General features: G+C 39.7%; 1 protein-coding gene across 1 annotated transcript; it reads right to left on the bottom strand.

Annotated features, from left to right (window-relative positions):
* Positions 1-26,827: 26,827 nt before the first annotated feature.
* Positions 26,828-30,350, bottom strand: LOC309384756 (kinesin-like protein KIF2A; the record flags this gene model as incomplete). Its single annotated transcript, XM_081938499.1, has 1 exon — positions 26,828-30,350. One exon carries the CDS (start codon positions 30,348-30,350, stop codon positions 28,152-28,154), a length of 2,199 nt encoding a protein of 732 aa, XP_081794625.1. The 3' UTR covers positions 26,828-28,151.
* Between the last annotated feature and the right edge of the window lie 41,739 nt (positions 30,351-72,089).

Below are 72,089 nucleotides of genomic sequence, written 5' to 3'. Positions count from 1 at the left end.
AGTAAAAAAAAAATAAAACAGATGGGGGAAGAAATGAGTTCCAGATTTTCATTCCTGCATTATTTTGCCCACCAAATCAGTTCCTCAAACTCAGGACCAATTTCTATGTCACAGCAGGGGGACTCTTGTTATCCCAAAGATGACATAACTAATTAGTATCAATTTTGTCAGCTTCTTATAAAAAAGAGTTATTGGCATAGGAACAACTGTTAATTCATCCCAAACCTCAAATAATACTTAAGGGCAGCAAAAGCATCTGGACTAAAGAAACGGAATCACAACTTTTTAAAGTTTAAATACTTGCTAGGATTTTAGTGGGTCAGGTGAGATTTCTCAGGCTTTGCCCAAAGAAAAATTGAATTTTAGTGTTCTTTATTCCAACCAGTAATAGCAATAGCATTAGCACTTAGACTTATAATACTGGTTGGAGGTTTATAGTCCTCTCTAAGCAGTTTACAGCGTAGTGTATTGCTCCCAATAATTTGGGTCCTCGTTTTACTGACCTCAGAAGGATGGAAAGCTGAGTCAATTTTGAGCCAGTGAGAATCAAATTGCTGGCAGTTGGCAGAATTAACCTGCAATACTGCACTCTAACCACTATGCCATCATGGCTCTCTGTACACACCGTACAATCCTTGCCTAATTTGGAAATAACTGTGATATTTTCCTCATTAAAACGGAAGGCATGGCTTGGGCTAATGAAAAACAATGGCTTCACTTCCATTGCTCTCATTTAAGTTTTAATTTAATATTTTAATACATGAAACAGGAAAATAATCCAAGCAATGAGCTCTTCTGTTGCTATATTCACCATTATACAGAACACATGTCTGCCAATCACAAAGAAGCTTCTTAAGGCTGTCATAAACTGTCAAAAGAACCTCATTCTTTTCAGTTTGGTCAAATGTCCACCAATTTGTTCACCAGGTTTCAACTTCAAACCATGGAACTCAGACATGAGCAAACATGAAGATTCAATTGAAACGGGCCTGTAGCAATCTTCCAAAATAGCCCAAATTTGTTGGGCAGTTGCATCAGGTGGAAAGATACCCTGGATCTCAATTTCCATTGACATGAGCAAAGTCGTGATTGCTCTGTTTTCCAGGTCTCTCATCGCAGGTGTCCACGGTGGAGGAGGAGGATTAAAAATCATGCAATGTCTGCCTTCTCTTCGAAGCAAGAGCGCAATTTCACTGACCCAGGCTTTATAATTCTCTCCTGACTCCTTTAATTTGGACTCACCAGTCAAGGGAGTGACTGGAAGTACCTGCTGAGGAATATGCATCAGAACAATTTGTTGAGCAGGTTGCAAAGCTGGTTGTTGAACCAGGGGTTGCTGGAGTTGCACCATTGGCCTTTGCGTGGCAACATCAAATTGACTTCCTTGCATTCGCCTTTGACTTTGCCTTTTTCCATCTAGGGAGGATTCAGCACCACCAGGGGGTGTTGAAGACTTAACCTTTGGAGGCAAAGCTTTGGCTTCTAAAGGACTCATAGCTAAATCTTTAAAACTTTCATGGAGCTGTTTCATCTTTTGCTCTAATAATTTTTCTCCGCCAGCAGATGGCAGTGCAGCCTCACTTTTTGGCTGCCTCACCTTTCTATACGTGGGTGGAAGTTCAGTTGACTCAAAGGGATCACGTGACCTCGGTGACGTGTACATGTCTCTTTGTTCTGATTCACCTAAGAACTCCTCTGTGGGGTGTGTCTTAGGCTGTTGTTTTAAAGAAAAGATGGCGTCCTCAGACATTTTGGGAGTGGGGGAGCCCCTCCTACTTCTCTTTATTTCGTTAAAGCACTCTCTCGCCTCCCTAGCATATTTTTCAAACAGCTCTAATTGATATAGATAGCTTTGCATTTCTTCCTCATTATCTGGGAAGGATTCATAAACTTTGCTTTCTGCGTGGGAGTGTTTTTTCTCTGCCGGCAGTTGCCATTCATCAAGTGTTTTGATAATCTCCGAGGGTCTGGGAATGGAGTGGCTTTGGCAAAGTGGGAAGTTTTGGCTTGGCCCCCAAAAATTCATAATCTCCTGGAGATATTTTAGAAGGAGGAACCACTGACCTCGTTTCGTAGATCTCGCGTCTTGCAGCTCCTTCCCCCACATCTGGCTCGGCACCTGAAGGAATTTGTTGTTCCTGAAGTAGGTTTGAAGGGTCTTGCTTCTCTGTGTCTGAGGAAGCCTCCTTGTCAGAAGAAACGGATCCATCTGTGCTTGTTCCATTTTTCTTCTTCTGTTTCTTTTTCTCCGACATTGCTAATTAGCCTTAGTCGGTTATCTTAAGATAGCACGAAGGGAAAAAGCAGCCGTAAATTATGGCCATCTCAGCTGGTATCATCGACCAACCTCTGCATACCATAAATTGTCAGGGGAAAAAAACACCCTGGAGAAAAAATGAGGTCTATGGACCGGGCTGATTCCCTTCAGCATATCATTGAGATGTTAAGAAAAGAAATAAAAGTCTTTGAGAAGTATATTCTAATTAATAAACAAACTTTAATACGAAAAATAATAAAAGTAAATAAAACAGAACTAACTAATGGTTACATTTTGATAATAAATGTTCCGTCTGCCAACTTGGCAGCCGGACAAAGAACAAAGGAATGCTCTGGAATGTGTGAAGCATGCGCAATAAATCACTTTCAGATAACATTTATGACCTGCGCAATAAAGCTTTCTTAGTTTAACTCTTGAGTGTCAGTTTCCAGTCAGTTCATGTCTAGCAAACTTTTTAACATCGTGACATAAACGAACTTAACTTTGTCTGTTCAACCAAATCTTGACAATCCATTTTCATTTCTTCATCTGAATCAGACAGGTGCTCACAAATATATTCATTAAATTTTGAGTAAAGTAGAAGTTTCATGTTGCCAAGTTTGGCCTGTGTGGCATGGTGTGTGGGTGTGGGTGTGTGGGTGTGTGGGTGTGTAAGACAGCATGGTCCAACTTTGCAATTGTTTCTTAGGTGGCTAATATCTTGCAACAAGATATCTTCCTTGTGCTTCCAAACTCTGCCTAATTATTGTTTCAAAGTTTTTGAATGTTAACAGGGTAATGCATTCTTGTAAATCAGCTGAAGAAAGCCATATGAATAATGCCATCTGCATCCGAATAACTCCGAGTTTTCCTGCCAAACCCGGGTTTCTAGTTTATTTTGTAGGTGAAACTTGTTGATATTCTAGGGAGTGATGCATTATTTCTGGGTCACAACGGTAAGTCCATGTTTCATTTACTGTCACAAAACTGTGAAGAAATTTCTCACTTTCATTTTTTTTTATAGCATAACAATTGCTGCAAATCTGAACTCTTCATCTCTGCTGTCACCATACAAGGAAACTTTGCACAAACTTTCTGATGTGGAAGAACATGAATAATGTGACATACCTTCCCTTTATGAAATAATTGTATTGCTTTTAAAATAACAAAAAAAGAAAAGAAAAAAGAAAAAGGAACAAAAACCCCAAATACATACATTATGAAAACACATTACAGCAGGGGTGGGTTCCAGCAAAGACTACTGCTGGTTTGCTCAGGGACGCACCATGTGTTTTGGGCATGCATGATGTGCGTGCATGCGCATTACAATTAAAAATGCTCTGCACATGCGCAGAAGCAAAAAAAAAAGTGGTTCGGTGACATGGCAGGCCTGGGTCGCTGCCTATTCCAGCGACCCAGGTGCCAAGCTACTACCGGTTCAGCTGAACCGGTCCGAATCGGTAGGAACCCTCCACTGAATTACATGGGCTTAAAAATAAGTAAAAAATACAACAGAAAATAAGACAGAGATTATACTGTCTTATTCTAACAACTTATACAGAGAGTATAAGTTGTTAGAACAATAAACGGTGACAATTCTATGCATAATTATCTAACACGAATTATCTAATAATTTAATCCATATATCTATATCTAATACAGTTATTTAACAATCATGCCTTTTAACCTACTGTACTTTGCATAAATGCCCCATATTTCTTTATATTTATCAACACAAAGTCTACGTCTACAGGCAATCTGCTCATAGGTAGCAAGTGTAATCAGGTCTTCAATCCATTGAGTAAGTGGGGCCGTGCCTTTATATTGTTCCAAGTTACAGTATCAGTCTTTTGCCTATAACAAGGACATTTATGTGGTCCAGTTCTCAAATCCCACGTGGTAGGTATGTAATTCAAAAGAGTCTCTGCCCATTTTAGTTTTTGCTGCACAGTTACATTTATATAGTGCATACAGATTATGTCAATCTTTCCAAATTTGGCCTTCACCAGATGTCTTGAATTATCATTCCCAATGTAGGTTAACTACTGGCTAGAAATTCTGCGCTGTAGCTCAACCAGTCTAGAGGTCCTAAACTTGGGGTAGACTGAATTAGTGTTATTGTATTTATGTATCTCTCATCCGCTTAATGAATTCAGAATAGTGTCCAAGACAATAATTAAAATCTCCAATAAAAAGTTAAAAAAATATGTTGTAATTGAATGGTCAAGTATTAATAAATATAAAATTATTATCTGGCTTGGAAAAATTCTTTAAGTATCCTCCTATGGAAATCCCCCTTCTGAACTTTATTTCCATTTTTTTAGTGGCTGGAGATCTCAGGTTACATTATAATACAAGTCTTTAGAATTTTGAATGAATTATGTCAATCAATCAATTTTTTTTTAATTGTCAAAGACCAACATAAGAAGAGTACGGTACAAATTTTAAAAAATACAAAAATACATACATCACTAAATAAATACATACATACAAAAATACATAAAAAGCTTAAAATATCTTTTAAAATATCTTTTAAAACAATTAAAAACAATAAACGGGGATTAGAAAACCCATAAAGTAAATCTATCATACTACAAAGCACTTATAATAGTGATCTATATACACATTTAATTTGTGGCACATGTCTTCTGACATATTTTAAGGGCTGCTGAACAAAACTTAGCAACACTATGTTATAGCAGGGTTGATAACTGAGATCAGCAAGAAGATATAAAACCTCAAGAGATGATGAAGTCTAGATCTTTACATAAGGGAAGGACTGGCTTTCCTTCTGATGCTCCCCAAGTCAATCTGATCTGACAATATTAACTCTTATGTTTTCCAATCTATTCCAATGTCTGGCACAATCTATCCAGACATTTGTGACATAGGTTTTTAAAAGAAATCTTTTATGGTAACAACAACTTGTTGACCATCTCAGAAGCTCATTTCTTTCAACCTGCCCAGCTCTAGCTGATCCCCTGCACTCAGAGGTGGTATTCAGCCAGTTTTGACCAGTTCTGGCGACCCGGTAGCAGAAATTTTAAGTAATTTAGAGAACTGGCAAATACCACCTCTGGCTGGCTCTGCCCCCATCTATTCGCTTCCTCCCAAGTCCCAGCTAATTGGCATCCCAGCTAATTGGCATCCCAGCTGATTGGCTGGGTCTTCTGTTGCCCTACACAGGAGAACTGAGCTGGAAAGCAGGTTAGTGGGGTGGAGAGGGAATGGGGATTTTACAGTATCCTTGCCGTGGAGTGGGGTGGAAATGGAGATTTTACAGTATCCTTTCCCTGTAGCGGGGTGGGAAGGGAATGCAGATTTTATAGTATCCTTTCCCCCAGGAATGGGGAGGGAATGGGGAGGGAATGGGGATTTTGCAGTATCCTTCTGCTGTCACGCCCACCAAGCCATGCCATACCCACAGAACCATTAGTAAAGCATTTTGAATCCCACCACTGCCTGCACTGCATATCTGAAAGTCCTTTTCCTATGGCCTCACCCATCTAAATGGCTACAACTGAGTGACTAACGATAGTCTGATCATGAGATGAAATCTGATCTGAGGACAAGCCTGTCAGTCAGTGCATCTAATCTCCTCCTTCCCTACCAAGACATTCTTGTAAATTTTTCTCTTGTCTGGCAAACCTGCTGCATCCTGCGGTGCGGTCTTTTAAGAGGCCACAAAGCTTCAGAGCAACAAATCAGGATCAGAGATCTTGAAGCAAGGGTTTTGAATCAAGACTGGCAGATTAAACTCATTCACTGTATCTCAAGTGAGTAAATCTCAACTTGCACCAAATTCCGTACAGAGCGCAGTCCTACTTATCAAAGTCTGTGAATACCGTCACAAGCTCTCTCCTGTCAACGTGCATCACTTTGATTTGTATTATCTGATGATTGCAAAGAATTACGGGTTGTCCAAATTCAGAAGATGCTAGTTGTGAATAATTGGTTCCACCAGCAGACTGTTCTCCTTCCCGTAGAGCAGGAGACACTTGATATTCTTTGTGCCTGTGTCTGTGGGTTATTCTGAGTGAAATCTGTTCCGACAGATCTGCGGAATTATTCACGACTGATTTCCACAAAGGATTAGGAAGTTGTCAGGTTACAAGTTTATGGGTTTCCTGAAAGACAAAGGAAGTAGCAGAAAGGCTGTGATCAACTGCCTTTCAAGTCTTTGGCAAACTCTTCTTGGAAGCTATGCAAGCTGGTGGTCTATAATTTATTAATCTAGTCCTGCTGATTCTATTGGACTAAGATTTTCACTAATTTCAAATTGAGTGTTTTTCAGATACTCTGGACAATGTGTGTGTGTGTGTGAGAGTGTGTGTGTGTGTGTGTGTGTGTGTGTGTGTAGGTCTGCACCTCTTCTTTTAGAGATCTGAATACAGCATCAATTGCATTCATCCCCGTATCCCATAGGCTTTTATCGAGAAAAAAAGTTCTATTGTACAAGTTTGGAAAATAATGAACGGCTGAAATCTAAATCTAAACTCGGGTAGAAATTCTAAAACTCCTGTCTTCACTTGGGGTTTGCAGCCTATGGAGGTTTCTCATCTTTTCCCTTAATTCTGCATGTGTTTGCTTGGATTTGGTAAATCTTCAGCAAATGCTAATCTTCAAAAGTTTTGAAAGTTTTTCTATATGTGATTCTCAGAAGGAATTTTGGCTGCTGTTCATTACCATGATGGTAGATGGCATATTATGTTCTCACAGCACCATGCTTTGTGCTTGACTGAATTTCTTTTCTTTATTCTCTGGCATGACTCTCTGTAAAGACTGCTGCACAGATTACAGTTTATCTAAGATATCTGAAGGATAATGCCTAATGTAAAGTGCAGAAGCATATATTGATTATGTTCAAACATTCAAATGTATATTCCATAACTGTACTTTTCTAAGAATGCTGTAGTTGGTTGAATATGCCAGCCCCGTGTTCAGAATGAAATCTGAATTCTATATTAGTTACAGATAATGGTAAATACCTATAATGCTGACAGGACTACTTACACTGAAATAAATAATAATTGCCACATCATCCAAAAAGAAATATTTTATTTATACCCCATTGTTCTGACCCCCCTCTCTCCATGCCTGTGAACAAGCCAAAACACAGGCTTGGCTGTTTGCCACTGTTTAATTGCAAGATAACAAATCCTTTGGCCGAGGGCCAACGCCTCACCTATAAACTCTCTTGGGAGGGGCCAATCCTCAACCACCTGTGCTGAATTATCTTCTACGAGCCTTCCTATGTAATTGCTGCTTTCTTTTCTCAGCCCTTCTCACTCTAGCATCAGGGACAAGCTGCCTTTGATCTTCCCCACTGCTCCATGCCTCAGGTGCCTCCTGGTGGCCAACCAGCCCCTCTGGTCCCTGCTCTGAATCTGAACCCTTCACAGGGTCCTCCACATTGTCCAGGGCAGACTCAAATGATCCCTTGCTATCTGAGTCCATCAGCAGCTCAACTGGATCCTGCTGGGCCACAACACCCCATGCTTGGGTAACTTCAGTTTGGACATTCCTGTTATCTACCTGTCTGATTGTTAACTTTTCAGGAGAGACCCTGTGAAAATTCCCTCCCTTGTGTCTTTTTGGCATACAGGAGAGGGCCCCTTGCATTTCTTCAAGGGTATATGGTTTATCTTACTTTCTCAATATTTAGGACAATTATCAAGATGAAATTCTTTCACTAAGACCCAAAGGTGCTTTTTCAAGAAGCTGAACTAGTAAAGTTGCTTCTCATCCAAGAAGCTTCTTCAGCTCTGACTGGATGGTGGGGAATGGAAGGATTTAGACTCCTTGCAGACAGCTGGTCATTTGCATTCTTTTAGAGAGTTGTTGAGGCCACCTGGAGGTTTATCTGTCTCATCAGGGTCACCTGAGTGGTGCAAATGGGTGCAGAGCCTTCTTGGAACTGTGTTGTAGACTGCTGATAGAGGATGTCGTGTCCCTCCCCCTCTGTTGAGAGAGAGCAGTTCTTTGAAGATGAAACATCTTCAAAAGAAAAACCAGAAAGTCCAGTTGCCTCTTGAAAAAGCACCTTTGGGACAACCATGACATGGATGACCGAGAACATCCATACATATTTCACCAAGATTTTACCTTGGAAATGGGTTTACCCTTTACTGTTATTTTTCATTTACATTTTTAATTCTTTGTATTCAGTTTACACTTTCCAATGACGAGAGCTACCTTGAGTGATCATCAGAGTAGAAAGCATGGGATATAAATCAAATCTTTCTTTTTGGACGGTGTGGCAGTTCTGCAGGTCACCACAGTAGGTCATCTGGAGAAAAGTTACCAGTCTCTTGCAATGGCTCCTACAGCCCAGCCGTGACCACCTGCAGCACCTTGCATATTGATTGCTGCAGCAAAGCTAAACCTTGATCTCATCTTGCTTTTAACAATAACTTGACTAAATTTTGCCACAACCTGATGGTGATTATGTCTCTTTGCAGACAGTGCTAAGTAAGTCTAAAGACTATGACTCCTGCTGAGAGCTCTTGAGGGGTCAAATGAATGTGAGCAAAAAGGTCAGCACTAATGTATGACCTTTGAATGCTCATAATCGTATGTGGAAAGATGGAATCTACTAAAAATAAATATAGAATTACTTTAGAAGACCAGCTAAACAGGTTACCCCCCCTCTCTCACACACACACCACCACTGCCACACCACACCATACCTCACTTACACAAACACAAGCATGTATCTTAATATTTATTTATAATGTATAGGTCCATCTTTCCCAACAATACAATATTGGAATTCTTTATATGTATGGCAATGGTGGGATTCAAATTTTTTGTGGTAGGCATGGCTTGGTGGGTGTGGCAGGGGAAGGATACAGTAAAACCTCCACTCCCTCCCCACTCCAGGGGAAGGTTACTGCAGAATCCCCATTCCCTCCCGATCAGCTGGGACGTGGGAGGCAGAGAATAGATGGGGGTGGGGCCAGTCAGAGGTGGTATTTACCGGTTCTCCGAACTATTCAGAATTTCTGCTACCGCATCTCCAGAACTGGTCAGAATCTGCTGAATCCCACCTCTGATGTATGGTAAAAATTATCTCGGTCTTATCTGTAGGATGGATTTTACTGCTATTTATGTCAGACTGAAACATAGATATTTATTCCCCTCCCCTGCTCCCCCCCAAATTATTTTGTGGGAATTTGGTTTTTCCCTGCGATTACAGTCATTGGAGGGAATTTGATTTCCCCTTTTAAATCATCTATTTATTCCTTGCTGGCAGTTCTCTGCAACATACTAGAAGCAGATTGGTGGCAGGAAGTGCGTGTCTTGAAATCTTACTTTGTAAGAAAGTTTCTGAACATCTTTCCTTTATTTTATTGGTCTGGAATATTAAAATGATTTCTGACTGCTAATTAATATATGAAGGATGGACATGCTCTCCCAAGCACTCCTGGAATTCAATCAGAAACATTTTTTAATGTTATATATGTTGATGGCAGCAAGATTACTTTATGCACAAAAATGGAAGGACACAGTGATTCCCACAAAGGACGAACAGCTGCAAATGGAGGTAGAAGAAATAGTTAAACTGACTGCTTTGATTAAAGAAAAGAATACAACTCATTTTGTTTCTACTTGGAAACTGCTTTTGGACTTTGTGCTTGAGGTGGAAAAAATGAAACTCTGATTTTGGGTTATGTTGATTAGATACAATACAATACAATAGCAGAGTTGAAAGGGACCTTGGAGGTCTTCTAGTCCAACCCCCTGCCTAGGCAGGAAACTCTATACCATTTCAGACAAATGGCTATCCAATATCTTCTTAAAGACTTCCAATGTTGGGGCATTCACAACTTCGGGAGGCAAGCTGTTCCTCTGATTAATTGTTGTAACTGTCATGAAATTTCTCCTCAGTTCTAAGTTGCTTCTCTCCTTGATTAGTTTCCACCCATTGCTGGAAATAGGTTTGTTGTTATAGAAATGGCTTGTATATATTATTATATCAAAGTAAAAAGTTGAGGTTTTATGCTGTCACCTTATTCTACTGCACCAAAGGATTCAGAAGTCAACCACTTTTCTTTCTTTTTCCCTTCTGTCCTACACTTTTCTCCCTTTCCTTCTCCCTCCCTTGTTTTCATATCATTTTCTTTTGCATTTTGATATTTTATATTATATTTGGACAAATTCACAACATTTTGAAACAAAAGAAATGATGCACCATTGTACATGGTAAAAAAGAGAGGCTCTATTAGATAACTTCTTTCAATTACTTCAGATGAATTCTTTGTTGCATCTTTTTATCTCTGCCATGATTTCTAAATACTCTCTTTTGTTCCACTCTCAACTAATGGTAGGAAATGAAAAAAATGTGAGAAAAAGGAGGCAGCTTTTCTCCCATATTCCTCTTTTTCCCATTGCTCTGAAACTTAAAAATAAAAATGAAAAGAAGGACTAGGGGAGACTTGATAGCCATGTTCCAATATCTCAGGGGCTGCCACAAAGAAGAGGGAGTCAAACTATTCTCCAAAGCACCTAAAACAATGAGGGAAACTAATCAAGGAGAGAAGCAATTTAGAACTAAGGAGAAATTTCCTGACAGTTGGAACAATTAATCAGTGGAACAACTTGCCTCCAGAAGTTGTGAATGCTCCAACACTGGAAGTCTTTAAGAAGATGTTAGATAACCATTTGTCTGAAGTGGTGTAGGGTTTCCTGTCTGAGAAGGGGGTTTGAATAGAAGACCTCCAAGGTCCCTTCCAACTCTGTTATTCTATTCTAATATTAAACTGGGATCCAGAATCCCAGCAAAGGAGCAAGGTAACAGATCAGATGAATCTTATAATCTAATTAAACCACCTAATATCGAATTGCCCTTATTTTGAGAGTATTGGACATTTTTTTTCAGTTCTATATGGTGATGACAGGGATTGAATGCAGAACTTCCTCTGATGGAAAGCAGATGCTCTACCATCAAACCATGATTCTTCTCTAATTATGGGTGAAAGTGAGGAAGTGTCCTTAAGCCACATGCTTTTGTTTCCCTGTTTAATGTTGTGGTAGGATTCTGTCTTTCCCTGTTCATTTGTCTACTTAGTGCTCTTCCTATGCTGGCACACCATCTCCTCCCATTTTTTGAAAACACTCTGTTGTTCAAAATGAGAAGTAGAAAGAAAGGCTATGCTTTTTTCTTTTCTTTTCTTTTTTTTGTGGTAGAGTGGAATTGTATGCAATATCATGTTGCTACACTTTTCCAGCTGAAGTCAACCTATTCCAGTAATTGTGGGTCAGACCATGCAGGTTAGTGTCATGTTATCCTTTGGTCCAGCATGGTACCCAGGTCAACGGTTTCTCTTTAGATGATTCTATTACAGGGGGAATAGTTCAGGGAGGTGGAGAACGATCAAGCTGAAGTGAGCCTGATAATCATGAGTCATTCCACCCCAGGCAATGCCCTTCTATCCATAAAGGGCAGAGACTTAAGTGATGGCAGCCAGGAAAATTACCGTGGGAGCTTGGATGGCAGTTTTCTGCAGCTTCGAGAAACTCTCTTGTAAAGTAACCACCGTATTGCTTACAGTTCTTCTATTATTTCTAAAGCAGTGATTTTGGTGGGCGTATGGAGGGGGATGTTCTAACAGGAAGGAATAAAAGGCTGAAAAAAAGGAAATACTCAATCCCATCAAAAACAACAACCATAAATAAAACATGGGGCTTCTAAAAGAGGCCATTTGATGTTTATTTAACCTGAATAGCGCTTCAACCTTGAACAGAGCAGCTGGAAGACAAACACGACTCACAGGGAAACAATTACCATGGGGAAGCAGGAGCGGCAATGCAGGGTACCCGACTCTGATTGCAACGACCCGCTCCGTTTCCCTTTCATGAAGAAACATCAGGCCAATCACCCCAGATGAGGTTCACAGGGTGGCTCTGTAGATGGAGATCCATGTTTGTCTCTGGTGGCAAAAAATCATCATCATCATCAGAAATCTTAGTTGTACCTTTTCCGACCTTTTATCAAAAGACTCACAGTGACTCAGACAATAGGCAGAGGAAATCTGGGTTCTGTTTCTGAAATCAAAGTGTAGACCAGGATGGTGATGGAGGAATTCTGATGTCAGGGTTCCAAGTAATACCCCCAACTAAAGAAGACTCCGAGGTTAGCGATTCCTCAAAGTTCCATTTTATTAGAAAATTGGCACATCTGGGAAAACCCAATTCTGAGAGTTCCGGGTTTTCCCCACCCAGACAAAAGTCAAAGATTCATCCCCTGCACCCACTAGTCCATCACATGGTCCAATCATTTCAATGTCCCAATTGTAGACGACCTCCAGTCACTACCATCCAGGTGCAGGCTGAGTGTCCTTGACTCCCATAGAAAAGAATGTTGTTATGGCTAATCCTCCATCGGCTCCTTGCAACCCCCCTCCCGTTTTCCCAGGCGCTAAATATGGCAGCCCTGAAGTGCCAATGAAAAAGATAGCTTCTGTTGTGGCCTGGTGGCGGCCAGCAAAGCTGACATCAGAGTCGGACAGTAAGGAGGTTGGGGAGGAACATGGGCCAATCCTGGGGGTTGAGGAAGCTCAGATAAGGGCTTTGTATCGGAGGCAGAGAGGGAACCAGACAGCAAGACAAGAACAATTAAGAAAGCAGGGTTGACCTGGGAGTAAAGTCACTCTTTGAAGGTGATTGACTCCTCCCATAGGAAACAAAAGAGGAGCAATCAGGGAGTGGGCTTTTGCAGGAAACAATTCGTTCCTTTGGTCGTTTTAAGAGTGGAAAGTTCTGTTTGTGACTATAAGAGACTGTGCCAAGTGTTGCCTTGCCCTGCATTTGGAAACTAGTCATCCGGCAGGACTCCAAATGAGATAAGGTTCATGTTGATAAATATTCCTCTGAAAGACTGTTTGCCAAGCCTTTGTGTCTATGAATGAAAGGAATTCACAGTCGTGTAAGTAAAAGGGGTTTTGATGGAACCAAGACTCTGTTTCATGCTTTTTAAGGAAGCCTAGATAAGAACAGCTTCCAGGACTGACATCTGAATCTCCAGATGGGTGTTGAAAGATACATCCCAGCAGCCCTGGGACTGAGCCAGCCTGACTGAAGGTTGTTAAGAGTCCCCGTTGAAGAACATCAGGGGTGATGGTGGCGGTGGTGCAGCTTCCCCAGTCCTGATTGAAATAATTCAGTTTTGACTCAACTTTAGATTAAGTGTTCTTCAAATTGTGTCTAAACGTTTAGCAGAAAGCTATTCTAATGTGTGGCTACAGGCTTTCTTATTTCTGGGAAACTGGCCTTATAATTTTGCTAGTGAAATTGCCAGAGTATAATATTGGACAGGTAGGCAGGACTGCAATCGGTAGGGGCCCTGTTGGAATTATAAATCAACTTTAAAAACTGGCCCAAGTTTGTCTAAGTACTGTTCTTAAAACAGCCGCAGGACATTAAGTATGTCTGCTTTTACTACTGTTACTGTAGTGTAGCTCAGGAATAGTCTTCAACGGTTTTTGCTCTAGTGAGCCAATTTGAAATTTGACAGCTTGTCATAAACGCTGCCATAGTAAGAAAGAACACTCCGAGAAAGTAAATTGGTGACAGTGCCTTCCTATAATTGATTTGGGACTCTTCTTATTTCTTATGCTCAAAGCCCCTTCATTGCATCACCCTCAGAAACTTCAACCAAACTTAGCTCAGACAAACTCCTATGACCGTGATGGCGAAGCTCTGGCACGTGTGACACAGGTGGCACATGGAGACATCTTTGCCGGCAGGGCAGCCCTTAGCTCTGGTTTCACCCTGGGGAGGGCGAAAAATGGCCCAATGGCCCAACTGGAAGTTCGGGAACTTCTGCGTGCCACCTGTGCCATGACGGTCCTAAGTGTTTGTCTGAGCTAAGTTTGGTTGAAGTTTCTGAGGGTGATGCAATGAAGGGGCTTTGGGCAATTCCTATTGTGGCTGAGGGCAAATCCTACCTTTGTTCAGACCTTGCTGCAGCGAATTTCAAAACATTCTGTCTGGAATGGATTTCTGCCTGCAGTATTTCCTTTGCCTATGAAAAGAACTACCTAGATACTTGGTTTCGTTCAATGTGCTGACATATAGGGAAATATAATATTCTGCCTTTTTAATATTTCCTAAAATATTTCATTCTTCTAGGACAGTGATGGCGAACCTTTTTTGGCTCGCGTGCCACAAGTGGGGGGAGCGCAGGGGGGTCGAGTGCGGGAGTGCTGCACCCATAATGCAATGCGTGACCCCCCAGTGCGCATGCGCGCACAATGCACGACCTCCCCCATTTTTACATGTTTTTTTTTGCCCTCCCCAGGCTCCAGGGGCTTTATAGGAGTCTGGGGAGGGCGAAAAGAGCCTCCCCCGACCCCCCGGAGGCCCTCCGGAGGCTTCAGGGACTGTCCGGAGGCTTCCCTGAAGCCTTCAGAGCGCTTAAAACAACCCTCTGAGCAAACCGGAAGTGACTTCCGGGTTGCTCGGAGGGTCGTTTTAAGCGCTCCGAAGGCATCAGGGAAGCCTCAGACGGTCCCTGAAGGCTTCGGAACGCTTAAAACGACCCTCCGAGCAAACCAGAAGTCACTTCCGGTTTGCTCGGAGGGTGGTTTTAAGCGTTCCGAAGCCTTCAGGGACGGTCCCTGAAGCCTCCGGGGGGGGGGAGGCTCTTTTCGCCCACCCCAGGCTCCTATAAAGCCTGGGGAAGGTGAAAAATAGCTTTTGAAAAGGTGAACTCAGCTGGCCAGCGCGCGCATGCCCTGACAATTCGCCATCACGGTTCTAGGAGATGAGTGGGTGCTAGCTTTCTACAGTAGCCTGTGTGAACCTCAGAGTTGCTCATGCAGACAAAGATGATGCTAAAGCCAGTGTACTGCTTTGTCATTTGGTTTTAAATTGAAGAATCTTTTCAGTAAAGGGAAAATCAGAGGGATAGAAATGTAGTGTCTATGGGCACACTGCTGGGAAGAAATCACTGGAGAACTCCAGGCCTCTGTCTTTAGGTCACATTACTTTAGCAAGTTTCCTATTCCTTGGCCTGCAGGCTATATGGCTCCAGGCTTACTGCCTGAAGGATTTACGGATTTATCTACAAATTTAGCCAAAAAGAAATAATGCTGAGAGAAGAGTTTGTCATCTTGTTTTTTACAGGACATTTTTGCCCTTAAGATTACTTTTGAAAAGTACTTTAATATATATACTTTTAAAAAATAAATGTGCCTTCTTTGAATTCTGTCATCCTAATAAATTCATTTATTAGGAATGCTAATTCACAAATATTCCCACACCAATCCATGATAAGTGGGACTATAACTTTTTAACAGGGTTCAATACTTAGTTTTAACTGCTATTCATAAAGTCAACATAAATACTAAATCAACATGTTGTTATTGAAATAGCACCTAAAGTTATTTCATTGATAATGGGTAAGTTATAATCTATTATTCTCAATATCACAGCCCCCCCCCCCCTTTTAGTGAAGGGGGGGAGTCGTGATACGTTACATGATGACAATGTGATGACACAAGTTTGACTTCCCTGGAAAAATTATTTCCAGAATAATTTCAAGTATACAAATGACCAAATGTAAGGAATACATTTGCTTTAGGTAATATTTTTCAATATTTTTACCCCATGTGCTTAGCATCCATATTCTTAAAAGATTAGCTGGCACAGATATTCCTCTTGTTCATTTATATAAGGTAAAGGTAAAGGTTCCCCTCGCACATATATGCTAGTCATTCTCGACTCTAGGAGGCAGTGCTCACCTCCATTTGAAAGGCGAAGAGCCAGCACTGTCTGAAGATGTCTCCGTGGTCATGTGGCCAGCATAAACTCAACACCAAAGGTGCACAGAACGCTGTTACTTTCCCACCAAAGGTGGTCCCTATTTTTCTACTTGCATTTTTACATGCTTTCAAACTGCTAGGTTGGCAGAAGCTGGGACAAGTAATGGGAGCTCACTCCGTTACACGGTGCTAGGGATTCGAACCGCCAAACTGCTGACATTTCTAATCGACAAGCTCAGCATCTTAGCCTCTGAGCCACCGCGTCCCTTCATGTATATACAGCTTCACTTTTTTTGAAACTAAATTAAAATTTCCATTCTTTCAGTTCTGTTTACCACCTTCAAAACTTCGTGTTGACTATGTTTTCAAATTTCACATTCCTGTGAAAGAAAGACATCAGAATTGTATCCACTATTCTATATTTGCATTCTTTTCATATATCTGTCTATGTATGTCACATAAGAAGGTTTTCTGTTTCTTACAGATCCACTGTCCTTTTTCCCAGGACAACTAAATTTATTATTGAGAATAAGAAAAAAAAACCTAATGAAAATGGTTTTTAGAATAGAAATAAAATTTATTTGACTCCAATACAAGAAATAGACAAACCAGTCTTCCAGCCCTATAATCCAAATAAGTCTCTCTCTTTTAAGTTATTAAGCACATAATCTTGCTCACTTATTTTCAGCAGTAGGTAACTTTCTTACTGAATTCATGCTCATCCAAAGTGTAGGTGGTTATCTGCTTAGAGACCATGAAAACAGCATTTATTCTAAATTTAAGACACTACCGGCTTGAATTAATTCATTTACAAATTACGGCTAATTTGGAATAGTTACTATTTTTGAATTAAAGTGGTTTTATCCTAATTATCCTTAAAATGAAAATAGATTGAGACATTTGTAAGAGCATTAGGCATTACAAGTTCGAGAGAGATAAATTCCAGTAAAATAAATTAAGCTGTACAGATCATAAGGGGAAAAAAACCCAGTATCCATTTTAGAGCAGAGTCTTCTTGACTGATTTGATGATTCCTGACTCCAAACAACTTTGAGTGGCTTTCAGTGCCCAAGACAATATTAAATAAAATAATAAGAAGCAATAAGCAAACAAGTCAAGCTAGAAGAGCAAAGAAAGAAAAAATAAAATGGCAAACCTGGCAGATACCCTCAAATATTCCACAATAATATATCACTTTTGTTGAAGCTTGAAATGGCTTTGCCAATCAGGTTACTGTGTGCAGTTCATTCATAGCATCCCTTTACATTTTATATTATATTGCAAAGCAATCTATTATATCGCTATCGCTATCTCTATCTATCATCTATCTATCTATCTATCATCTATCTATCTATCTATCTATCATCTATCTATCTATCTATCTATCTATCATCTATCTATCTATCATCTATCTATCTATCTATCATCTATCTATCTATCTATCTATCTATCTATCTATCATCTATCTATCTATCATCTATCTATCTATCTATCTATCTATCTATCTATCTATCTATCATCTATCTATCTATCTATCATCTATCTATCTATCATCTATCTATCTATCTATCATCTATCTATCTATCTATCTATCTATCTATCTATCTATCTATCTATCTATCTATCTAATCTACAGTATATCTATATCTGTTGTGGCCCAGCAGGATCCGATTGAGCTGATGATGGACTCGGATAGCGAGGTTATCAGGCCTGTAGTTATGTTTCTTTAGGATCTTTGGCCTGCCAAACTTTCTTATTAATTTCCTATGCTGTTTCATTAGTGTAGTAGTTGGGAGGGGGGAATAGAAAGGAGTAGATTTGTGGAATGTATTGTTGTCATTCTTTTTAGAAGCTCAAGGTCATCTTTTGTCTCCGCACTTCGACACCTGACCGGAAGCAGAGGGCTGTAGATGCCAGCGTGGAAGATGATGATTGGAACATGTGATGGATTTGTGGGTGTGGGGATAGATCATGAACTTTCAACTGGGTGGAATTCCAGGAAGAACATTAGAGTTGGAATTCCATAGACGTGCTAACTTGCCTGTATGAATAAATTGGAACTTTAAGGATGATTCTGCCTTGGTCTCTGATTGATTTCATGCATGGTATTTAGAACGCTGACAGAGGGATCATTTGAGTCTGCCCTGGACGATGTGGAGGACCCTGTGCAGGGTTCAGATTCAGAGCAGGGACCAGAGGGGCTGGTTGGCCACCAGGAGGCACCTGAGGCATGGAGCAGTGGGGAGGATCAAAGGCAATTTGTCCCTGATGCTAGATTGAGAAGGGCTGAGAAACGGAAGCAGTAATTACGTAGGCAGGCTCATAGAAGATAATTCAGCTCAGGTGGTTGTTGATTGGCCCCTCCCAAGAGAGCTTATAGGTGAGGCATTGGGAGGGGACATTTGCAGGAAACAACTGTTCAAAGTTAGCAGTGAAGAAAGTCTATGTCTTAGAGCTGTGTTTGAATATCTGGTTTGTTTTTCTTGTACGTGATTTATCTGGGGCCTCAGCCAAAGGGTTTGTTATCTTGCAATTAAACAGTGGCAAACAGCCAAGCCTGTGTTCTGGCTTGTTCACAGGCGTGGAGAGAGGGGGGTCAGAACATATATCTATATCTATATCTCTCTATCACTATCTTTAGCTAAATCTATACCTATCTCTATACCTATCAATGATACACCCACACACCCGTACATATGCAATAGTGGCGAATATCTGTAGCTCAGGTGTAGGATGAGGGTGGAGTTCAGGCATGAGGGTTGCTGCTGACATTACTGCCAGTTTGGTGTCCATGTGTGCACATTTGCATATAAATAGGTTTGTGCATGCGCAAAACATTGAAAAAGGGAAAAAATTAAATCTGTGCAAGGAAAATTGTTCGCATGTGCAGAACCGAAATCAAGATGGTGCTGCCATAGGAGAACCGGTTCGGGGGCGTGACAGGCCTGGGTTGCTGCTGGTTCCTGCATCCCAGGCTGCCAAACCTCTACCGGTTTGGGTGAACTGGTCCGAAACAAGTAGGAAGCCACCACTGGTGGAGGTTTGTTCTCCGAGCTTGCGGTTTGGTTTCTCAACATTTTGTTACCATGCTGGGTAACATCTTCAATAGAATGTAGTGCTGGTGCTCTTCTGCTTATAAGGGCTACATGTGGTCAGTAGGTCTTACAATGGGAGGGTGACTTATTGACCACACAAAGCACTTATAAACATTCCCTACAACAAATATATCTTAACACTGAGAGCCAGTTTGGTAGAGTGATTAAAAATGCTTGACCAAGATCCAGGAGAGTGAGTTGTAGTCCTCACAGGCATGGAAGCCAACAAGGTTGCGGGAGCATTCACCTTCTTTCAACTTTAAATTGGAAATATTTTTTCAACAATTTCCCCCAATCTGCAGTGGATCCATGTGGTACATTAAAACCCATAACCATTATAAAAAAGGCATTCAGTCTGCAGTGGACCGGTTTCGACTGCATGCAGTAAGAACAACAGTAATAACAACTATAAGATTATTTGAAGAAAAATCAATTTTTGACTGTGATTTAAAAATTAAATTTGACCTGACTAGAGAAATATTGTAGTTTGGTGGCATTTTTTTAAAAAAAAAGTACGCTAGATGGTTATTCATATTTGATATTATATGATAGATTAAATTAGGAAAATATAATATGAAGATTGGTTTCTTAAGAGTGTTGACTGTATTTTAAATATTGAATATTGATTTAAACTAGAGAGAGGTTGGTGTATTGAATTGGTGAATTGAAAGATTCAGGAATGAAAGCTCTACCAAGAAACAGCAACAGTCTCAATTGTGGTTGACCTTGGACTGCTGTTTAGATCCTGGCCTCCTGCTCATCCATCATCCTGGAAAACTGTCACAGCTGAGTAGTGCAGCTCATTAATTATATATTAACCCCATTCATGATTTTTAATCCATAGGCAGGGCAAGCAGAAGTTGGCTTAGTTTCTCTTTCCTATTCTTCCTTTTGTTTGCAAAATTAAACAAGCCATGTGTTCTAGGATTATAAACAAAACTGGCACCTACATTTACATTTCCTGAATGCAGAGAAAATAAATCATGCATGCATTTCAAAGAAAGATAATTAAACAGACAGAATTTCTAGAACAATTATAAACGGTTGAACTCAGGGCCAGCACACAGAACCTCTTAACACTTCAGATGCAGCTGATCTACAATACCCAGGGGCTCCAGCCAAGGTTAGTGGTGAGGAATCCTGGGGGTTGTAGTTCAGCCATAATTGCAGGCCTACATATTCTTTCCCCCTGAGGTTGTGGATGATGTATTGCTTTGGTTAATATAGAACAAAAACCATTTATTACATGTTCTGTTCCTCTCTGTGTCTTTTATTCCTTATAACAGAAGTTGCCCATAAAGTACAGCCTTGCTAGATCCACCACGTGTAATCTACCAGTGGTGGGTTGCCAATTTTTTTACTACCAGTTTGGGTGCACTCGCACACATGCTCGCATGCGCCTGTGATCCACCTGTCCGGGCAGGTGGGCGGAGTCTCCCGTCGCCGCTACTACCAGTTCGCCTGATCCAGGCCGAACTGGGAGCAACCCACCTCTGTAATCTAGGGATTTTTCAGATTCTAAGAAAATCATAAATGGGGGTGAAAGGCAAGAGATAATATTCACTTTCATTGTTTTTGTAACTACAAATGGAGTCTCCACCCTTCCTGGTATTCTTCCTATTATTATTCATTTATTTATTGGATTTATATTGCCTCCTATTCGCCCATGGCGACTCAAGCCTGCTTACAGAATAAATGACATTTAAAACAATAAATACTAACAAAAAGAATGAAATAAATTAATATAGTACAATATAACAAAATCACCCCCCCACACACACCTCTAACCATCACCCCGGCGACAGCCGATCACACGAGCCATTTAAAGGGCTCCATCTCGTTCTGGGTTCCCCAGGTCTTCAGCGCCTTCTGGAAGAGTATTAGAGTTAACCTGTACAAATTAACAACATATAACTGACTGACTTTTTAAAAGTTGTCAGTCAGTGCTGCTGATCTGTTTGGCTCAGGTGGCATACGACCATCAACACAAATTAAGACACATTGAAAGTGTTTGCCTTGAAAGAAAATTTATTTAACTGCACTGTTTTTGGAAGGGGTGTGTGTGTGTGTGTGTGTAAAACTGCTGTATATGGGCTTTACTCACTTTTTTCTACTATAGCAGGAGTCTTTAGGATCTCAGTTGGAAGGAACCTTGGAGGTCTTCTAGTCCAACCCCTTATGCAGGAGACTCTATATACCAGCGATGGCGAACCTTTTTTGGCTCGCGTGCCACAAGTGGGGGGAGCACAGGGCGGTCGTGTGCGGGCGTGCTGCACCCATGATGCAATGCACGACCCCCCCAGTGCGCATGCGCACACAACGCACGACCCCCCCATTTTTACATGCTTTTTTCGCCTTCCCCAGGGTCCAGAGGCTCTATAGGAGCCTGGGGAGGGCGAAAAGAGCCTCCCCCGCCCCCCCGAAGGCCCTCTGGAGGCCCCAGGGACCATCCGGAGGCTTCCCTGAAGCCCTCGGAATACTTAAAACCACCCTCCGAGCAAACCGGAAGTGACTTCTGGGTTGCTCGGAGGGTCGTCCCAAGCGCTCCGAAGGCGTCAGGGAAGCCTCCGGACGGTCCCTGAAGCCTTCGGAGGGCCTCCGGGGGGGCGGGGGAGGCTCTCCTCGCCCTCCCCAGGCTCCTACAAAGCCCCTGGAGCCTGGGGAGGGCACAAAATGGCTTTTAAAAAGGTGAACTCAGCTGGCCAGCGCGCGCATATGCGCTGGCCAGCTGACAGGGCAGTGCCTCGCGTGCCCTGACAAATGGCTCCGTGTGCCACTTGTGGCACGCGTGCCATAGGTTCGCCATCACGGCTATATACCATTTCAGACAAATCTCAGTAGAAGCCATCCTAGATTCCTTCTGTCTCAGAAAATAATCTCTAATGATGGATTTATGTAGATGTTTCTGCTCTTATTAACCTGAAGACACTTAGATAGATTTACCCTCTATCTCAGCTAGAATGGTCAGGGGTGGGACCTACAGCCTTGACTATTTTGAAATCTTTTCTGGGCACTCTCTGAAAGATTAAAAATGCCTATGACTTTAGATATGGGAAATACTTTGCAATTCTGAAGGAGTTGGTTGGCTTATTGGCTAGCCAAATCAATGATAATATGCTGGCATAAGAAAGAGCCAATCATTTAACTGAACTTGATATGGTTATTTCCACTTGGAAGTAAACATGGACAGCGATGTAAAAATAAAGTTCGAAAAAAGTATTGCTCTGGTGGATTGACAAAATTTAGATTGGAGAAGACATATTTTCAGTTTCGAATCAGTTACCAACTGCTGGTTTCTGCAATCCTCATTTTTTGTAAGAAAAATTTTGCACTAGAAAATTGGAGGCTTGGAAGTACCACAGGAATTGGGTCCACATGTTGCAATAAACCCTAGACTTTCCTTAGCCATGGTTTGTTAAATAAATGATTAAATTCACAAAATAACCAAAGTCCAATCCAAATAAACCCTGCTATAGCAATAAAGCCAAGTTTATAGATCCCATGATAAACAAGATTTGTGTTTTGAAACAAATAACAGAAAATATCTTTTACAGGATTTGGGTCTCTTAAAAGTTATATTTTCACACACACACACTATAAAATATGGGACATGGTGGCTCAATGGGGCGTAGTGACTCAGTGGCTAAGACGCTGAACTTGTCGATCAGAAAGGTTGGCAGTTTGAATCCCTAGCGCTGCATAACGGAGTGAGCTCCCGTTACTTGTCCCAGCTTCTGCCAATCTAGCAGTTCGAAAGCATGTAAAAATGCGAGTAGAAACATAGGGATCACCTTTGGTGGGAAGGTAACAGCATTCCATGCACCACATCATCACATGAAAATCTCTTTGGACAGTGCTGGCTCTTCCGCTTTGAAATGGAGAGGGAAGAAACCGAGTACTATCAAATTTAGAATAGATTGTATTCCTGGCTTGAGAGTATACGTAAAATGTAAGGCATAAAAGATAAATGTATAATATAGGGAGAGTATTTAAATAAGGATATAACAGGACAATGATATAGAAATATAATTTTTTGTAAATAGGATTGTTATGGGAAAATATGGATACTGATAAGGAAAAGCTGTTACAAGTGTAAATTCGTGTTTTGTGTTTGGTGTTTTAAATGTTGGAAAATGCAATAAAGATTTTTTTTTAAAAAAAAGCCAATTTGCATTTGTCACCCTGTAAAATATTTCTGAAAAACAACATGGGTGCACTTAGCAACTTTCAAGTAAGAGATAGGCCACAACTGACCTTCTGAGAAGATTCATGCCAATAGCATTGTCTACCATGACGTCTATCCTTTGTGTCTAAACTGTTTAGATACGAAAGCGACAATAAAAGATGCATTTCTATAAAAGGAAATAAAATGAAATAAAGTATCAGCTTTTAAATAAAATCAAGCAATAACTAACCAAACAAATAAAAGGAAATAAAAGCATCCCGCCATTTCCATCACCTTCCTCTATAATGGCCCTTAGGAACATATTTAGTTTTTTAAATGTATCATTGCACAAAGTGCTTGACAGCACACTGCTTTTCATGCATCACTCTACTGTGAATTTATAAATCTTACTGTGAAAAAAGAAATTAGACCTATTATTTTTTCAGACTGCCACTGTTAGGCAGTTTTGAATCATCAAACTGATTGTAAAAATATTGGGTTGAGCAGGCTGTTATTAGGAAAATTGCCACACGTGTATTATTTATATTAATTGAGTTAGCCTGGCCATCCTACTGGGGAAAATTTGGAAGTGATGATAGAGTAAATGGGAATGGTAAAACAAACAGAAGCATGGACCACTTTTTAAGATGACCCAACCTATGTTTCTCTGAGCTAAGATCACGTCTCAAGAGTTCAGTGTGGTTTATTTCTAAGTTAAAATCAGCTAAACTGGGTTATAAATTTACCGCACGAGTATATTTGTTTTAAATGTTATTGAACTGCTTTCCTCGGGTTCAAAAGTGCATGAATACTGTCCCAGATGATATGCTATAAATTGTGTAAAATATAATCATTTTGGGAGTAAATCCCCACTGAATCGGGACAAGCATGCAGCTCTTAAGTATCAGAGCTGGAAGAGAATAAAAGCTTAAGAGATTCAGCAGTGAACTAAGGAAATGCTAGTCATCTCACCTGTGCTGTGAACTCAATGCCCCACTTCCAGCAAGTCTTACAATTCAATCTCATAACTACAACCTGGTGATAAAAATGTTAGTGCTGTTCTATATAAAGAAACTCCAAATGATTAATCACACAGGTTTTAATTGAATTGCTGTGCAATTTTATTCTTGTGTACTCTGAAATAAATCCTGCTGAGTTCAATGGAACCTATTGTTAGTCATGTTTATTCTACTCTGTGTATAAGACGGGTCTAATCCCCTCCCCTATTATATACGGTAAGTTTATTCAATCAAATCCTCTCCAGATATATTAGACTACAATGTCTCTGGCTGCTACACTCCCTGGGGTGTTTAATGGAGGTTGTAGTTCAATGTCTGGAGATGGGGAAGATGGGTGTATAATGACAAATATGGCATTATATTAAAAGATTTCCTTAAAATACTCTTCATGCTGGAAAGTTCTTCCAAGTCTCACATCCGATGGAGCCACTTTAGTAGAACTATTTTGTAAAAAAAACAAACAAACATATAACTGCAGAAATAGAAAACAACATACTATGGCTTCACTAGGGATTTTCATCTGCAAATGAAACTCTTCCTGTTAAGAATCTCTTTTATACATTTTTTTTCCAATTCTCATTTTCCCCCTTGAAATCACGAGCTTATGACCTACCCCATAGGAATTTTTTTTTTGTGTGTGTGTATGATATATACCTATATATGTGCTACCAACAGAAGTAGCACTTAAAACCTGTAAACAAGAGTGAAATCTTTGGAGGATCATGCTTCTATATACACAGCCTAACATTATAGGTGAGATAAAATGGAAAATAATAATAAACTACTTCAAAGAAGAACCCTTCAAAATTTGTTATGGAATAATTGTTCTACCAGTGGAAGGATACATTTACCTTCTAAATCTAATTTTAGATGCATTCAAGAATATTTTGCTAAGTGCAAAGATACAAAATAGAATGGGAATAGCTAAGCTTAATTCTAGAATATCATGGGAAATAGGATTCTTTGTTAAACTGTCTTAGATACTGCCCTATTGCATTGGGTTAGTATCTGATGGTAAATGTCTGGATTGTGTTGGCTGAGTGACCACATGGATTTACAGCATATTCTTTCTTTGGTGAAAATTAATTTAAGCTTGGAACAAAACTGTAAAGCTAATTATGTTTTGTTTCACCTCTCAGTACAGACAATAGTGGGCAGCTCCAACTTTTATTACAAATTGAGATAAGATGCAATTTGCTTTTGTTTTCTCATACCCTTTCCTTTTGGGGGGAACCCCCCCCCCCAACAATTGCAGAATTGTTTACTTGGAATCTGGATCCCATTGTGGGGAGAAAGCAGAAAATCCAGGAGACATAGATAAGCATTGTATACACCTCACACTAAACCATCTTATGCTAAACTAAAACTAAGCAAATATGGCTTAGCACAAAGTGCAAATCCCACGTATTATACTTCAAAACATTGCTCAGTATCTCCACGGTTATTTCTCCAGATTAAAAACTCCCACTGGTAAAAACTGAACATCAGAGGAAAAGAGGCCTACTTTCGCCTCTATGATGTTTCCCCTGATATGTTCTTAATATAGAGATTTCTATTTAGCAGAAAGCATTTGAAAAGCCATTTCTCGTGGTAATATAATAGGAAAGAATGCAGAGTAGCTTTTCTCCTCCTTCTCTCCTGAATGGGCAAGCTGCCTGTCCATAATTAACCAATCTCCTAGCTAGAATAAGAGGTGGAAATAATATATTCAGTAACAAAGAATAAGACATGTCTGATTGTCTTGTCAGTGAACAGAAGTTCCCATTGATCTAATTATGGAATCCTATCAATTCAGGTTCTAAAGGTGGCAAATATTTTTTATGCCAGATTTGGCAATGGGAGAGCCAATGCTGAGCCACGGTAGTTTTATTAAGTAGAAGACTTTGTCTTATGTCTTCAACATCTTTAGGAAAGGATAAGAAAGAAATCTGGAAACTACCATAGCATATATGAATGATACACTTTGTCAGATTAACAGGGGAAATAGGCAACAAAGCTATTGTTTGAGGCTGGAAAGCAATATAATTCATACCTGGGTAGTGACTACATTTGACTGGGTGTGTATCATTTTAAAAAGACATACCCAAAAGAATATACATAGGTATCAAAAGCCAAATGATAATAAGGGACAGAGTGATTGTTCCCAGTTAATTAATTCAATGTGCATATTTGAATGATTCTCCCTTTACTCATTATCTCAGGTATTTTCGAAATCAAGCCAAATGATCTGCATTAAGAAGGCATAAATACATTTTAAGCATTTCAATTTCCTCAATCTGCCAATCTTCCTGGAATGTATTTAATAATAGTAATAACAAGACAATTTAATATAAATAATTTAAAATGAATATAAATTTATTATATTGTTGTAATTTTAAAATTAACACATTTAATAATTATCAAATTGATCAGTCACTCAGCTCCCAACAATTCTAGGCAGTTTCTAGCATACTTAATACAGCTGATGCAATTATACAGTAATCTATTCTTCACAGAAGATTGGGGAAATATCCTATTTGCCTGATTCTAAAAATGTCAAGAGTTAAATTCTTGCTAAGCTGCAGAGAAACCTACAATCTAAGAAGGAAGCTGTTTCCTGTATCTTCAGTGGAATGCTTAGTGCTTCAAGACCCAGGGTCTTTGGTAAATCCAACTGAAGAAAAGGCAGCCTGCCCCTCAATATCACTGAGGCCTTCCATTTGTTCACTACACCTCACAACTTCAGCCAGCTTAGCCAATAGTGACATATACTGTGGGGAGCAGATCAATAACATCTGCTTATTATGTTACTTTTACCACAATGGATTTTGTTTTGAATTTATTGATTTAAGCTAAACTTTCATAATAAATAGAAATAATGTTGGTGTCGCAGTCCCGAGACATTTGGAGGAAATAGTACTGCCAAATCCTGGGCTAGGGAGTTATCCGTATTATCCAAAAATGATGGGTGGGCAGCTTTGATAAAAGGAAGCACTTAAAAGGATTATATGGGGATTATATGTCCTCTAATTAAGATGACTCCAGAAATTAAAAAGATTCAAGGAAGCTGCAATTGGGGACATATTCTAATTAGACATTCCCCAAAGCCTCTCTTGGGCCACTGTGGGAGCTGAATCTAAACAGACCTTTGGCCTGATCTTCCATAGCTTTCCTTATGTTTTATACATAAGGTACCCATGTGGCTGACTTTTTGTATGTAAAACATGTTCTTTGTCCACTGCACTTCAACCTCCTGTGTTGTTTGCTGAATCTTAAATGATAAAACTGGTTTCTCTTACATAATTCAGACTTTTTGGTTACCAAGTTTTTCCTACATTTTTGAATTCCCTTAGTTCATGCCTTTCGAATAACCAGACCAAAAAGACACTATTTCCTATCTACATTTTTTTTAATGTTCTCTTACAAGTTCCTTGGGTTTGGCAGACAGCATGGCAACAAATGACATTAAATTCAGGCTTATACTATTCGTACAGTAGCCTTCATTCCTTCAGAGTATTATTCCCCCCCAAAAAGTGCTCTTTAAATTATTTTATTTTCTAAAAAACACAGCCAATTCAAACTGTCAATGCCCAAGGATTGTGCCCTCAGCCTTAAAGAATGTTATCTTTATAATGCTAAAATAAATATCTTATATTGGTCTTGGAAGGTTTCTACATGATTTCAGAATTGAGGAAAACAGGCAATTCCTCTTTCTTTAAGCAGGAAATCCCCAGAGATATAGAATTTTAATTGTTCTTTTTTCTTTAAAAAAAAAAGCCATTACAATGCCAGATGGTTAGATGCAATGTATAGTGCGGAAAGACCAGCGCTACTCAACAATGGGAGAGTAGAAAGAGACTCTATCAGGGCTCACAGAATGCGGGATCTCTTCATAAGGATCTCATTGTTCTCCAAGTCTTCCTTACAGAGGTTAGCCCTAAAAGATTTCACTTTATCCTGTATCTCCGAAAGAAGAGCAATCTTTTCTGTCAGCATGGTTTCGAACTGGGTGGCGTAAAACTCCATGTCATATTCAACATCTTCAGCCATCTTCAGAAAAGCTTTCAGCCATCGCAGTGATTCCTGATGATCTTCTGTCTGAGCTTTCTCAATCTCTTTCCTCTTCTTCTGCCCTTTCCCTCTAGAGATGATGCCAAGAGCTGGCAAAGGGACTTGATCCTCTTTCTGTATGCATAAGATTTTGAATTGATCGGTCTCAGGCAAGCTATGATTGCTCCAAGGCTGGGTGGAATCCTCCAGCTGATAGAGAGACTTGGACAGAATACGATGGCACTGTTTGAAGGCATTGGGATCGACCACCAGACCTTTTACCCGATTGGCATACCTGAGGGTATTGAGAGTGTGTTCACATGACTTCATGCCTGGGGAGATGGTGGCAATCATGCAGGTGCAAGAGTTTTCTCCAATGAATGAGTCTCTTAGGACTTGGGTCAGCTTGCAAGCTCGGAAAGGTGTGTGGCCTTTGTTGCGTCCCAACGCTCGAATGCATTCTTTCAGGGCCAAGAGACTCTTATTGATCTCGGCTCCCTCCAACCTGGTTAGTCGGTCTGCCCTGGAAGTATCCGCTCCCCGCTCATTGCCAGCCAAGTCAATCAAGGAAAACTTACCATACAGTCTCCCTTTGCGCTTGAGGATAATCTGGAAAACGGCGTGACTCCGGGAGGAATGGGAGTTGGCTGAGGTCTGGCCGGAGGTCCTGCATCGATTCCCAATCTCAATGAGCTTCAAGACGTCCTCAACACAGATGACCTCCTGCTCCAGCAGACCCACCACCTGGACCTGCTGGTTGCTGTCCTCCAGGACCCTTAGCCGGTTCTTCCAGTTCAGCAAATCGTAGACTTTCCCCCAGTAGATCTCAAAAAAGGCGCCAAAGACCTGGAGCTCCAGCATCTTGTAAGTGGGCTCCTGCAGCAGAAAGAAGACGTCGCGGGCGGCCATGGCATAGATGCCCTTGGTGGAGTCCTGCTTCTTGCCGGAGAAGTCCCCTCCCATCGTGTGGGTCTTGCCGCTGCCCGTCTGCCCGTAGGCGAAGCAGGTGGCCATGCCGCCCCGGAAAATGGTCTCCACCAGCGGCTGGGCCGTGTGCTCGTAGACGCTTTCGTTGGTGGCGCCGGCGTCAAAAGCGTAGTCGAAGCGAAAGGTCTGGTGCTCCAAATAGCGGGTGAGGTCGAGCTTCTGCCGGGCCTCGTGCACCATCACCACACCCGAGCAGGGGATGGTCACCACGTCCACCTCCTTGACCTCCGCCTCCCGCTGGTTGAGCGGCCGCTTGCGGACGCAGACGCAGATCTTGCGGGAAGAGGCGCCGTCGCTGCGGCCGCTGGGCGTTAGGAGGCCGCCCTGGGCTAGCAGGGCGGCCCCTCCGCCGCCGCGCAACAGGGCCTCGCGGCACTGCTGGATCATGGCGATTAGCTCCGCGTGCGGGTGGGCGTCGCGGGCGTCGCGCCGGGCTCGCCTCTCCAGCAGGGCCAAGTGGCGCTTCTCGCGCTCTACCCGCAGCCGCTCCACCTCCAGTACGCAGGGCGACTTGCGGGCGGCCGTCGAAGGGGCCCTTCTCAGCTCGCGCTCCACGCCGTCTCCTCCCGGCTTCTCTCTGCTGGCGGGGGTCCCCGCGTAGTGGGGCGGCGGCGTGGCGTGGTCGCCTTGCTCCGACGGGGTCGGCGGGGAGAGCCTCCCCGGGCTGAACTCCACTGGGGCCAAGTGAGGATTGAGGCTGAAAGCTTGTCCGAGCTCCACTTTCTTGCCCTTGTTCGTGCCCCTTTCGATCCATTCCACCGTCAGGTTGTTGGCGTCGTCGTGCAGCGCCGTCACCAGCGCCGGGTGGATCCGTCCGTCGCTCCTCTTGATGTCCAGATAGGTCCCCAGCCGGATGGCCCCGAATGGCTTGGCCATGGCGCTGAACGGCTTCGCCTCGGGATCGCACGGGTAGCCTCTGCCGATCCCGGGCAGCCGGGGGAAACGAGAGAAGGGGGCGGGTAGGCAAGCTGGTACCCTGGCTGGACAGTCACGCTCATTCAGCGCCTGGTGGTAAAAGGCACCCTCCCGCATGGCCCAGCCAGTGCCCTTGGCCCTCCGCCTGGGTGGATGGTCATCCGCACCACGGCCTGCGTCACAAGGGCTCCCCCGATTGGTTACGACCCATGGCTCGGGCTTTACGCTGGCTTTGCAGGGCTTCTTGGGGTCGTCTGCCAGGGAAGAACGACCGGTTGGACTTGACCTAGCAGCGCGATCCGTCGCCACTCTTTATCGATACCTTTTCCTAAAGCAGGAGTCTTGGCTGCGAAATTCTGGGAGTTGAAGTCTACAAGTCTTAAAGGTGCCAAGTTTGGAGGTTCTAGTCCTTAAGTGATCACGGGTCAAGAAATACTTTCTCTCGGAGTTGTTATCATGGGTTAAGAAGTAGTCAAATTTCTCTCGAAGTTAATAGCTCAGAGCTTCTGTTCTTATGATCCGGCTGTCCCAGACAGGTAGAAATATGGATTCCCAAATAGGGTTGAATGAGGCTGAAATGAGGCTAATGGATATAGAAATCATTTCCGAATAAACCAGTTCTGGTCTTCCATAGCCTTCTAAATTAGTTGGACTGTAGTACCTCCTAACATTGACAGCCATTCATTAAGCTAGTTGGGGGGTTCTAGAGGGCCATTGGTTGGGCAAAGAAGCACAGGTGTGGTGGGTGATATAGAAATTTGATAGATAAATAATGAAAATAGAAATAAAGCTTTTGTCCTCTGTGCCACTCCCCATCCTTGAAGAAAGTAGATCTGTGGTCAATCTGCCCTTCATAGCATTCAAACAGTGGGATTGAGAACTTTAGCTAGTGTGTTGTGCAACGATGATGCAATCCATGCTCAGTTTGCTGATTGGATAATAGATTAATGGTCCAATATTCTATGATCTGAGTGTGCATAGAACCAGAGCTGAAGCTTTATAGTGCAGCCTTTTTAGCAGTAATCCTCCCTAAATTGATTCTTACTTTCTTGTAAGTGTGCAGTAATATGCTGAGTGTTTTCCAGAAAAAGGGTATCTTATATTTTCCCATTAATAGTAGGCTAAAACTAGTAAGACCCAAGTTCAAATTCCTAATAATAATCCTAAAATTCGGCAATGTCCACAGAATGGTTTGGATTAAATGGAGATGATGGGTTTTTAACTCTATGTTGGTATATGGTCATGAAGTCTTAGAAGAAAGGCAGGATTTTTATTTATTTATTTGTATCCTACCTTTATTATTATTTTTACAAATAAATAGGATATGAATGTAATCAATATTTCTAATGAATTGGAAATCTCACTCATGCCATACTTTTTCCCCTAATGTTTATGTGTTATTAAGAAAGGATTGTGATTTAATATTGCAGGCTCATTTTAAATTGTGTGAATTGCTAAAATATGTTTTGCATTGGTGTTCTGTTGGGATGCAAGACCAGGATATTATCGAGTTTATTTTGTGAGATCCTGGGATCTTTACTATATCCTAATATTAGGAAACATTAAAAAAAAATCCGGAAAGGATGAATCTGCTTAATGTACTAACTACTCACCTAACTGCAGTGTTGCAAATAATTAATGTATTTAATATTCATTTGTCATATCTAGTCATGAGAATCCTCACTGAATAGCTGCAAAAGAACTTATTCATTGAAACTATGTTATAACCAGTGTTTTTATTCATTGTTTAATTTAACAGAGAGACATTTCACTGACTCCGAAACATTTGTGTTGATAAATTCAGTGAAGAAGGTGCAAACAGAAAAAACTGTCAAATTAATTTCAGAAAAGAATATGTATGTGGACACTGTTTGCCTAATGTACCATCTCCAGATTAGCAAAAAGGTAGCCTCTTTATTTATTTATTTTGGATACACCAGGTTTAAATTGAACAGGTGAAGTATGCTGCCCATTCCTGTTGAATATCTTTTTTACAATGATTACTAATTGAAATGGTGTGCCAGAAATCTGGAAGACACAGTGCTCATTAAAGTGTGACAGATATGGGACGGACATGTTGCACTAACTCATGTTTCAGAATTGGTTGGATCAGCATGAGATGCTAAGCCCAAATCAAGCAAACACAGTTACAGGTGAGTGTAATAAATAATTCCCAAGCATGCATTTCTTTTAGCTTTCACAAGCCTAATTGCTCAGAAGCTTAAGTACCTTACTTTTTTAGCTTTGTTCTCTTCTCTCCCAGAATAGGTAGCTAACTAACGTGGAAAAGTAAACTATTGGGGACAGTTAGGAAATGAAATGTCCGCTGTAACTGTATTGGCTTTGTGCAGATTTAAGATCAGTTAACACCTCTCATAGGAAATCCCCTCATCATTCTTTCCCAGCTAACAGCTGTGCTGCAGACTTGCTTTGGCAATTGCCTCCAGCTTTTCTTGATTGTGTTACCTTCCCAACTGAGAAGGATAACAAACAACACCCAAAGAAGAAAACTAGCCTTCACTTGTCAGATCTAAAAAGGTCAGGAATCATTCAGTTGACAAGTTGACATCCCCCAGAAGAGACCAAATGGGGGGTTAGAAAGTAGATCTTGGATTCAGTTCATGCATGCTTATCAGGACATGTTGTTGAAATTTTGGAGGTTATTCCAAAGTAAATGTTGTTCAGCTCAAGGTATTAATGACAGAATGGATGTTTTTTTTAAAGAAAAAAAAGATGTTTGCCGCTTTAGCCACATTTTTCATCTTTGTTTTATATTCTTCAATTTTAGAAGAGGTACATTGTAAGATTTGTGTTTCCTATTCAAATTTGTTGTTTCTAGAAGAAATACTAAAGAAAGAGGTTGCTATAGTGTTATGTGCATTTTCTCCCCCTAATATTCCTTTAACAGCACTCAGTGCATCCCTGTAGCACACGGGTGTCAAACTAGCAGCATCATGTTGCTGTCATGTGATGTATCATGACATTTCCCTCCTCCGGTGAGTTGGGTGGGTGTGGCCTGTGCATATCACATCCTGCCCATGGGCTGCCAGTTTGACACCCCCTGCTGTAGCAGGTTGTTGAAAAGGTCTTTATAAAACGGTTGAGAGATTTAAAGGGCAAATGGATGCTTCAACATTTTTTTAGGGCCAGAGGCTATTCTATCCCTTTAAAAACCTTCCTCCTTGGGGTAAATGGAGGCAAAACAAGCCTTTGTAAGCCCTTATAAGCCCTTTTGGTTCCTTCCAAATATCCCAAAAGGAAATAGTTTATCTATCCACTCATGACAAGCTAGTAGCCAGTATATTCAAAGACAAGAACAATTAATCAGTGGAACAAATTGCCTCTAAAAGTTGTGAATGCTCCAACACTGGAAGTTTTTAAGAAGAGACTGGACAACCATTTGTCTGAAATGGTATAAGGTTTCCTGCCTGAGCAGGGGGTTGGACTAGAAGACCTCCAAGGTCCCTTCCAACTCTTACATTCCATTTTATTCTACCCCAAGATAAATGCCAATGAGATTTTTATGCATTGTATCTTAAAGTGAGTATATAATCTGTCCATTCTGCTTGCCAGGAATCTAAGATGTGACAGCAGAAGGACCCTTGAAACCATCTGACCAGCATGTAGTATCTGCCTGGATGAACCTCACACAGGTATTTGTGGCAAGGCATCGCAATATTTGGGATGTCTTGCCATATTTTACACTTTTCAGAGTATAGATATATTACTAGCACAACACTTGGAGATGGCTTAGTATCTTGGATGAAACCCAATCATCTGAATAATTGCCAAAAGCATTTCAATTAAGTCATCTACCAGTTCTTCCTCACTCAGTATTGGCCTAAGAGAAGTGTGTTAGGATAAACATTTCTGGCTATTTGTACCAAACTGTCATAGAAATCTAAATTTGAAATAAAAATACAGAGGTGAAAGTAATTATAAGGTGATGTTTAGTGAAAAATATGATATAATTTCTAAAGAAATATTAAGGGAAAATCTAGAGAAATTTTGTATGCAGAGAGAAAAAGTGAACTGTATATAAGGAAGATGCATGCAGATTGGCTATATTCATCTGCTCCTCTAGGTCTCTTTGTCTTTGGGATTACTAATATTTAGGACTGTTCCTAAGTCTTAAGGCAGGTGAAAATAATCAGATTTTGCATTCTGATCTCCATTTATTTTCTGTTCTCTAGACCTCTAATTATTTAGAGTTTTCAGATCCAAATTTCTTAAGATCTTCATAGGAGACAAAATTCCAACAGTTAACTTTTTAGCTTTAAACTCATTGGCATAGTGGTAAAGCTTTAAGGAACACAACATAATACACATGCCTAATACTCCTTCTTCCTATTTGTCCCATAATGATAATCCTGTGAGGTGGATTGGACTGAGAATGATTGGCCAAATATCACCCAGCCAGCTTTCATGCCTAAGGACTAGAACTCACATTCTCCTGGTTTATAAGCTGGCACCTTTACCACTACCCCAACGTGGCTTGCCAGTTTATTGTTTTTCTCCTCACTGAATAAAACAACTGGAATTTGAAACGTATTATTGTATACAGTTGCATATCACAGCATAGTTTTCAAGAATATGATGCATCAACCTCACTAAAAATAAGCAGATGTGGCTTTTGTTAACAGTTGGATGGAAGATCTCTTGGAAAAATCCCCTGACTTCCATGTAAGAAAAGAAGTCTCCTTCAGCAGTCCGCTCCGGGGAAATAAACCATACATACATACATATATAGGTACCCTCTTTTCCACTGAGAAGATTCTTATGCTTGTGAGAAATTAGGCTCTTGTTCCTGCTATCATTTAAATAGAAAAGGGCTATGACATCCATTTTTCATTTTTCGTGTGCTTGAGATTTCTTACAGAAAAATGGCTAGTCCTCTTGGCAAAACAGAAGCAATAGGGGGTTTTGTGATCTCTTCCATTCTCTCTTGACTCTTTGCATTTCAAGAACGTATTAAATCCCCAGTATTTGAAATTTAAAGTATTTACTTCTCTCCCATGCACTTTCCAGGTGTAGAGATATCTTTGGTTGGAGAATGCAGCCATGACAAAATGCAAGAGCCAGCCCTCAAATATTTTCCTCCAAGTTATCCCCCCTCCCCAAACTCCATCACCACATATACACACACAATCTTGCACTTTTGAAAAATATGCATTACAATCCCCAAACCTGGTCCCATTCTTACAATTGGAATATTGTAATAGTATAGATCTATTTCAAGCTATTTAGCTCTCATCAGCTAGCCATACCCTTACTGGGATTAGAACCTGGGCTGTATTACATATTAGGCAGATGTGTTAGCCACTAAGCCACAGGTTCTCCTCCTTATCAGCTGAGCTAGGGAAATAGGTATGTATTTGTGTTACAACCCCTGGTATGCCCAAATATGGGAGGGAGCTCACTACTCCCCCTTTCTGTCCTTCAGCTCATTACAGAAGACCATCCAGGCAGAAAACCATATGTTTATTTTTAATGTTGCCTTTGCTATGTTTGTGTTGTATTTGTGCTGATAAATAAATAAAGGGAGACTAGTATAGATCTATTTCAAGCTATTTAGCTCTCATCAGCTAGCCATACCCTTACTGGGATTAGAACCTGGGCTGTATTACATATTAGGCAGATGTGTTAGCCACTAAGCCTAACACTAAACCTGTGTGTGTGTGTGTGTGTGTGTGTGTGTCCTATCTCTTTTCCTGGCGAAAAAGGGTGAAGTTAAGATATTCTACATAAAACAGAGTAATATTTTTGCCCTTTCTGCTCTTTTTGAAAATTTCAAGTATTTACTCTTTTTGGAGGTAATGGGTTTTTTTTTTTTAAAAAAAAGACTGAACCAAGTAGAGCTAGCTCTGTTGCATCATATAGGTTATGTTAATAAGGTTATAAATCGTACATTCTTAGCATTCATTTTTAATGCTAAAATATAGCCACAAAGCAGACACCAAAACATTAATGTACATCACAAGAGACATATGTGGAACTGAACCTGAAGATATTGACAGTTATTTTTGGTTTTGCACAGGGCTGTGAATTATTGAGAGTCAGGACACTTTACCTGGCTGTGCTGGAGGGTGAAAAAACAATAGGCCCATCAATTGGTCAGGCTCCATTAATGAGTTTTCCCCTGGTGATTGTAGTATTCTGCAGCCTGGTTCTGGCAGATGTATGAGAAAGTATCATCCACATTTTCACAGAAAGGCTGAAACTCATTTCTTTAATTTATATTTTTGTATTGAACCATTTGAAGAAAATATACAAACCTGTGCTTTAAATTCAATTCATTTCAATCAGAGATCAGCCAGAAAGAATATAGTTTACCGCAAAGTACATATTAAAATATATACAGTATATCTCAATAACCAATAGGAGAGCCACAAGAAGTTAAAATCCTAATGTGATTGCATAATTGGTATGCAAAGGAGGGACATAGCACACAACCTGAAGCATTGATTCCGTGGTTCTTATCAGCCGGTAACAGAGAAACATAGAAGGAAGCAAAAATGCCTGGAAACTATACAAGAATCAATGTAATGAGTGATAACTGTATAATATTGACAAGATATTGAGACATGGCAACCGATTCCAAAAATCTTATTATATTGCTTAGGATGTTAAGCGTGCTTGAAACATAACCCCTCTGCTCTCAAACTCTGAGAGAACTGGAACATTTTTTGGGGAAATACAGACAGAAGCATCAGGGAACTTTTATTTCCAGTGCTGTTTGGCTCAATTAGGCAGCTTTATGGTTGCTCCCATTCTCTGCCCCTTGGTCTTTGTTTTGCTTGTTTTGTTTTCAAGTTAACAATTGCTAGTTCTAGTACACAGTTCTAAGCCCCCCTGTAGCCTATCTTAGTTCTCCGGCTTTTACTTTGAGGTCTTTTTTTAAAATAAATGTCTTTATTCCTTGTTACTTCAGAGTTGGATTGTATTAGCAGAGAAGACACCCAAATCACTTGGGACTAGTTAATCTGATAAAACTGGAACTATTTAGTTTTAAATCTCAGTTTTTAAAAACACTTTCACCGGAGAAAAACAGCTCCACCTTGGAATTTGAGTAGAAAAGACAAAACCCAAGGAAGGGATCTGGCAAGTTTGTGTTTAAATCTGGGACAGATATCTTTATATTACAGTTTGTTAGTTTACTACTATATTTAAGAAAGTAAGACTTCAGGAGTGAAGTTTGGAAATGTTCATTAAAACAGCAAATAGTATTTTTCTTTATTTGTCTACACCATTTCAGTTTTACAGCTTTTAAGAATAATAATTTCTAAGATTATTTTTATGTCTGTGTACTTTTATGCCTTCAAAGGCATTTTGATTACATAATTGTTTGCATGCATGTTTAAATATAGTCCTTTGACTAGACAAGGCAACATATTTACATATTACCAAAAAATTGAACATAAACTTGCTATTTGCTTTGAGAGAATACTTTCTATGGCCAGTTTTCTTATACAAAAAACTTTCTCTGATAAATTTTGTTGTGCCTGGTGGATTTTAAGAGCACAAGAGCAGAGCTGTTGGCAATCTATTGTTACAAACAACTGATTTTATATGCCAATTTACTGGGCAAATGGTCAGTCATCTCTAATTTTCTCCCAGGAATCAGCATAGGGCTATTTTATTAGAGTTCCAGTGAAAGTATTCAGACTGGTGAGCCATAGTGCAATAATTTAGACCTGACATGTTTAACAATATTTGGCTTTCAGCCTTATTCTCTCTGAGTGAATAATTGCAGTCTAGTTCACAGCCTGGAGTAACTTCTTCATATATCAACCAATTTTCTAATTGTGAGAGTAATCAGTCAGCATTTTCTACCCTGGAGAAAGTATGTAAAGCAAATGTCTCAAAACTCATTTTCAGTAAAGAAGCGGTCTTATAGATGCCTTTCCTTTAGCATCCCTTTCCAATCAGAGCATCAAGTGCACAAATTCCAATTTTTAGAACTCAGAAACAGTCATGGTGGCTGGAGGATTGAGGGTGCTGAAATCCACCCAGGTTTGAAACCGCGCCCGGCTTAAACCAGGACAAAAATGTCAGTGCCCAATTGACTGACCTTCAATAAGAAGTCAGTGGGTGTGGCCAGAGATGTAATAATTCAATAACAACAGGATGAAATCTGTTTCCGGAGGTGGCCGATAGTGCCCCAGAAAGAGATCTAAAATTGGGAAGAGATCAGCTCTCAAGGGCAGTTAACTGCATGTCTAAAAGATTGATGTTGTATCCCCCAATCTAGTGATGTCTAATTGAGAAAGGAATACAGCCCTCATATTACTCAGCCCAGCACAGGACAAAAGGCTTTCAATAAACCATCAATTTCATAATACAATTGGGTGGTAATCCAATGATTTTCTCTTCTGTATACAGTGAGAATTATGTCTCTGGCTGTTGCATAACCCATAAAATATCCAAGATTCACTATTATAAAGGGGAATGGAGGAGGAAACTGATAAATGTGAGGATCACATAATTTTGAATTTAGTCTGGGACCAAATATCTATTTCTTACTTTATTATGCCAGAAGTTGAAGGCTGCTTTAGCTTTTAGAATCTTTCTCCTCCTAGTTTATTTTTATTTTTTCCTTTTTGAGAATTCTGTTATCTTCTCTTACCAGTGCTGCTCCTGCTAGGAATAAGGACCAAGTTGCCTCTGAATTAAATGCTAATCTAAAGTCTTAGTGATTGATTTTAATACCTCTGTGAGCAACATATGCAGTGCTTCCAAGTCATGGATAAAAAATGGCAAAGGCTATAATCAATCCTTGTGCCTTGGTATGTAATTCGGACGTTATTTAGAATTGATAAATGCCCTTTGCAAAATAGCTTTTATGGAAACATTCATCAGAGAACCAGAACCTACAGGGGTGCTATTTACTTCTTTATTTATTTCAAAATTTTCCAACATGACCAGATGGAATTAATTCATCCTAACATCTCCAGCAGGAAAACAAACAAACATGGAAATGCTATCATTCAGAGAATCTTTGATCCAAAATTTGACATCTCCCACTAGTCTTGAGAAAGATCCTAACTGAAATTTTTCAAGTTGATGCTGTCAAGAGTCAGGCAAGCTAATGATGTAAAATTTAGGATTGACACTTTTTCCCCAATATTTGAGCTGCCTTTAAGTGGCAACTTAAAGTGGCTCAGCACTGGCTCTTCAGCTTTGAAACGGAGATGCGCACCGTCCCCTAGAGTTAGAAACAACTATCACATATATGCAAAGGGAACTTTTACTTTTACCTCTCTGGATTAAATTTATACCATTGCTATGATGTGAGCTCCATTAACGCAGCCATAATGTAGTCAGCGGTAGGAAGGTACATTGTCTTTTTGGATTTGTGGTTGCTTCCACCGATTGACCTCTTTTCCATAAATATGCTTACTTTTTAAAACAAACATACAAAACAGAACTTCCCAAACCTAAGTAAATTACTCAAAATTGGACAGACATACAAATCCATTATTTAGGCACAACAGGAACATTTAACTTAAAATGTTTTATTTACATTGGTGGTGCAGTGGTTAGAATGCAGTATTGCAGGCTAACTCACTGTTCACTGTCAGAAGTTTGATTCTGACCAGCTCAAGATTGACTCAGCCTTCCATCCTTCCAAGGTCGGTAAAATGAGGACCTGGATTGATGGCAGCAATATGCTGACTTTGTAGAGTGCTTAGAGAGGGCTATGAAGCAGTATGAAGAAGTCTTAAGTGCTATTGCTAATGAAAGAAAATATCCTGAAGATGAAACTCAAATACTTTGGCCACCTAATGAGAAGGAAAGACTCACTGGAGAAGAGCCTAATGCTGGGAAAGGTTGAGGGCAAAAGAAGAAAGGGATGACAGAGAATGAGGTAGCTGGATGGAGTCACTGAAGCAATCAGTGTGAGCTTAAATGGACTCCAGAGGATGGTAGAGGACAGGAAGGTCTGGGGGAACATTGTCCATGGGGATGCGATGGGTCGGGCACGACTTCGTAACTAGCAACAACAAATAGTTACTAAATGACTATACAGTAACTTTGGTGGTTGTGAATTCTATATAGTGTCACCATAATCATCATTCCACCTTTTCTTAAAAGAGTTCAAGTCAATGGACATCTGTTTCCCAGTCTTATGGTATGTCTTTATATAAATCCCTGGAAACATTTCCTTCTTAATATCTTTATAATAGATCTGAAATTTCATTGAGTCCCAGGGCCTCAGTTCTTAGTGTCACAGATATCCTTATACTCTTGATTCTTTACTTCAAAGACAGCAAGCTTCACAAAGCCCTCCTGTGCCTTGAATCTGCTTCCTATCAATTTCATTTGTGACTTTGAATTCTGGGTATAGAGAGCAGCATCTAATTCTGTCAAATATATCTCTTGTATCTTTTCTACTGGGCCACCCATTTCCCAAGCTAGATTGCCTCTTCCACAAATAAATGATTACAATTTGGCTTTTCCAGCATTTCCTAATGAGAAAGATACTTCAAGCCCAGGTGTTTCCTACTTTTATTCACAGGGAAAAAAATAAAAGCATTAAAAATGTTTCATAGAATGATACACACACCTTTTCTGCAGTTTTACACATTGAAGCAACTCTTTCTTTTCTTTCTGTATTGAACAGTAGATTATTGCAGGTCAAAAGAATTTTGTTGGCTAACTTCCAGCTTTGAAGTTAGTACCCCTGTGGCTTATTCTTTCTTAACATGCTATTCTTTTTGCCACCAGTTGAGCAACAGTCCAAAGGCTTTTTGATAGTAACCAAATGAAATGGGCAAGACAACACCTGTATTGTGGCTGTAAATATTAATGGGCATCCTAGCCCTACCCAACTAAGAGTGAGGAAGACTACATCTGCAGAAATTCATGCTTTTATGCCAGTGGCGAGAAATCTCTAGACAACACAGCATTGGCACATTCTAGTATTCTAGGTTGTTGCATTTAAGGATGTGAGCCCACATTGTCTCAGTACAAATCCATCTTCTGTTCTTCGCACAACACAAATATAAGGAATTCTCTTTATGACATGCACCAATATTTGTTTGCCTTGGTTGCCCTGATTGAAGTGGGTTATAAGTCCATAAATAATGGCAAGTCACAAGGTTAGCAAACATTATATTCAGAGCAGTTCTGCATTTGAAACAGTGAAAAGATTGGGAGCGACACAGTAGCATTAGTGTACATTCTCATAACAGTGCAGTAAATAACTCATTCATCCTGCCATGCAACAGGCCTATAAATGGGAGCTTTATGGTCTTCCCTTAATTACCCTGATCTCTTGTATATTAGACAATAAATGAAATGGCTTTCCATTTTTTCCTCCCTTCCCCTTTTCTGTACCTGCTTACAAAACTAGCTTGTACATAAAGCAGCAAAATAAAGGACAGCATGTAATGGCCATTTTGTCTTTACCTCGTGTAAATAGCAGCAAAAAGCAGAAACCCATTACTCATAATGAAGCCTTCAAACCACAACTTAAACCCAACAAACTAATTTGAAGGTGCAATGCAAACTGGGACTTCCTTGGCATATCTTCCCCTCTGACCCTATAGCTGCTCAGATACTAGGAGAAGTGGAGGGGTTTCTTTACAGATTAATTTGTTCTGAATTGAAAAGGTCTCCTAAAGAAACAGCGTGCATACTGTATTTTCCTTGGGAAAGTGGTACGGTTTATTACATCTTTCAGGTGTAAGCGTTTGTTAAGCCCCACACAACTGGAAAAGGTTGTGGAATCAAGAACAGTACAGTTTTCAATAAGGTATCTTTCCGGGTCACCCAGGGCACTGTATAAAATGCAAGGTATTGGAAAGTGTAATAGGAATTTCCAGCCCTCCTTTATAGTAAGTTAATTATGGTGGAGTCACCTTGAGTCCTTTGAACACTTGCTTGATTTCACCTGGGCTAAGGTGTCATTTATGGATAAGCTTTCAACTGGTTCACCTTCTATCCCTTGTTTATGTCTATAAACTCTTCCATCCCTTGCCTTTCCTTCCATAATCTCTTCCAGCACGTGGCTGGTGGCATCCAATTTGGATTGTATTTAAATGACATTTGTAATGGAAGTTTTAGTTGAATTTGAATTCCCCATTTCAGGATTCAAACATCATGAATTGTACCATCTTGCTTAGTTCACTGTTTTATTTAACGGTGTTATTTTGCAGTTAATTTCTTAGCTTAGAAATCATTGTTAAGCTACCCTGGTACCCTATTGTGGCTGAAAAGTGAGATAGAAACAGAATGGATGCCTGATTATTATAAGAGGGCCCCCCCCGCTTTTTTTTTCTTTTGCAACTGGGAATTGCAATTTTCATGTCACGTTCAAAGGGGTATTTTTAGTCTATCACACTGTCTTTTAACGGCTTTGAGTTAAACTTAAAAATGGTTTAATGTAGTGGTTTAAGCATTAGACCAGAAACCAGGAGGCTATGAGTTCTAGTGCCTCCTTAGACAGGAAAGCTAGTTGGGTGACCTTAGGCCCTAGTCACTTTCCTTCAGCCCAATTCACCTCCAGGATTGTTGTAAGGGAAAAAGGACAGAGGTGGTATTCTGCTGGTTTGCCCCAGTTCGGGTGAACTGATAACGGTGGCGGGAGGCTCTGCCCACCCACCCAGAAGTCTTCATGGAGGATCTGTGCATGCGCAGAAAGTTCTGCGCAGAAGTGCTGCGCATGCTCTTTTTCCCAAACCGGTAGCAAAGGTAAGAGGATTTCATGCCTGAAAAAGGAGTATTGTGTATGTTTGCCACTTTGACTTAATAAAGGTGGAATTTAAATAAAATAAGAATATGAAATTTCTTCTGGAAATTTTACTATTTTTTCTGTTTTGGTACCATTTGTAGGGCTCTCTGGGAAGCACAAGAAAAAGGTTGGCCTGTGGTCAACTGAATATTTTGTAAATTTTTCTGAGAGAAGAAAAAGGAATATCACTTGGTTTTGTTTTTAATCCTCCTTTAAATACACAGTACTACTTCTTTCCAACTGGATGTAAAATTTGCAAGTTTGAAATTTGTTCACTTTGTTTGAAAGTACTTTTTTCCATCTCTTTTGAATCATACTATGCTAAATGGCTTGGTATTATCAGTGAACGGGCATTTCACTGCCTATCCCTAATTCCCGCGTTTCTGAATAACTTTCTTTCTTTCTTTCTTTCTTTCTTTCTTTCTTTCTTTCTTTCTTTCTTTCTTTCTTTCTTTCTTTCTTCCTTCCTTCCTTCCTTCCTTCCTTCCTTCCTTCCTTCCTTCCTTCCTTTCTTTCTTTCTTAAACAAATTTATATGGCTTATCAACTCACATAAATGATTCTGGACAGCTTATAACATTAATAATTTACAATATTAAAACCATACACCACACCTTTCCCCCAATGTTAGCAAGAACACAACCCCTTGATCCATTTGTGATACCCAGGCCTGCTGACAAAACCATGTTTTTCAGGGCCTTTCGGAAAAGCAACAGGGTGGGATCCAATTGTACTTCCAGGGAAAATGATGTGCTTTAAGGAGGTACGTCATTTTAAATAAAAAAGTATCAACCTCAGTCTTGATTGGGGGAGGCTCACCTTACTTTTTTTTTTTTTTGAATGTGTGATCCAACAGTTTACAGATATTTCAGAATGATCTTGATTTGTCAATTTCTATCCTGCCATGCCAGTCTGATGGCACACCTTTTGGGCTCAGCAGGCCTAACATTTGGAAAACTCCTAACTTGTCATACACACACAGATACACACACAACACACACATCCTGCCCACCCCCAAAAGATAATTCTTTACATACCATATTTTTCGGAGTATAAGACGCATCTTTTTCCCTCAAAAAAGAGGCTGAAAATCTGGGTGTGTCTTATGTGCTGAATACAGCATTTTTTGCCTCCCAAAACCCACCCCCCTTCATCAAAATGGCCATGCAGAGCCTTTCAGAGAGCTCCTGGGGGCTGGAAAGAGAAGAAATGAGTAAAAAACGGGCCGGTTTTTGCTCAATTTTGCCCCCCCCCCCTGCTCCCAGGAGCACTCTATAAGCCTCCTACAGGCTACGCATGCAATTTCTTTGACAAAAAATGGGCCATTTTTTGCTCATTTTTGGGGGGTCCACCGCCCTCCCAGGAGCACTCTGCAAGCCTCCTAAAGGCTATTCATGCCTTTTTGGGGAGAAAAATGGGCCTTTTGGGGAGATTTGCAGAGTGCAAAACCTTTTTTTAAAAAAATTGCCTGATCAAAACCTTGATGTGTCTTATACTCTGGTGCATCTTATACTCCGAAAAATACAGTACTCGCTTATTTTAAAATATATAGTGCAATTGTGTGTGATAACAGGATCTGCTATGTGCTGCTTGGCTTCAGTTCTCTTTCTGTTGGCAGGCCTACCCCCAGGCAGCTCTGGGTCACACAAGCAGCTTCAGGGAATCTTTAGAGGATTCTGGAGACCCCACAAAAAGCATGTCCTATTCTTGTATGATTTCTGAAGCCCCGCAGGAACACACTCCATTCTCCTGTGGCCTCTGTAGCCTTTGAAAATCATGCAAAAATGAGGAATGCTTTCAAGAATAGCTGTCAGGTGTTAGTAATTGCTAGCGTGTCTTCCAAAATGTTATGGTATGTCAGCTTTGACATACATGTCATAGGTTTGTCATCACTGGTCTAAGAGAAGGGATGTGTTTCTTCAAAAGATCAAATGAAAGAAAGGAATTTGAACTCATGCATGTAATATAATGTACTCCTATCAGGAGTTGGTATTTTTGTTCAGAATTCCCCTTCCATCCAGTAATGCTCAAAACATGAGGCAGGATTGAATATAAGTCAGAACTAGCTGTAAATGTTAGAAAGGCAGCAACCATTCCCCAAGGCCTCCCCTTCTGCAGTTGCTGTTGTTTCTAGATATGAAACCCTTGGCTGCATTACATTCCTTTCAGGTTTGTCAACTCCTAAAACATAACCCTGACTCAAGATCAGTGGAGCTGATTTTGAGATAGATATTTCTCTCCAGGGGTAGACTGCAACCGGTTTAACAACCGGTTCGGTGGTTGCGTACTTTACGAGTATGCGCATCAAAAGCGCTTGCACACAGCGTTCAACATATAGCAATTTGAAGCTCAGCTGCTTACCTTCTAAGTAGAACAGCGGAGGCATGGAAATCAGCTGTGCTGTGCAAATCAGCAGAGCCAGAAACAAGGAAATATAGGACAGGATAGGGCGGAGGCGAGTGGGCGAGACCAGCTGATCATCAGAACTACTGGTTCACCCGAACTGGTCCAAAGCGGTAGCAGCCTACCTCTGTTTCTCTACATCCAATTCTGGCTTCCAGTTGAAACAAGCTAATTAAGTTGGATATCAAATGGTTTTACCAGTACTTACCCAGCAGTAAGATACCACCGAGGCTTGAGTTTAAAGATGGTTGTGGCTGCTATCCATGCAATTTCCAAAGAACCTGGTATCTAATGACTGTTTGCTAGTTATGACAGTCTGATCCATATTGACAAAGAAATAAGACCACTGTGTTCCATGAGATTTATTCCCTATAATGAAATATGTTTAGATAACTAGCCTCAACTCTACCTCATAGCATCAGGAAATTCAATCATTTGTCCATCTGTCTGTGTATTATTTATCCTGGCAGGAATTAATCATGGTGGGATATTTCTGGTTTTATCAGGATATGTTGGAAGCTGACTGGGTAATGGCTGACTCATTTAAAAAGAAATAAGTCTCTTGAAGATGTAAATGTGCTGGAATTTCCAAGGTGGTAGCAGCAGGAAAATAAGCCATTAATTTCCCAACAATATTATATACTCTGAGTAATGAAAGCCAATCTCCCAGTTAAAAGAATTTAAAAAAAAAATAACTGACAAAGGATTAATTGCTTGGCACGTTAGCCTTCCCCCTTCAGTATTTATAGCATTTCAAGTTATTAGCTTTCTAATTAACACTGAAAGATCCAAAGCCACCTAATTGTATACCACAGTAATTATAGAAACAAAGAATGAGTCTAGAAATTAGAATGTGGTTGTTCTAATATTTTTGTTCTAAGAATATACAAAGACAAGTAATGGTGCTTTTAGATCTCCCAAGTGGATTTTTTTTTCAATTAAATGGTAAGGAGGTGGCATGTTCATTGAAGGTCAAATATTTTTGTGTTCTTTTAGGATTGCAGCAGGAGAGCAGGTGGCGAGCTTAAACATTACCACCAGAAACATGCCTTTTGTTAATAGGAGGGGGGGATTCCTCCAAAGCTAATATGCTTTGTAAATTATTTAGCACATGCCCAATTGGGCTTAATATTGTATTAGGGCTTAACAAACAAACAAGCTGTCCTTTTGGTGGAGAGAAGATGAAAAACATGGCCTTTGCTTTTGAGATCTCACAAGAGTAAAAGGTTTAGGGGCAAAATTCAAGGATGTGTTAAAGTTTGCAGTTGCATGTTTTGTCTGCTCGACATCTGGAAGCAGAGTACCACCCATATGGGCATTTGAAATTCTCTCCGCTAAATTTTTGGGGAAGGAAAAATTCACTATAACACTGGCCTGTATTGATGGTAATAGTATCACTAGTGAATGGGAGGAATGGGAGGAATTGTCTCACAATGTAGACCCTTGGGTTGTAATGGAAATAAGTCGAGGTTGCAGAACTTCAGAGGAGGAATTACATAATGAAACAAAACTCACACATATCTCTTGGCTATTGTATAACAACTGTTGGATTAAGAGATGTTCCACTTCATCCATAAGATTTTCTGTGGAATTATCCCTAACAGTGCCAAAAAAACAAGATAAACTGTCTGTCTAACTATCTGAAAGGGATGATACAGATATAGAGAATCAGCTGGCACTTGCTCCAAAGCATGAGATCTCAAAAAAAAAGTTGCTTCCTCTCAAAGCAAGGGTTGGGCTTCGTGACTCTCTCCTTGTTGCTAAATGCTTATTGTTAGCTCGAGCTCCTAAGAGCTGGATTTTGCAACATTTGGTTAGAGACTGGTACCCAAATTTTCTCCAGTGTGAGGGTGTGCATAAGTACTATTCTCTACTCTTCCAGTAGTTGCTTACTAAATTTTGCTATGAAAATTGTAGATATGGGAGCCATTTAAAAAATGATGCCAAGATTCCTATCGGAAAGAGGAAGCTTATCCTGCATTGCAACTATGAATCTCTCAAGAGGCCCAGGCAGGAAGACCCTGAAGGAAAAACTCTTAAATAATAGACAATTTTCTGATATTGAGTGCAGTCTTGTCCAAGCTGATTATCTTCCAAGATGTTGGGCAGCATCACCTCTGGCAGTTCTCAGTTGCAGCTCTAATACTTCTGGCAAAATGGGGAATCAGATTTACCAGAACCTGCTGCCTCAGATGGCAAGGACTGATTGCCTTTGAATAAAGAAGATATTTCTCCTCTACATTTTGCACTAAGTGGTTTTTTTTGTTGCAGATAGGGAGAACAGGATGCTGACCTTGTCGATCAGAAAGGTCGGCAGTTTGGCGGTTCGAATTCCTAGTGCCATGGAAATGCTATCATTCAGAGAATCCTTGATCCAAAATTTGACATCTCCCACTAGTCCTGAGAAAGATCCTAACTGAAAATTTTCAAGGTCAAAAGTTAGGCAAGCTAATGATGTAACATTTAGGATTGACTTTTTTCCAATATTTGAGCTGTCTTTCTGGATCTAAGAGTGGCTCAGTGGCTAAGACACTAAGCTTGTCGATCAGAAAGGTCAGCAGTTCGAATCCCTAGCGCTGCATAATGGAGTGAGCTCCTGTTACTTGTCCCAGCTTCTGCCAACCCTAGCAGTTTGAAAGCATGTAAAAATGCAAGTGGAAAAATAGGGACCACCTTTGATGGGAGGTAACAGCGCTCTGTGCGCCTTCAGTGTTTAGTCATGACCACGGAGACGCCTTCGGACAGCACTGGCTCTTCGGTTTTGAAAGGGAGATGAGCACCATCCCCTAAAGTCGGGAATGACTAGCACATAGCTTTACCTATAGGCGGTGTGCCCCTGGACAGGAGAATTAGAAAATTTCTTAAATAAAAAATATGCAAAATGAAGAGAAGCAAGCAAGCCTCTTTTCCTGACATCTTCAAGGCAGCTGTGATGTGGTTGATAGGCAAGGAAAGTTAGGAGGAACATGAAAAGGAGGGGGAGTTTGGATGGTTCCCAGGCAAATTTGGGATATGTAATCCATCTTGAGCCACTCTGTCTTGCTGCATAATATCAATACAGTTTTCCAGAAATGCTGAACTTAATAATTAGGAAGGGGGAGTCTAATATATTTCCATTTATCTGCTACAGCTTTAATGTGGGCTAGATCAAGAAATCGTGTATCTTTATGACAGCATTTTAACAGAACAAATAAAAACACATAGGAGGCAAATACACAGGAGGCAAGCAAAACACACGTAATCTGAAATGTATGAAAATGCATTTGTCATCTTAAGCAATAAAGTTGTAATATTTCTGTACAAAAGGATTGATACAGAGATTATCTGTTACAAATTACTTTGATAATGTAATAAAGGAATTGAGATCAAATGTGCAGTAAAACAAAATTAAAAGATTCTCTGCTATTAATTTTTCAGCTAATGCTGATTTTTCCATCCTTTTAAATGCCTTTGATCCATAAAGATACTTGTTTAGTTTTCCAGTGATTTGCTAGAATAAAATTTGGGCAGCTAGCATCAGAAATTGAATACTTTTTTTCCCTCTTGTACCACTTTATGCCTTTGGGGGAATGAACAATAAAACCAAACTAGCGTTTGTTACTTAAGTTATCTTAGAATTAATTATCAAAGGTTCTTGCATCACTTTTCCAATTTCTCCAAAACTGTTGGACCGAACCCTAAGAAGCTAATTGGATATTACCACCAGGCAAAGTGAAATATACCTATTTGATTACAACCCTCAAATGTGTTCTAGAAAGGCTGAGATAACATAATTTAAAGTCCTTTCTACGACATACAGTGAATTCTGGATGGTTTTGCAAAATAGAGTTGAAGGAAAGTTTATAGTTGCAGCTGGGCTGTTTCATAATCCAGCTCCTTTTTTTGCCTTTTGTTCACTTTTGCTTGGAAGTATTATGGAAGCAATTATTTCTATTTTAAATGAAGAGGAACGGCGTTGCCCTAGAAGGTTGACATTTCATTGCTAGTTTAATATTGACCTCTAAATGCTGCTTGTATTCCAAATAATACCATTTTTAATTTACTGGATTTGGTTGATGAACAATTAAAAAGTGTCCCTTATGCACCTCTGCATCGAAGACAGCATGGCAAGGCGGTACTGCAGAACTCCATATTCAAATAATGACTTTATTTTAAAAAAGACTGCTGCCTTTTGTGGAGTCCAGGAAGGCCTTTGCAAATTTCTATATAAATCAGGGTGATTGTTTATTGATTTCTTTTTTTTTTCTTTCCAAGACAGCTTTCAAAAATATAGTGGGAGAAGCTATCCTCATAGCATAAACTAGATAATAACCCCAGGACAGATTTGCTATTGCTGTAATTTTGTTGGCCTGGAGAGAGAGTTCATTCATTGCAATGAAGATGTTTATAGAAGCAAGCAGTGAAACTCAGACACCAGCAGGGATGGCATGGCAGTTTACAAAGAAATGGGGAGAGATAATATCAATAGCAGTAAAGTGCCCTATTAATATTTTACTACCAAATAATCCATACTGAGATGTATTGTCTTAATATATAGGATGATTTAAACATTACATCATGTTCGGGAGCACGCAGGTACTTCAGTACAAAATCCATCTGACGAAGCACAACTTGTTGAGGTGACATTACAGCTCCCCTGGTTGATTGGTATTGAGAAAATAAAAGGAAACTGCTTCTTACACATTAAAAGATTGCCTGCAATCAATTTACAATGAGGCAGTACGACCAGCAGCAGATATGCATCTTTTAATTTAGGGTAATGAAACATGGCCCTGAGTCTGTGAATTTTTTTTTTTTAAACAGAAGTCAAAGAGACCAATTCAAGTGAAAAATTAGAAACAAAAGAGCATAATGGAGAGGCGAAAGAAGGGAAAAATAAACACAGCACTGAGGCAGAGTTTCTGACAAAAGCAAGCACCAGCGTGAAGTATCAGTCTTCTACTAATCCTAGAATCCTTTTTTCTAACAACAAGATGGACTTGAGGATTACTGGGGGAGGGGGGTGGAATTATTAGCATTTTCTTAACTGAATGTTTTAATGCTATTTGCCATGCAATCAACTGGAAAAGGTTTATGAAGTTGTTGGAAGGAAAATCCATTTGGTTCAGTTCCAAGCTGGGAGAAAAGGCACTGGAAACAAAATGGAGGCTGGAGACTGATTGGAAAGAAATTCTCTTTATCGATGAAGCAGAACCACCAACCGCATGTGATTCTGGGCAGCTAACAAAATAGAGTTGAGGGTGGGTGGGTTTTATACCTTCCTTGTGCTTTGTATTCCTTGTGCTTTGTATTTAATACAATACAATACAATACAATAGCAGAGTTGGAAGGGACCTTGGAGGTCTTCTAGTCCAACCCCCTGCCTAGGCAGGAAACCCTATACCGTTTCAGACAAATAGCTATCCAACATCTTCTTAAAGACTTCCAGTGTTGGGGCATTCACAACTTCTGGAGGCAAGCTGTTCCACTGATTAATTGTTCTCACTGTCAGGAAATTTCTCCTCATTTGAGCCTCCTGTTCCAGAACATGTCCTTATTCTATTGGCTGTTGTCAGATTCCTTTGGGATTATGGCTGGCTCTATAGGCAAAAGGATGAATGCAAATCCTAGGTATTTGCCTGAGCTAATTTTGTCAACCTTTTGTTTGTTGCTTTCTTGAGTTTCTGTTTTGACCCTGTCTTTCTGAATGGATTACAAAAAATGCATTTCTAAAAACTGGCCTCCTCAGTTTCTGCTTGGGGCAGGAAAACGGGGGCTAGTATCTGCCTCCCTTAATAGCATCTTTCTCCATTTCTCCCTTTGGGGAAATATAATAATCTGTTTCTTTTAATATTCCCTTAATAGCATCTTTCTCCATTTCTCCCTTTGGGGAAATATAATAATCTGTTTCTTTTAATATTCCCCCAAATATTTCAATCTTCTGGGAGGGAAGGGCTTCCTACAAAGTGAACTATTTTATTCTTCATCGCCATTGTGGAAACGTTAAATGATGTTTTTCAAACCGTAAGAGTCCTTCTTCCTTTCCATAACTAGACAGAACTTCTGAGGCAAAATTAAAATTAGTAAATCACCAAAAGTTATCTTTGATTAATGGGCAATTTGGGGCTTGTAGACATACGGAGAAAGAAAAATGGCAATTCAAGAGAGTACAGCTACTTTTCTAAAAGACAAAATTCTTTTTCCAGAATAGATATTTCAAAGGGTTTAGAAGAATTGGGCTGTTAAGGAAGAAATATTACCAAAGACGTTTTGGAATCATGATCCTGTGAGTGTGATTTATAAAAAACATACCCAGTTTTTTAGATGGAATATAGCTGAAATGTTGTTTACATAAAAAAGCAATCATGAAGGATTAACATGTTAAAAACAAGTTAAAATACATTTTTTAAAAATTAAACTAAGATACTGTATTGTTTTAAGAATGGGATGCAAGTAAAACTTTAATCAAAGATATTTTATCATATGATAAAATTAAGAACTCAAAAAGGAGAAGCAAGGAAAGCAAACTATTTTGGATATCATTAAGAGAAATGGAGAAGAATTAAAGAAATTTGCAGTGAAGTATAAATAAACTCAGATTTTACGTGAAAACATCTTTTTGGATCTTAGAATAAGAAACATTTTAAAGATGAGAAATAATAGGCTAACACAAATGTCTAATTCTGAGGTAATAGAATTTTATCAAGGGGAACTAGTGACAAAGGGACATAATTGCCAGTGTTTTTCTTATAGTTATGAGAAAAGTTTAAAATAGGCAAAAAGAGTATTGGTTTTGAATATTGTAACACTGTTTGAGATGGAATTATGAGCAAATGGTGAACATATTATTGTTAAAATGTATAAATTTGTATTAAAGTTTGAAAGAAAAGAAAACAAGAAAGTCTGATAATGTGATTAACAATTTTGGATATAATATACATATTGAACAATGGAAAAGTATGTGACTGAAAGAATTGAAAATTATATTATAGGTAGTCCTCAACGTACGTACACAATTGAAGTCATGTGACCTGACGATACTGTGACAATTTTTATAATGATTGTTAAGCAGACTATGGTGGTTAAGCAAATCCAGCATATCCATACTTCTGCTGACAAACAACAAAAAAGTCTCAAATTGTGGTCACATGACTATCAGATACTGCAACCAATTGTAAATATGAGTTTATTGCCAAGCACCTGAAATGCAATCATGTGACCTTGGAGCATTTGGCAGTCACAACTTTGAAGACGGGTGATAAGTAGTTTTTTAAAAGTCTCTCTAACTTTGAACAGTCATTAAGCAATCTATTGTAAGGTAAAGTCTATTTTTTATATTCTTAAAGAGAATTTTTATAAAATGATGTACCGTAGGTATTTATCACCAGAGAAATGGCCTAGAATGTATTAACTGTTGTGTCTGAACCAGGCAAACGCAAGGTGTCAATCAACACCAACATGATGCCTGGATTGGCTGGTTCATGTAGGCGTCGCCAAGGGGAGCTAACGTTGTTCTGATTGGTTGCCGGTTTGACAGCTACTATATAAATAGCTGTCAAACTGGAGTTCTCTGTTCTGTTCTTGTTAATACATTGTTAGTGATGAAATAAACCAGTTACTGTGAACGGATCGCCTCAGTAAATTAAATTAATATAGGAACTTAATACTGGCGACGAGGAGTAGGGAAACGTCCTCGCAGTGTATCCTGTCATAAAACAAGGTGATGTCCTTATACAGAATGCCTGCTATTCCGAGTTTCGCCCCCTTCTCCGCTCAAAAGGAGTCGTGGGAGGCTTTTCTGGAGAGGTTCGAATGCTTCTTGCTGGCACATGATTTTGCTGAGGTGTCAGAAGACAGAAAGAGGGTTTTTTTTTTCCTCACTGCTTGAAATGTTTAGTATGGACCTGAAATGTTTAGTATGGCCAGAGCACTGTCAGCTCCAATGCCTATAAACACCGTTCCGTGGAATGTCCTAAGAAATAATTTAAAACACCATTACTCCCCCGCTCCATCTAAAATGGCTGCAGTAAATTGAATTAATATAGGAACTTAATATTAACTACTTCATATTCATGTTAGAAATGTCAAGAATAAGTAGGAATGTTTTATCATGTTTGGTGAACATGTAAAAAAGCTAGAAAATTTTGGATTCAAATACATACTCTGATTCATAGGCTTTTGAAGGTTAATATACACTTGAAACCAGAGGTCTTTCTTTTGGGACTGATGAGAAATAGTTTGAAAAAAGTAATGGAACTCTGTTTTTCTGGATAATAATTGCAGGTTATTGTATTCACAAAGATGGAAAAATTTGTAAATACATACAATAGAGGAGTGGTTGATAAAGATGATAGAACTCACTGAGATGGCCAAATTGACTTCTTTAATCAGAGAAAAGACAATATGTTTATAGCTGACTGGATACTGGATTATGATCTTTTTGCATAGAACCAGAGAGATGAATTTATGATTTATGGTTTTGATGATTAGACAGGATAGATTACTTGCTCGTTTAGAGCAAGAAGTAAATTTATAATTCTATTTTAACTGCTTTGAAGATCAGAAGCCATTTCTTTTTTCTTTCCTTTTTCCCCCTTTCTTGCAGTTTTAGCTTTCTCTTTGATTTCTTTTTCTTTTTTCTTTCATAATTTATTCTGCACATTATTTGTTGCTGTTGTTGTTTTCTGTTTTACAATTCCTTCCTTCCCTGCCTCCCTCCCTCCTTACTGTTAGGAGAGAATATTTCAAAGAACACTATGCTGTGGACTCTCAATCTTATATAAGTGGCAATTTAAGGCAAGAGGCAAATCTTTAAATTGGAGACCTTCATGGTAGCCAGGATTAAAAAGTAAGAAGAACCAATAGCCTTTGAAGTTCGTCAAAAAGCTGGAAACATGCTAAATAGTATTGTTATGCTAGGCAGAAATAAACCACTTTCTGACAATCAAGTATTGGAGGTTTACACTCTCCCCATGCATTCTCAAGGAGGAGCTAGTGTAGTAAAGCAACAAAATAGCAAACACAATATGCTCCTTTTCCTATCTGAGTTAACCAAATATTTGGTTCATGACTGTTGTCATGTATGACCATTAGCCATGCTGGCTAATATTGTATGTATTGTGACCTCAAATACCTGGAGGATGTCATGTTTGTGAGGGCTGCCCAAAGCATCTTTCTACAGGTAGTCCTCAACTTACAGCAGTTCATTTAGTGACCATTCAAAGATATAACGGCACTGAAAAAAAGTGACTCAGAAAAGTGTTTTTCTCAGTTATGACCTTCGTAGCATTCCAATGATCACGTGATCAACATTCAGATACTTGGCATCTGGCTCATATTTATGACCGTTGCTGTGTCCCAAGGTCATGTGATTGCCTTTTGCGACCTTCTGACAAGCAAAGCCAATAGGGAAGCTTAATTACTTAATAACGGAGGCAAGAAAGGTTGTAAAATGGGGCAAAACTCACTTAACAAATGTCTCACTTAAGAATAGAAATTTTGGGCTGAATTGTGGTCGTAAGTCAAGGACTACCAGTACCTTGATTGCCTGTCAAACCAATCTGAAGAGCCTTTTGATGTAGACAATGCTGTGCTTAAACAGACCTTTGGATTCATTATTCATTGAGTCTCTTTACATGTCATTCTTTTTTTACCTTTCCTCCTTTTTATAATTACAGTTCTAATAATATGAGTTGTATAATTCATTGTGTTAAGATTATCTCTCTGGCAGTGTAATTAGATACTGTGATAAAATTATGCAAAGTCAACCTGAGATAGTTAACATCAACTTAGCTGGAGTCTCCAGTTCTGTAAAATAATCTAATATTCTCAATTTTCTCCTATATTTTGAAGAAAAAAAATATATTCAGCTGATAGTGCCAGGCTTTTATTTTACCCCTTAGATGGCTTTTCTCCCCAAATATCAGAGGCCTGGAAAGATAGAAATGTAAGTTCTCCTTATAAAGAACTTTTGAATAAGAGATTTCTTAATCAGAAAGGAAATTCGTTTCCATGTAGGCAATAGGAGGAATCTTGACATTCTTGATAAGCCTGTTAAAAGGTTGTTTAAGGTAGTTCATTGGTTGTGTTACATCAATGTTCCCCAAATTATTGTGATCGTACGAATTCTAAGATTCCAAGCCTGCATGTCTGTTTGCTGGACATACAAGGAATTGTAGTGCAAGAGATCTAGAGAACAACAGAATGGGAAAGGATGAACTTCATACTAGTTTAAATATGTACCCACTACCAGTGTCTTTTCCCATCATTAATCTATGGCTAATATTTACGTAACCTGTGATGTGATAATCATGTATGGCTATTCTAATGCTTCTCATAAGTCACAGCCAGTGAAGAATGGACAGAGAAATATTGAAGAAAAAGAGGTAGTAGCCCATCTGCTTTAAATATTATCAGAAGAGATGCATTGCTGGGCATTACTTTGAAATTAGTGTGCCATTTGGCTTTGGTGGTAAGAGAGCAAAGACAGCATGCCATAATCCCCATTGTGGCAAACTGTGTTAGCAGCAGTTTGGTCATCACATTTTGAGTTTCAAGGGTGTACATCAGGTAATAGTTGCACCATTTCTTTGTGCAAATGTAATTTTTAACATTTGAGGGAGTGTGACAATCATTGTAGAGGGACTAGAGGAACATTGGAAGTGGCTTTATACCAAATTAATTATTGTTGTTATTGATATGGCTGGGCAGTGTCTCCCCAAGGTTTCAGCAAAGAATCTTATTCCTGGAGATGCTCGACTACTTGGCCATAGCCGCATCGTATCAAGACTACAGCTGCAGAGATTACGCAGCAGACAAAAATGATAGAAAAAAAATGTTTCTGCTTTTAGCTTGAAATTAAATGGTTAGTTGGGTTGAAAATGAATAGAATCAACTTCTCACTCACTCCTACTTGCTCTGTCTTGATTGAGCTAATCAACTAATTATTTCAAAAGGAAGGAAGATGAAAAACAATAGCAGAAGAAATGAATATATGTCTGCTATTGTGACAAAATCAACCAAAAAGTTTGTGTGAAGTTTTGAAGAGAAAACTGGTTTTCATTCAAGCTTGGCATGGACATCATTTGTCTGGCAAATTCTATTCCAAATAGAAATAGATGTTTTAATATAGTCTAAACATATTTTGGCATGTATTTGCATGTATTTTTTTTTCCTTTAGACTCCTTATAGGAGTGAGAGACAATAAAAAAACAGTATAATTCTGGACTAGTGGGTACTTGAAAAATGACATTTCTTGCACAGTCTGTCTTGGCTTTTATAATAAGCCATAAAAATGACCTTAAGGAGAACATGAAAAATGAGCAATAAATTCCCTTTTGAACTTCATCCCTTGAGGCTAAATGAACTCAAATGTGGTTCCAAGACTGGGTTGATCAGGATTTTCATCCATTGCATATTTGTATTCCACATGCTGTTCTGGATACTCACAGTTAAAATTCTCTGTTGCAGTCATGATTGCATTGAGATTCAATTTCTGTTCTAAAATCTGAATATGAGTTTTACTGGGGTTTTTTTCTTTGTTTACTTTATTGTACTGCCTCAGTTCCCTAGATGATACACAAATAGGTAAACATGTAGTCTAAAATACAATGTAAACTATTAAAAAAACTATATATATTTTAGATACCATAGAATAATAACTAGTATGGGAAGAAGAGTGCAATAAAGTTAGTAGCAAAGTAATATGTAGTAATTGCATTTTTTTAATATACAAAATTATAGGCACTAGGTGAGCCTCTGGGATGGAGAATGACATAGGATTTATGAATTCAACTTACATGGAATTAAATGACTTAATTTGATGCTACACAGCATGCAAACAGATCTGAAATAGTCAGTAAAAATATTAAAATACCGAAATGAATTGGCAACCAAAGATATTAACCAAAATATTACTATATTTACTGGAAATGGGTTTGTTTAACCCAATGCTATAGCACAACGCCAGATCTTTAGAGTAATATGAAAGGCCAATGAAGTTGGGACTATCTGGATTTTGGGGGTGAGCGGAGAGTTTAAGCTCTTCCACGGGATGTGCAATTGGGCACATTTTCTGGATCTCATCAGATGGTATTGCATGATAGCAGGGATGTGGCACACACCAACTCTTCTATGTTGTGGGACAAGCAGAGCTGATGTGAGACTGGTGGTCCTGTGATCCATTTACCCCCTAATCACAGTATGAACATATCCCAGCAATCTTTTTTTATTCCATATCTTCACTATGTTGTTGTATTCATCTCATCCCTAGTCTGCCGTGGAAGCGACTGAGCTTTTTCAGCTTTAAGTAACTAAATGTTCAAAGGAAAAGCACCAACTTGCTTCAGCCCATGCCTTTCCTCCATTCTGCCAGCCACTGTACAGTTGCTGGAAGTTCTGTCTCCAGTTTATAGGGCAGCAATGGAGAATCTTTTTTGGCTCACGTGCCATAAGCGAGGGTGGTGGTACAGGGGGGTCGTGCATGGGTGTGCTGCACACATAATGCAATGTGCAACCCCCACAGCGCGCATGCACGCGTGACAGCCTTCCCATTTTTGCATGCTTTTTTTGCCCTTCCCAGGCTCCAGGGGCTTTATAGGAGCCTGGGGAGGGCAAAAACAGCCTCCCCTGCCCCTCTGGAGCGCAAAAAACGATCCTACGAGCAAACCAGAAGGCATGCCTCGCATGCCCTGACAAATGGCTCTGTGTGCCACCTGTGGCATCCGTGCCATAGGTTCGCCATCCCAGATCTAAACTGTTATCCCGCTTCTGCTTTGCATACTATTACTAGGTTCTTCTTTAAAACTTGAATGCCACAGAATTGTAACTTTTGAACCAGTTGGCATTTTTCATTTCTTTACCATCAGATGTTTTTTTTTTTTGTGGTAGGGGGGAATTCACTCCCACAGTACATTAAATTCTGAGCCTACAAACCTTGTGCCTTGATTTTCTAGAAGTTTAGAGTCAAAATAAAACTTACAAGTTATGAGCTAAACAGCACTGTAGTACCTTCCCTACAGTAATAGGAATTAATAGCATCTAAAATTTCTGAGGGCATGCCATATATCTCTGGAAGAAACCTTCTTTTTAAACAGCCATAAATACCTCAAGCATCAGAGTAGGTAATAATATTAGAGTTTTTTTACATGTACCAGTGGCAGGTATCTTCAATTTTAGTGATGTTCAAAGGTATGGTAATGGCCATTTGTGCCCCCTTGCAAAATGTCTTGATTTCTAATCCATTTACTTCCCCTCTAGCCTATATATTGCTAGACCTATTTTGATGTATTACATGCATTCCTGGGTCCTTGCTCATGAAATGTGCCTTATTCCACCAGTGGCTGTCGCTTATGGGTGTGACAGCAGTACAGATCAAGTTGAAATCAAGGGAGACAGGAGAGCAAGACCATAGAAGTTTGGCACAATCAAGCTTCAGGTCAAATAGAATATCTCCATGGCCAGACAGACAAGTTAAGCAGGCTTTGAAACATTCCTGGACTATATCAAGTGTAATGCTCGATCAGATCACGACTTTTGTAAGAGGCAGGCATGCTTGCTGCTGTAACTAGTCTCACTGCTGCTCTTGCCTGTGTTTGCATACACATTTATGCTCATTCACTTCTGCACATGCAGCCTGTTGAGGAATGTGGATCTTGCAGCCACCCCTCATCTCACTCATATTTCCATATAAGGAGCATTTAGAGATTGGACAACCGTTTGTCAGAAATGCTATAGGGCTGTGATGGCGAATGGGCACGTCAGCAGTCGCCTCCAGCCCAACTCCACCATGCATGTGTGCGTGCCTTCCTCCGAACAACTGGTCTTCAGGTCTCTGCCGCGCATGCGGGGGACGTGTACGCATGCTCAGGGGCAGGGCACATGCACGGGGGAGGGGGGTGCTTGCATTGTATTTTGGGGCCTCGTGCAGCACCCCTGCACCCTGTTTTGGCTTCCAGGTTGGTGCAGGAAGCCTTCCAGGCCCAAACGGGCCCCCGCACCCCATTTTTAGCCTGGAAAGCCTCCTGCACCAACCTGGAAGCCAAAAATGGGCAAGGGGTGGGTGGGTCATATGAATGGGGGGGTCGGGGGAACACCGGGGGTCACTCATGCGTGGGGGGTGAGGTGCATGCACGGGGGGAGGGCGTGCACGGGGGTTGCACATGCATTGCATTATGGGCGTGGGTGTGCACTTTTGGCACGTGACGATAAAAAGGTTAGCCATCATTGGTTTAGACCTTCCTAGTTATGGTTTTGATCAAAGAAGATGATAATTCTGATAACAGCTTTTTTAGAGGATTGAAAGCTATTCATATTACTTGCACACGGGTATTTTCAAAGTTCTCTTGGTTATGTTCGGGATTTAAAAAGGACAAGACACTAGCTTAAATATAATCAACTCTATTTTTAAGCTGTTCGTTTTTTAGAATAAAGTCTAAAGATCTTGTTAAGGGTTTCCTTAGTTAAGTAGTCTCCCAGAAACCAAAGCCCTTTAACCTCACCCCCCCACCCCGGAGATGTGTTCAGTAGATATTCACTAGTATTTATTATCTAATGCTTAGCTTTGCTTTTGTCTGATAATTGCCCAAATTTTATGGTGAAGAAGGTCTCCATCTGGATAGAACATGGCCTTGGGGAGCACTGAAGCTTGCAAAAATCAGTCAAAAAAGGTCAAATATGATTGTGAACTTTGGATTGCCCACCCCTGTATTAGACGGACTTCAATATGGCACCTCCACAGAGACCGACTGTTGTGTTCTTATCCTCAGGAAAATCTCACATACTCTTCATTCAACATTAATAAGACTGAATGGTGGCACATTCTTCACTGTCTCTGGGGGTACACTGTCCAAATTAATCTTCTGGGGTGGATTGATTGCAGTAAGTTAAAAGCTATTAACAGTTAAAAACACCCATATCTTATCTTGAAGACAGCCGTTCTTAGGATTCTGAAGTCATCTTTCCTATGCTAACAAACTAAAAACAATGGCAAGCAACCTAACAATGCTTTATGTACTTTTATTCACATGGTTTCATAACCATTCTGGCAGTCAAACTGCCCGCTGTTGTGTAAGTGGTGAGAGACACACAACATTTTTGATGAAATTTTGTCAGGAAGGAATATGTGAAAATGCTAAACTCACATGGAAGAAATGATGCCTTCTAAACGCTGAAGGCAGACACTCGGGGAGCCGTCACAATACAAAAGTGATATAATGTGTCCTATTAGTTTCAGCTTGTTGTTTTATTGTGAAGCATGTTTTCAGAGGGGAATGTTAATCTGGTCTTCTGGCATCCATTGTTAATTCCATGAAAGACTTTACCAACCACAGCTGCATTGCAGCCTTTGTTTGATCTGTTTTCCTTGTAAGCTTTCCCAGTTTCCATTCTGCTGTAATTAGAAGACAAGCGAAATCCTGTATATAGTCGGCTAGCATTCCCTAAAGAGAAAATAAAAGACAGAAAAGGTGCAAGGAAATTATGAAACACATTGAGATGCGTAAAAAAAAAAAGGAAATCCATTTGCAGTTGTGCTAGAGGTCTGGTTTGTTATCCGTAGCACCCTGACAAACATGAATGAAACTCATTGAATCAGAGGTGGGTTTCAAAGAAGTCTACCAAGAGTTCACTGTACGTGCGGACGTTCCCTTCGTGAGCATGTGTGCCTTCTGCGTATGCACTCTGCTCGCACGCGTGGCTTGCATGCATGTGTACGGCTTTGAAAACGTGGCTAAATAGAAGAGCTTAGAGCCGGGGCGGATGGGCGGTCACTGCTACCGGTTCGCCCGAACCGGCTAAATCCAACATTTCATCCTTTAGCCCAGGGGTGGCGAACAAGTTCGACAAAAAGAGCCAAAATTTTAAACTGTGAGAGTCAGAGAGCCACACCACGCGCTCCCTTTCGGCGCTAAACCCGGAAGTACGGTCTTGCCCCGCCCCTGGCGACGCGACGACACTTGCCTGCGCTCCACCAGCTCGGCTGGGAACGGAGACGTTTCCTCAGCGGAGCGCCTGAAAGGGACGCAGGCTCAGCCTGCCAGGCTGCCACCACTCCACTGAAGACATTGCTGAGCAGAGAAACGTCTCCGTTCCCAGCTGAGCTGGTGGAGCGCAGGCAAGTGTCGTCGCGTCGCCAGGGGCGGGGCAAGACCGTACTTCTGGGTTTAGCGCCGAAAGGGAGCGCGCGATCCGGGTTTAGCGCCGAAAGGGACAAAATCCAAACTTGGCAAAGAGCCACAGTATACAAAATAATGATAAGAGGCAAAGAGCCGCATTCATTTTGGCCGGGAGCCGCATGCGGCTCGAGAGCCACGTGTTCGCCACCCCTGCTTTAGCCATTCATGCTGAAGTCAGTTTTAGGAACCAAGTGTGACTATCCATGTTTGGAAGTCTTGGCAAGAGACTATGTACAGGACAAGGTTTAGAGCTGTTCAGCTGTATCACTGGGCAGCCCCTCATTAGAAAATAACGTATGGCTTGAAACGTAGTTCAAATTTGCAGGCACCCCAAATGGAATGGGTTCTGGCCAGTGCTACTGCTGGTTCACTCGTGCTTGCGCAGTTCAATGGAAATTGTTCTGCTCATGCACAGAACTCAAAAACAAGATTGGGACGGTGGTGACCAGGGAAACGCTTCACAGGTGTGTCCAGCCTGGATCGCTGCCTGTTTTGTGACCCAAGCCGGCATACCACTACCGGTTCAGTCAAACCGGTAGGAACCCACCTCTGTCCCAAAGCAATCTGAATTAATAGAGAAAAGAAAGATGAAAAAAATAAAATAATAGAATTCACATGGCACTACCACTAAGATCTTCAGAAATGATCTCACGGGCGTGTCTAATCTATTTTAGACCTTAAAAAATTTAGAGGAGATAGCAAGCTGTTCCTTACTATACCATTCGTTTATCACAAAATGTAAATGCTGCCTTTTAATTTCTAAGCAAGTTCTCTTTGCCTTGTTAGTACTCCAAAATGATAAATTGGATTTTGTGAGGTATTACTTGAAAAAAAAACCCCACCCAAAAATTGAATTGAAAACTTTACTTATGGCATATTTTTCCATCCGCTTGTAGCTTCTTCCCTCTATTCAAGGTATAAATCTCAGATAACGCAGATTGGTGCAATATAATTCGAACAGGACAACGTAATGTTCATTTTCTTTCTTTTCTTTGCCTTTTTGCATTTCTCATCTGCTGTAATTAGATGTCATGCAGAAATCTATATATAAGTGCTTCTCTTCGCCCTTAAAGGAAAATAAAGGACAGAAAATGAGCCAAGGGATCTTACAATGTTAAAACACATTTCTTCTGAGATTAATAAACATAATACATTAATTTGCAACTTATTAACATTACAATTGTGTTGCAAAATGATTTGCATCAGCGGAGATTCTGGGGAGTGGGAGCTTTAGAAACTAGCATGATCTTTTGGGTTTTAAAAAAAAATAGTTAAAAAAAGAATAAAGCAAAAAAAGATGCCTCTATAAAAAAGATTTTAGGGTGGCCTCATGAAGCAGCAATAGCTGTCCATTGGAAGAATGAAAGTTAGCACCTGCCATTCTTGTGGATTTTTCCAGACATTGGCGGTTTGTTTAATAAATTTGCTGACAAAAATGCAGTTTAGCTTCAGTTGAAGTATATCAATGGAGCATAATGCTTTGGAGATTTATTTATCAAATGTATATGGCTGCCCATTTCACAAGAAGTGAGTCTGGGTGATGTACAGTAATCAAGTAAGAAACAACACATACAAAATAAGCATTTAAAAATAAACCTTAAAAATTAGGGTTTATTAAAATTAAAATATTCAAATCCCAGGCAGAAATGGAGTGATGATATCCACCTCAACCACAGAACCATCTAAACATGTCTCCAGTTCCCTCGGATCCCAGACCTTGTGACAAAATCACGTAGGTCTTAATAGCAGCTCTACCCTGTATTCAGTTGAGTTTGCCCTTGGTTTAGTGCCAGCAATGCTCCAGGTCTTATTTCATCTCCCTCAATTCTTCATAAACCATGGGAAGCAGCGTGATCCCGGAGAGGGGAGTGATCACATGGGGACCATCTGATCCAACACCTATAGCTGTCTCATTCTAAGTGCAACCAAGACTTGAGATGGATTAAGCAGCTCCCTCTGAAACTCATCCAGACCATCAATCTCTGGGCAGACCAATCTAATGACTCTAGCCTTCCTGCAATTGATAGTGGCACTAGACTAGAGAATCCCATGGAAATGGACATGACAAGGGGATAAAAGCTTTCCCAATTTCAGATCACACAGCCACTACAATAACAGTGACACAGATCCGGAGTGTGACCACTGTTCTGTGTTGGGTTTTGGATGATCTGGGAGTGGCTCAAGGTTGTCACAGTGGTCATGAACTACTGAGCCATCTCAGACCCCATTCGTAGGCAAAGTAGATTAAAGTCCCCCAGAACCATAAGTCTAGGGAAGGGGGACTATTAACCAAGTGAAGGAACTTGGGCAGGGAGACTAGTACAAGAGCAACAATCCCAACTGATCTCTAGAGCCGAAACAAATGAACAAGGTCTCACATCCAATGACCTGTGACGCAGTTCCCCTAAAAGCCGTAAAGGATTCCTGGGTGACAATCACCCCAGCCTCACCCCTGTCCTCCGCCTCATCTGATGCCACACTTAATACTCAACTGGACATATTTTGAAATAGCAAACTGGACTTAAGTTGGCAAGAATTCAACTGTACAATCCAAAGGTCAGCTAAAAGAAATGGCTCAGAAGAGTGGCAGCAGGAGCTTGGAACATGAGAAAAGAGAAAGATTACACATCGGAGCCTGGAAAGTAAAGGGAAAGCGTGTAACTAGCAGGGATGCACCTAAAAACACACACATGAATCAAATCTACTATTAAGGATTTGGCTTGCCAATATTATATTCCAACACTTATTTACATCTTCAGTAGCAATGATTGCGCGTTTCTATGCTGATCAATGACCAAAGTAAAGATTTTGAGTTGATTCCTTAATCCTAAGAGAAACGTTAAGGTAGGAATTGGGGATATCATATATGGACAGCAGTAAGGAGATTTGCAGGCTGGTCCTATTGAATTAAGGTTTGCACAACCAAGCCCAAAAAATTACCAGCTGTCACAGGAATAACAATCCTCCAAATACTTGTTTATTGCCTCAAGGATGCCACAGTTAAGCAGACAAATCAGTATTTATTCAACAATTGCAAATCATAAATATTTGCTTCAATGTGCCTCCCTAACAAGCAGGCTCAGTGAAGGACCCCTAATACAAATTAACATAAAACTCCTCTGTGAAAGAACGTGAGACCCCACTGAGCCATCGTTTCCATGGTGAAATCAGGCTTTCACAAGAAGTAGCAGTTTTCACTACTGACCTTTTATGTTTCAAGGCTCCCCCAACTGTCATGAATTTAGGTTTCTACATTTATAGAACTTATATCTGGAGTTAGCCTAACTGACACCATCTTTTAATTCTTGAACGCTGCAAATCTTGAAAGCTTTGGGCAAAGCCTTGCAAATTGCCTTTGATCTCCCTCCTTTTCCAAGTAAGATGAAAGAAGGCCCTTCCAATGTAGAGATGAAATTAACAAAGAGTTGCCCTTTGCAAGCTTAACCTTTCTAAGGAAAGGGGCTTTGTAGAGATGGAAGAAATCTTAGTTTCAACACTGCTTTTCGCAGGGATTTAAGTACAGTTGGCTGAACTCACTCATCCAAGCTGCTTAGCTTTCACCTATCTTTCTGATGTTTTCTTCACTCTGGGCAGCATGCAGAAGACCCACCAATAACTTCTCTTCTGTAGATACTTAAACAGATGAATTTAAAAAATAGTACAGAATATCTTCCCACAAGAGACAGCAAAAACAATCTGACTTTCAGAGGCTTATGGGGTATACAATATAAGCACAGTTAAATATCTACAATCCCATTAAAATGAATAATGGGAGTGGAAAGCCCCCCCCCCCTCCCAAACAGAGCTAGCGACAAAAGCCGGGGTGGGGGCAAGGTGTACAGTTCTCCTGTTAAAAAAAATGACCTAAATTTCCTTTCTTAACATTTAAAATTTAGAAGCCTATGCTCTTTTACATTGGGTTGCCCCAATGGATAATGACTTGGTATTGACTCCGGGAATATGCTAGGAAGGAGGAGGAGGCGGAAGAGGAAGAAGAAAGAAGAAGAGGAGGAGGAAGAGGAGGAGATATAATAATAGAACTTTATTATTAATTTGATGAATGAAAACCAGATAGGTAGATTTTCTTTCTCCCTCTTCCTCTTACAGGTGATCCTCAGCTTTATACACACACACACACACACAAACACACACAAAGCAATTCAATATTCAATATATATTATTACCCCATTATTATAATTTTTGCACAAATTCCAGTGGATCATTTGTGCTACTGAATTGTGCCACGATTTATAATCAGTCTGCACGATTTTTTTTACAGCAGCTGAGTATGTGGTCAACAGTTTCATCAACTTCTTTGCAGAGTCTGCATTTGGCATCATCAGAGGATTTTTCAATTTTAGCCTTAATGGCATTTGTTCGGATAGCTTGTTCTTGCGCAGCCAGGATTAGTGACTCTGTTTCTTTCTTTAATGTACCTGCTGTTAACCGTAACCAAGTTTTTTCACTGTCCACTTTATCTTTTATTTTTTCCAGAAATTGACCATGCAATGCTTTGTTCTGCCAACTCTCCATTCTTGATTTTATCACATCTTTTCTGTATTCTTGTTTCGTCTGTTGGGCCTTCAGTAGATTTTTGTTCTTTACTTCGATTAATAGATGTTCTTCGAAGTTGTTGTTGTTGTTTATTATTATTATTATTATTATTATTATTATTATTATTATTATTATTATTATTATTATTATTATTGGATAATATTAAATTTCTTCCACACTGTTTCCTTTCTAGGTTTTCTGGAATTTTTTATTATTATCATCATCATCATCATCTTACATGTACATTCTCCATACTATGTAAGTTTTTGCTTTTTAATGCATACGATATTGAAAATGTTGTTGCTAATACGTCTAGTACAAAGAAATAACTGAGATGAAGAAATCAATTATTTTTCCTGAAATGAGAAGAAGTTACTTGAGATTTTCTGTAGTTGCCTAGCAACTATACTGCCCCCCTTTTCCTCCCCCACATCATCTGTCAGGATTTAGAAGGAAAGGAATGTAACACCCTTGCCTAAGTCGAACCAAGGAATGTATCTGGATGGACCATTGGCAATTTAGGTGTGATTCCCTGGCCTATTGTAACAAAGTCTATACTAAATTGTATAATAATACATACAATATACGTATTGCAGAGGAACCTAGTTAATTTTGGAGGTTTACCAAATAATTTATCCATGGATAGATCATTTTCACTGGGGAAGGGAGATGGAAAATAGGAACCATAATGGCCAAAGTTGGTAGACTTGATGAGATTCTCAAAAATAATAATAATAATGAGAAGTTTTAAAAAAAACAAGAGACAGTGTATGCATCAATGTATGGAAAGAAAGATGGTATTCAGGGAAGAAAAAATTGTGAAGCAAAAGTTATAAATGGCCTTAGTGTAAATTTATCAAGAAATCATTATTTTTCCTGCAATGAGGAAAATGGATGGTAATGATAACTTTAGCTCAATTTGATTGCAATGTCTTCTTACTCCTTTTCTGCCCTCTGTATAACACTATTTAACTCAAAACAGAATAAGGGATGAGGTGTATACTTTGCTATAGTTGTTGTTCCTGTCATCTATTAGTATATTGGCAACAGCATTTTTGCCTCACTTTTCAGGCCTCAATTTACACCTTTCAATATTATTTGCGATAATGAGGAGGGTATTTTTTTTTTTGCATTGTGTCATTTTTAATTTATTTCACTCTTTGTTGCTGCCAGACTTCTTGAGTATGTCTGTCAGATAGAAAGGAAAGTTATAACAGAGGTATTATTATGACATGATGATAAAAACTAGATATCTCTGTTAGGCTTATAGGCTAATTAAGCCCAATGCAAGAGGAATAAAGACTGAGGAGGGAAAAGAAGAAAAAGAAAACAAGACAATTCGGGCACTAATTTCTTAATACTTGATTTATCAAGGCCAGCAGAGGAGAATGGGCTGCTAAAGGACAAAGAACATCCTCATGGGAAACAGCTTTTTCCTTGTAGGTTTTTTTGGGCTGAGTGTCTGTAAAAAGATGGGGAGGATTGCCAACAAATTGGTTGCACAGTAAATGTAAAAGGAGATGCTCACAGGTGCTTCTTATCTCCACAGAGTAGTTGGTCTCAATGACCTCAAATCAGGTTTAGGTGACATTGAAAAGCAGAAGATCAGGACTTAGCTGGATCCTAGCTCGCCTCCTTTACTGCAAGTGAGTTGGGGCAGAAGACAAAGCTGAACCCGGTTTAAAATCTAACAAGTTTATTTTATTTATTTATTTATTTTGTCTAGCATGTATTAGATAACAGATATAAGTGTGAACAAGATTATGAAATGGATACGAATAAAGGGGAACATTAGGACAGGGACGGTAGGCACGTTGGTGCGCTTATGCACGTCCCTTTCAGAGTTGAAGTTGCAATGGGTTGATAGAGACAATGTAGATGGATGCCTGATTAGCCAACATTTAATTTCAGGATGGAAGTGATACAGGTCTTTGCACCCTAATGCCTCATTGCCTTCCTCAAAATGATTCTTGTAAACCACTTGTTAATTAAATGGTTAGACACCTGCAGGCTTTGTTGACCTGCGTAGCAGGATTGGGAATGCAGCAGGGAGAGTAAGTGGACTTCCACTCAAGTGATTTGAATGTTATTAAGCTATCCATCATTTTGGCAATTGATTTTCATGGATACAGGGAAAAGAATAGCTGTACTTCCATCTCTGTGTCTCTATCAGCAAATGCAAACATTAGTAGTTAGACCAGTAATTAGTTCAGTTTAGTATAAATACTGCCACTAATTACTAGGACTTCGGCTGCTAGTCTGAGAAGAAAATTTGTCTAAAAAGTCTAACATATCCAAATGAATTTCCTAGCACTGAAAACATCTGTATTTTGACTTTAAGTTCTTTAATCCTACAAAAGGAATTTTTTTCCTGAGGAATGTAATGTACACACATCACATAAAGCCGCATATCAAATTCACAGCTGAAAAAAGCTCATACAGTGTCATGAAATATAATGCAGCAATGAAATCTTTTTGCCGACATGAAAAGTGATTGGAAAGAGGCTGTTTGAATATCAGATAAAAACAATTTCCATGAAAGAGTTCTTAAAGATCTTAATAAATATATTTCTCTTCAGCATTTGGGGCTGTGGGGGACGGGAGGGACCCATAACAATAGTCAAAGAAGCCATGTAAAATGAGAAATGAAAACTCCAAAATCTTGATATGATCAGATTTTTCAGCTTTAGAAAGATTGTTATCATTCTTTTAAATTCTCCTATTTAAAACATTGGCTGCAGTCTGTAAAAGCATTACATCAGTGACAAAAGCCAGATTTTTAGAAATGAAGTATCATGTTATAATTCTAGCGATTCCAATCAATTTTTTTTTAAAAAATTGGATGCCTCCTTGAAGCAGTTTTGGGATCGTTACCCATCTGCAACTCTAAATTACCTCAAGGAGGCTTCCTAGGGGGGATGGGTAAATTTTGTGGGATTGAAATCCCACTCTTGGTGAGTGTCAAATTGCGGAAAGCTGCATTTCTTCCAATCCAAAGAAACAGAAGGATGGGGATGATTAACTTTATTGATCAAGGGTATGTAAAGAATACTGTGATAAAATCACTGCATCTATATTTCTTTTACTGTTAGTGTTTAAATAGAAAAAAAAATGGTTTCAGAATTTGTTTCAAAGGTGAAAAAACAGGTAATTTCTCATGAATGGGATATGGAGTTTTGTCTCTTATTTGGACTATAAGGAAGTCAAGGGTGGTGTGAATGCCCTGTCTTGTTCCATTATTGGTCCACGATGTGAGGCAGTCTCCCTGGCTTTCTAGAAGTAGCAGTGGAGGACTGCTTCAGTCATAAGGATGAAGATAAGCAATCTTTTTATTGCATTTTGAGAAAAAGGAACTACTGATTTGAGCAGTCATACAACTGGACTAATACACCAGTAATAAAACATCTAATATTAATTCTGTCCAAGTACGATATATGAGGTGAACAATATTCTTTTTCCATTTCTACCATTCCATCCAATAACATTCAACTTTCGTATCTATTTTCTCATACAATCTTAGTATTGAGCTCCAGGGAAATCAGGAGATTTAGACAGTTCAAATGAGTATAAAGGTTTATTGCAAGCTTAAGCTCTCTACATGAATCTGACCAACTAACGATCAAGGGAAATGAGTGGGAGATAAAAGGCATTCAAGGTGGCTGGACTTAGATCTCTTGTGGGCATGCAGGGACTGGTGACTCATGATGCATTTGACCGCCTTCCCAGGACTCAGCCTGGTCATCTACATTTTGACCTGTTCAGGTTCTGAATCATATTTTACCAATATGTTATAAATTGTATCAGAAAATGTTCAATGTATTATGAATTACAGTATAAGGTTTAAATTCAGTCAAATTTCTCTTCTCTTGTTTCCAGAATTCTCTAATTACTGTGCTATTCATTTGGGAATGTTGGAACCAACTAAGTGTGGAAGAACTATTGATAGGTTAAATTAAAAATTAATATCCTTTTATATATGTCAACTTTTTAAGAGAACATTTATCCTTGAAGGTGGCTTGGAAATATTTTAAATAAGCACATCCTTTGTGCTTCCTCTTATGTTTGGGATTTTTGGGGAGGAAGCTTCTGATGGTAGTATTCTCTAAGTTATGTGTTTCATTATGTATAGTTTATGGGTATACTTTGTATTGTTTTAAATGGCTTCAGAGTTTCCCCTTAGGAAGAAAATTATCTTCAACACATAGTAATTAGTGTGTGTGTGTGTGTGTGTGTGTGTGTGTGTGTGTGTGTAGGGAAGGAACATGCATATAGATCTCTTCCCAATTTAGGAAGATATCCTCCTTTCTTCTCCTGTCTTTGCACAATATTCTACCACATTCTGAAAAATGACCTTATCAGCAAAGTAGGGAAGAGAAGGGGAAGGAAATTTTCACTCAGTCCCCTTCTATAAGTAACTCTTAAAAACTAAACATCACTATGATCATTGTTGTCATCATCATAATCCACAACACCACTGTATTATGCATGGGAACAGAAGGATCTGATCAGGAGAGGAGCCTATGTATCTGTGGAACAGAAATTTTACTCTTCGCTGTAATTAAAATGGAAGCAGGCTGATAATAAAGGCATTTATCAGATAAATTAGTTAAGAGCGCTTTAATTATTAATTATACTCAGCCAAAATTGCTGAACTATGAAGTCTGATTGAGATGACAGTTTCCGGAGAGATTGAAAGGCAAAGAAGTTATGAGAGCATGAGGAGATCCTTGAGTTATACAGTAAGTGGCGGTAATGAATTGATGAATTAAAATAACATTGGACTGTAACCCCCCCAAAACAACAACAACAACAACAACAACAACAACAACCACACTAAATAGCTTAAATAGCAGAAGCTATTGCTGCCATTTAAGTGGCCATCTGGATTTTAACAGACCAAATAGGTCATCCTTAAACCAGTGTTATCCATTTTACTATCTGTAAGGATAGCATATCCTTACAGATAGACAATAGCAGAGCTACTATATTGGAACTACAAAACTCTAAATTCAAGCAAGGAATCCATACAGAACAATCGTTTCCTATTTTCTGGCACTCATCTATGTTTTACTGTAGCAAAGTAACGAGATATATTGGTGTTGGGATGGATGAATAAACATTTTAGATTGTGCAGGGCAGTAAACACATTTGAATTTTGAAAATATGATGTCCATGGTGTCAACAAATGAACGGTAGCTGTTCTTTCATAACATGGCTCGTTACAAAGCCATATGTTCCAGAAGATGACTAGTGAAAGTAGTCAGCATATTGTCTTCATCTTTTTTCTGGACAGGCTGACTCACTTCCAAAGTCTCCTTGAAAAAGAGAGTCACCTGTCATTTTTATTTCTTAGGGATGCCTCAAATGTCTGGTTTACAAGAATGACTAAAAAAGATAATATGAGGGGCTGAAATTTTGATTTGCACCATCCCGCTTCACCTTTCCTTGCAAAAAAAAGAATCAAATCATACAGGTCAGCTGAGGTACTCAGTGGGCGTCACATTGTTCAAAATTAGTGGCTGAATATTGATATTGAACTATTTGGATCAATATAAATGTTAAATAGCCTAGGAGCAAAATTCCTAGGAGTGTTGAATGCTGACTGATTCTTGAATATATGACCAAAAAACTCATGACATTTAAGGAAAAGGAGGAAAAATCCATGTCACTGGAGGGTGAAACTATATTAATTTTAAATGGATGATTGTTGCTTGATTGATACTAAAGCCTTCATGTAGACAGTTTTCAATATTTTCATTCCATGCGAGAAATTAAAACTCATCTTTAAGCCTGTAAATGGGAGACTCAGAAACTTTGTTCATGTAATAAGTACTAGGCATTTGCTTACCCATGAAAGAAGGAAGGAAGGGAGGGAGGGAGGGAGGAAGGAAGGAAGGAAGGAAGGAAGGAAGGAAGGAAGGAAGGAAGGAAGGAAGGAAGGAAGGAAGGAGAGATGCATGACTTTATGGGATTTGTTTTTTGGTTGAATAATAAGTCCCCCATTACATCTACC

Source organism: Natrix helvetica, assembly GCF_964273705.1.
Source record: "Natrix helvetica genome assembly, chromosome: 1".
In the NCBI taxonomy this organism is placed as follows: domain Eukaryota; kingdom Metazoa; phylum Chordata; class Lepidosauria; order Squamata; family Natricidae; genus Natrix; species Natrix helvetica.
The sequence above is the reverse complement of the archived record's forward strand: the minus strand, read 5'-3'. Positions and strand labels throughout refer to the sequence as shown.